The sequence below is a fragment of the Ursus maritimus genome, unplaced genomic scaffold (assembly GCF_017311325.1).
Source record: "Ursus maritimus isolate PB19 unplaced genomic scaffold, ASM1731132v1 scaffold_27, whole genome shotgun sequence".
Classification (NCBI taxonomy): domain Eukaryota; kingdom Metazoa; phylum Chordata; class Mammalia; order Carnivora; family Ursidae; genus Ursus; species Ursus maritimus.
Window position 1 is genome coordinate 29,222,465 of NW_024425230.1, and position 69,897 is coordinate 29,292,361.

Sequence of the window (69,897 nt, forward strand, 5' to 3'; positions counted from 1 at the left end):
CCACGCCAACTCATTTGTTATTTCCTCCAGTTTTTAGCTCCGCAATAAAGTATTTATTGCTATTATTGCTATCTCCAGAAAGGTCCGATTTAGATAGTCTCTTTGGCCTTCCTACCATGACAAGTGAAGTTCACTCACACCCTTTCTCCTCTCCTTTCAATATCACGACACCACATTTCTTAGTTATATTCTCAATCAGTAAATAGTGTCCATTGCTGTCGACTCAAAATGAACAAAGCTCTTTTTCTCTTTCTGTCTCTTTTTTAAGATTTTATTTATTTATTTAAGAGAGAGAGAAAGAGCACGAGCAGGGTTAGGGGCAGAGGGAGAGAAAGAAGCAGACTCCCTGCTGAGCAGAGAGCCCTACATGGGTCTTGATCCAAGGGTCCTGAGATCACGACCTGAGCCAAAGGCAGGTGCCTAACTGAGCCATCGAGAAGCCCCATGAACAAAGCTTTTAGAATTTCTATAAAAGAAAAAAAAAAAAGGAACAGAGTTTTATTGGAGCCCAAGTTAGAACAGCTGCCTGGGATACACAGTCTTCACAAAGCAGAGATGCTCCCGGGAAGGAAGGAACATTTGGTGTAGGGTCGTAATTCTTTTACATGAAAAGACAAAGGATATTTCCGAAAGTTGCAGACCTTAAGTTTCTGGTATATGCGGGGCTATATGACTTTAATCTTATTGGAATCAAGGAGATTGATTCCTTGTTCTTATTTTGTGTTCAAAATTCTCCTTGTCGGTTATTTTCTTTAATGAAGGAGATGTACAGAGTGTGCTCAGGGCAGATAAAGAGCCCATGCTTGGAGGTTTCGTTGAGCCATGTTTGACCTTGGTCAATGTTAAAGTACGGCTTCTCTGGGAGCCCAGGGGCAATACGCACAAGCATTAGATTTTGAAAATTTTCTATATCACTGCCGGACCAACTAACATGCCTTTCCTTTCTTTGTAAACTTCTTTTCTCCTTCAGAGTTAACCATTGACTCATTTTGTTTTTCATTTGCTTATATATATTTTTTGACCCACAATTAAACCTCCCCACGTCCTGCAAAAGCCCTACAGAACGACTGTCCATACACATGTTCACTCTCAGTTCCAGGTCCTTTAGGATACATATGTTTTACCTCTGAGACACCACTCCTGGAGCTTTTGGTCCTCCAGCCCCCACCTGAACTAAAGGCTCTCTAGATCAGCTGCACAGCTATCATCCTGGAATTTTTCTTTGCCATATCCTGAAACTTCTTTTCTTTCCTTTCCTTAATAGATTGCTGGGTTTTCTGGATTGTGTTTCTTTTTCTTCATGTATGCCCTTCTGCGATAAAGCACATCCTTCAGTAGCTTCCTGAGGAAGTTTGCTTGGAAGATAATTTTTTCAAACTTTGCATATCTGAAAATATCTATATTCTATTCTCATGCCGTATTGATACTTTGGCTGGGTATAGAATTCTCAGTTGAAAATTATTTTCCCTCAACATCTTTAAGGCAGCGCTTCACAGCCGTCTAGCTTCTACGTTGCCATTGAGCAGTTTGATGCTGGTCTGGTTCCCGATCATTTGTATAAGATCTGATGTCACTTTCTGGACTTTTCTAGGATCTACTTTCCATTTTTAAAAATCGCTTTATTGGGGCGCCTGGGTGGCACAGCGGTTAAGCGTCTGCCTTCGGCTCAGGGCGTGATCCCAGCGTTATGGGATCGAGCCCCACATCAGGCTCTTCCGCTATGAGCCTGCTTCTTCCTCTCCCACTCCCCCTGCTTGTGTTCCCTCTCTAGCTGGCTGGCTGTCTCTGTCAAATAAGTGTTTAAAAAAATAGCTTTATTAAGGTATAATTTGCATACCTTACAAGTCACTCATTTAAATTATACAATTTAGGGGCGCCTGGGTGGCACAGCGGTTAAGCTCCTGCCTTCAGCTCAGGGCGTGATCCCGGCGTTATGGGATCAAGCCCCACATCAGGGTCCTCTGCTATGAGCCTGCTTCTTCCTCTCCCACTCCCCCTGCTTGTGTTCCCTCTCTCGCTGGCTGTCTCTATCTCTGTCAAATAAATAAATAAAATCTTTAAAAAATAAATAAATAAATAAATAATACAATTTAATGGTTTTTAAGGTATTCATAGAGTCGTACAACTAACACCACGATTGATTTTAGAATATTTTCATAACCCATAAAGAAACTGTATCTATTACCAGTCACTCTCCTCCTCCCCCAAATCACTCAGCCCTAGGTAACCTCCAAACTACTTTATATAGATTTGTCCATTCTGGACATATATATAAATGAAATAATATAATATGTGGTCTTTGGGACTGGCTATTTTCACTTAGCACCATGTTTTCAAGGTTCATTTATGAGGTATCATGTATTGGTACTTCATCCATTTTATGGCTGAATAATACTGTATTATAAGGATATATCACATTTTGTTTACCCATCTGTCATTTGATGAACTGGGTTTTTTAACTTTTTGACTATTACAAATATATCTGCTATGAGCATTCCTGTACAAGTTTTTAGGTGGACATATGTTTTCATTTCTCTTGGGTATATACCTAGGAGTAGAATTGCTGTCATATATGGTAACTCTATGTTTCACCTCTGGGGGAGCAGCCAAACTGTTTTTCAAAGCAAGTGTATCATTTTACATTACCAACAGCAATATATGAGGGTTCCGATTTCTCCAAAACACTGCCAATACTTATACTTTTTATTATTTATATTATAGTGGGTATGAAGTGGTATCTCATTGTGGTTTTGATTTGCATTTTCCTAATGGTTAATGATACTGAGCATCTCTTCACGCACTTATTGGCTATTTGTATATCTTCCTTGGAGAAATGTCTATTCATATCATTTCCCCATTTTAAATTGGATTAAATTTGTCTTGTTATTATTGGGTTGCAAGAGTCCTTTATATAGTCTAGATACAAGTTCCTTATCAGATACATACCTTTTTTTTTAAGCTTTTATTTATTTATTTATTTATTTATTTATTTATTTGTCAGAGAGACAGAGAGAGCACAAGCAGGGAGAGTGGCAGGCAGAGGCAGAAGCAGGNNCCCTGCTGAACAAGAAGCCTGATGCAGGGCTCGATCCCAGGACCCCAGGATCATGACCCGAGCTGAAGGCAGATGCTCAACTGACTGAGCCACCCAGACATCCCAAATACATCTCTTTATAGTACTTTCTCCCATTCTATAGATTGTCTTTTCACTTTCTTGACAGTGTATATTATGCGTTGAATTGTGTTCCCGAAAAGATATGTTGAAATCCTAACCCCCCAGTATCTCAGAATATGGTGACCTTATTTGGAAAGAGTCGTGGTAGATGTAATTAGTTAAGCCAAGATCAGAACTGGAATAGAGTGGGCCTTAATCCAATATGAGTGGTGTCCTTATAAGATGATGTAAAGACACACATGGAAAGTCTATATCCAAGGAATGCAAAGGATTGACAACTAGAAGCTAGGAAATGACCAGGAAGTATCCTCTCCTATAGGTTTCAGACAGAATGGCTCTGTCAACACCTTGATTTTGGACTTCCAGACTCCAGAACTACAAGACAACAAATTTCTCTTGTTTTAAGCCACCTAGTATGAGATACTTTTTTATGGCAGCCCTGGGAAATTAATAAAATGTCCTTGTAGTGTAAATTCCTGACATTAAGTTTTTTTGTGTGTGTGTGTGTAATATAAATCTGTGACATTAAGCTTTTGATGGCTGAGGCATCCATTTCAAAAACATCCATCTTGGGGGCACCTGGATGGCTCAGTCATTAAGCAACTGCCTTTGGCTCAGGGCATGATCCCAGCCTTCTGGGATCGAGCCCCGCATCAGGCTCCTTTGCTGGGAGCCTGCTTCTTCCTCTCCCACTCCCCCTGCTTGCATTCCCTCTCTCGCTGCCTGTCTCTCTCTCTGTCAAATACATAAATAAAATATTTTTAAAAAATCCATATTGAATAAACATATTGCCAGCCATATGATATGCCAACAAGATAAGGAGAGGCGCCTGGGTGGCTCAGTTGATTAAGCGTCTGCATTCAGGGCGCCTGGGTGGTGCAGTCGTTAAGCATCTGCCTTCGGCTCAGGGCATGATCCCGGCATTCTGGGATCGAGTCCCACATCAGGCTCCTCCACTATAAGCCTGCTTCTTCCTCTCCCACTCCCCCTGCTGTGTTCCCTCTCTCACTGGCTGTCTCTACCTCTGTCAAATAAATAAATAAAATCTTTAAAAAAAAAAAGTGTCTGCATTCAGCTCAGGTCATGATCCCAGGGGCCTTGGGATTGAGCCTTGAGTTGAGCTCCCTCCTCAGCAGGGAGTCTGCTTCTCCCTCTGCCCCTCCCCCTTGCTTGTGTGCTCTCTTTCTCAAATAAATAAGTAAAACCTTTAAAACAAACAAAGAACTACATAAGGAGCCAGGCCACACATACCTGTGATATTTTCCTTTCAGAAAGTCCTGAGTAGGGACACCTGGGTGGGTCAGTCCATTAAGCGGCTGCCTTCGGCTTGGGTCATGATCCCAGGGTCTTGGGATCGAGCCCTGAATTGGGCTCCCAGCTCTCCCTGTCCCTCTACCTGCTGCTCCCCTTGCTTATGCTCTCTCCCCACCTTCTCCCATGTCAAATAAATAAATTTTTAAAAAATTAAAGAAAAAAAGCGAACCCATGAAATCCTAGGCACCCACTCTCAACCTCAAGGACAGAACCCCAGGTCTGTACATTCTCTCTCTTTCTCTCTCTCTACCTGCAGCCTTGTTGTGTGACCCTCAGGGAGGCCATGTGCCCTCCAAAACCTGCAAGTTATAAACCTTGTTTTTTTCAAAGTTCCCTGATAGTTATTGCTGAGGTACATAGTAAAATCATAATAAGACCCACAAGAGCCAGTCCAGCCTCAACACTGGCTCCAGATGGAGAAATGTCCATGGGGCAGGGGGGTCAGTACAGTAGTATGGGCTGAGGCAAGTGCTTTGGGCCTTTCTAGTCAATAGTATCACTATCGACAGACTGAAACCAACAGAAAATGGCTGTTTGAAGCAAAAAGGATTTTAATTTTGATGGTCTAAATTATATATTTTTTGTTTTGTTGCTCATGTTTTTTGTGTCATATCTAACAATACTTTACCAAATTGTGGTCATGAAGATTTACCTTATATTTTCTTCAAAGAGTTTTTTAGTTTTATCTCTTATATTTAGGTCTTTGATCCATTTTGACTCAATTTTTGTATAGGGCGTGAGGTAAGGATTCAACTCCATTCTTCACATGTGGATACCCAGATTCTCAGAACCATTTGTTGAAAAGACTATTCTTTCCCCATTGGATGGTCTTGGCACCCCTGTGGAAAATCAACTGACCCTAAATATACGGATTTATTACTGGACTGTCAATTCTATTGCATTTATCCATATGTCTATTCTTGTGTTAGTACCACATTGTCTTGATTACCATTGACTTGTGGTAAGTTTTGAAATCAGGAAATCTGAGTCTTCCAAGTTTCCTCTTTTTTCAAATTGTTTGGCTACTCTGGATTTCTTGAGTATCCATGTGAATTTTATAATCAGCTTGTCAATTTCTGCAAAGATGCCAACTGTATTAAATCTGCAGATCAGTTTGGGGAATATTGCTATCTTAGTATTAAGTCTTTCAATTCACAAACACAAGATGTTTTTCTATTTATTTAGATCATCTTTATTTTTTTTAAAGACTTTATTTTTAAGTAATCTCCACATCAACACAGGGCTCAAATCCACAACCCCGAGAGTAAGAGTTGCATGCTCCACCGATGGAGCCAGCCAGGCACTCCTAAGATCATCTTTAATTTCTTTCAGCAATGTTTGAGTTTTCAGAATATTAAATTTGTACTTCTTTTAAAAAATTTACTCTTAAAGGGGTGCCTGGGTGGTTCAGTCGGTTAGGCATCTGACTCCTGATTTCTTTCTTTTCTTTTTTTTTTTTTTTTTAATTTTTAAGATTTTATTTATTTGACAGAGACACAGCGAGAGAGGGAACACAAGCAGGGGGAGTGGGTAGAGGGAGAAGCAGACTCCCCGCTGAGCAGCGAGCCGATGCGGGGCTTGATCCCAGGACTCTGGGATCGTGACCTGAGCCGAAGGCAGACGCTTAACGACTGAGCCACCCATGCACCCCTGACTCCTGATTTCTGCTCAAGTTGTGATCTCAGGGTCGTGGGACAAAACCCTGCATTGGACTCCATGCTCAGTGCAGAGTCTACTTGTCCCTCTCCCTTTGCTCCTCCACCTTCTCTCTCTTTCTCTAAAATAAATAAATTTTAAAACTCTTTTTTTTTTTAATTTATTTGACAGAGAGAGACAGCCAGTGAGAGAGGGAACACAAGCAGGGGGAGTGGGAGAGGAAGAAGCAGGCTCCCAGAGGAGGAGCCTGATGTGGGGCTCGATCCCATAACGCTGGGATCACGCCCTGAGCCGAAGGCGGACGCTTAACGACTGAGCCACCCAGGCGCCCCAAATTTTAAAACTCTTAAAAAATAATAATAAAAATAAAAATTTACTCCTAAATAATTTCATTTTTTTAATGCTATAGTAAATGGAATTGTTTTCTTAATTTCATTTTTACATTGTTCATTGCTAATGTGTAAAAAGACGGTTGATTTTTGTATATTGTTATTATACTCTGTAAACTTACTAAACTTGTTTATTAGTTCTAGCAGTTTTTTAGTGGATTCCTTAGAATTGTCACTATTCAAGATCATGTCCTCTGCAAATAGAAATTCCTTTCCAAATTCAATGTCTTATGTTTCATTTTCTTGGCTAATGACCCTGGGAAAACCTTCAGTACCATGCTGAATAGAAGTGGTGAGAGTGAACATTCTTGTCTTGTTCCTTATCACAGGGGGAAGTTTTCAGACTTTCACCATTAAGTATGATGTTAGCATTCATAGATGCCCTATGTCAGGTTGAGGCATTTCCCTCTCCCAGTTTCCTGAGTGTTTATTTAATCATGAAAGGGTGTTGGATTTTGTCAATTGCTTTTTCTGCATCTGTTGAAATGATTGTGTGGTGTTTGTTCTTTATTCTATTAATACGGTGTATTTTATTGTTTTTTATATGTTGAGCAAAACTTGCATTTCAGGAAAAATTCCACTTGGTCATGGTGTTTCTAGATTTCTTTTTAAAAGAATCTACAAAAGAATCTAGACTCTTCATATTTCTAGATTTAGTTGCTAGTATTTTGATGCTGATATTTTGCATCTGTATTCAAAGAGATATTAGTTTGTAATTTTATTTTCTCATTATGTCCTTGGTTTTGGTGTCAGGGTAATACTGGCTTCATAGAATGAGTTAGGAAGTTTTCCCTCTTCTATTTTTTGTAAGTTTGTGAAGAACTGGTGTTAATTCTTCTTCAAATATTTGGTAGAATTCACCAGTGAAATCTGGACCTGGGCTCTTTTTGTGGGAAGTTTTAAAATTATTGATTCAAATGTATTCATATTTTCTATTTCTTCTTGAATCAGTTTCAGTCTTTTTTGTCTTTCTGACAGTTTTTCCATTTCATCTAAGGTATCTAATTTATTGGCATACAGTTGTTCATTATATTCACTTATAATCTTTTTTATGTTTTCAAGGTCAGTAGTGAGGTTTTCTCACTATTTCTCACTATTCCTGATTTTAGAATTTTGAGCCTTCTTTCTCTTTTCTTGGTCAGGCTAGCTAAAAGTTTGCTCAATTTTGTTGGTCTTTTCAAGGAACTTTTTATTTCATTAGTTTTCTCTTTGTTTTTCTACTCTGTCTTCCATTAATTTCCACTCTATATTATTTCCTTCCATCTGCTCACTTTATGATTAGTTTGCTCTCCTTTTTCCAGTGTCTTGAAGTAGAAAGTGGGGTTATGGATTTGTGATCTTTCTCGTTGTTTGCTTATTTATTATTTTATTTATTTATTATTTATTTATTTATTTTTAGAGAAAAGGAGAGCACATGGGGCAGGGGATGGCAGGGGAGAGGGAGAAGGAGAGAGAGAATCTTAAGCAGGCTCCACACTCAGTGTGGAGCTGGACTGGGGCTTGATCTCATGACTCTGAGATCATGACCTGAGCTGAAATCAAGTGTTGGATGCTTAACTGACTGAGCCACCCAGATGCCCCTCTTGTTGTTTAATATAGGCATTTAAAACTATAAATTTCCCTTTGAAGCACTGCCTCGCTGCATCCCGGTTTTGGTATGTTATGTCTTCATTTCTATTCATTTTTAAGTATTTTCTAATTTCCCTTATGATCTCTTATTTGGTTCAGAGGGGTTTTTTTTAGGAGTATGTTCTTATTTTCCACGTATTTGTGAAATGCTCAAATTTCTTTCTGCTATTGATTTCTAATTGTATTCCATCATGGTCAGAGAACATACATTTAATAAATTCAATCTTTTTACAATTATTGAGGCTTGTTTTATGGCCTAGCATATGGTTTATATCAGAGAATGTTCCATGTGTATTTGAGAAGAATATATATTCTGCTGTTTGGTGGAGAGTTCCCCAAACATCTGTTAGATCTATGGGGTTCACAATGTTGTTCAACTCTTTCAGTTCCATGTTAATCTTCTGCCTATTATTTAGAGCGGGATATTGAAGTCTCCAACTATTATTGCTGAATTGTCTATTTATCCCTTCAATTCTGCTAGTTTTTGCTTAATGTATGTTGGTGCTCTGTTTCCAGGTGCCAAGATGTTTGTAACTGTTAAGTCTTCCTGATGGACTGGCCCTTTTATCACTATAAAATGTCTAGTTACATGTTTTGTGTTGAAGTCTGTTTTGTCTATTAGCATGGCCACTCCAGCTTTGTTTCATGAGATCTTTATCCATACTTTTACATTCAACCTAGTAGTACCTTTGATTCTGAAGTGTGTCTTTTACAGAGTTAGGTGGAGCTTGCTTTTTTAGACCAGTATGACCATCTCTGCCTTTTGCTCAGATTGTGTAATCAACTCACATTCAGTGTAATCTTAAAAAAATCAGTTTAATACCATGTAGTTTACACTTTGTTGTAACCCCTTTTTAGATATACGGTACAATTCAATGACTTTTTAAAACTTTTTAGTAGCGTTGACACATGTAGTGTAATATTGACATAGTTGGATTTATGTCTGCTATTTTACTTTTTGTTTTCTATACATTTAGCATTATTTTTATTTCTGTCTTCCTCCTTTACTTTGTTTTACATAAATGAATACTTTCTAGTGTAAAATTTTAATTTCTTTAATAATTTTTCACTATATTTTTACTATTTTTTTAGTTATTTTCTGAGTTATTGCTCTAGGATCTCCATATACATCTTAACTTATCAGAATTTATTTCAGATTTATTCTACCTTAATTACAGTGAGATATGAGAACATTACTCCTATACAGCTTTGTTCCCTTTTCTTTGTGTTATCATATATTATATATATTGTTGTTATATATATGTTTATAAATTATGGGTTATAAATGCCTATGTAAGTTACAAATTCCACAATACGTTGTTGAGATTACTACATTTATATATTTGTATGTCTTTCAAAGAAGCTGAGAGAAGGAGAACAAGTATATATTTATAGAGTTTGTTATTTACCAATTTTGATCTCTTCATTTGTGCCTGTGGCTCCAAGTTCAACTTGTTGTCATTTCCTTACTCCAATACGGCTTTGTTATCATCCACTCCTTTCGGCTGTTATTGTCAACTTTATTTCATTTCTATATGTTATAGACCCAACAATACAATTATAGACATATTGTTCTATACGATTGTTTTTAAATCAGTTAAGAAAGAAGAAATATACACTTACAGTGTCTTTTACAATTACATAATTACCTTTACCAGCACTCTGATTTTTCATATGGTTTCGAATTACTTTCTGGGTTCATTTGCTTTCAGGCTGAAGAACTTCCTTTAGTATGTCTTATAAGATAGGTCTGTTAGTAACAGATTCTCTCAATTCTTATTTGGGAACGTCTTTATTTTACTTTTATTTTTGAAAGCTAGTTTTTATGAATATAAGATTCTTGGTTAACAGGGTTTTTTTTTTTTGTTTTTTTGTTTTTTGGTTTTTTTTTTTTTGCATTTTGAATATGTCATACCTCTGCCTTCTGGCCTCCATTGTTTCTGATGAGAAGGTAGCTGTTATTTTTCTTAGCACTTCCTTGGACATGACAAATCTTTTTTCTCTTGCTATGTTCAAGATTTTCTTTGTCCTTAACTTTCAAAATTACTACAATGTGTGTGTAACTTCATTTAACAGTCTTCATGTTTATCCTACTTGGAGTTCATTAAGCATCTTATATGTGTAGATTAATGTTTTTCATCAAATTTAGGAAGTATTATTTCTTCAAATATTTTTTATGTTCTGTTCTTTTTCTCCTCCCTTTCAGATACTCCTATTATGCTTATGTTGGTGCACTTAACAGTATCCTACTTTTCTCTAAAGCTATGTTCATTTTTCTTAAATCTTTTCTCTCTCTACTCCAGATTGCATATTCTCTATCAGTCTATCTTTAAGTTTGCTGATTCTTTCTTCTGCCAGCTCAAATCTACTATCGAGCCTCTCTAATAGATTTTTCATTCCAGTTCTTATATTTTTCAACTTCAGAATTTCTGTTTGGTCCTTTCTTATGTCTATCTTTTTATCGATATTACCTATTTGATTAGATATTGTCATCATACCTTCTTTTACTTCTTTATACATGGTTTCCTTTGGTTCTTTGAACATAATTTATAATGACTCCTGTGAAGTTTTTTCACATTATGCCTGACATTGGACCCTCTAAGAGGCAGCTTTGTTGTTTTCTCTTTTTTTCTTGTGTATTGGTCACACTTTCCTGTTTCTTTGCATGTCTCATAATTTTTGTTGAAAAGTGTAGTTTATTTTTTATTTACTATATGGTAACATAAATGTATACTATATTTGTAATATAAAAATATATTAACATTTTAGATAATATATTGCAGCAACTGGATACTAGCCTCAACTCCAACACAGAGTTTCCTCTTGAAGTTTGCTTGTTTATTTATTTATGATTTGGCTGTATTATTTTGAAAAGTATTTCTTTTGCAGTGTGCAGGGTCCAATGTCACTCCTAAAAGGCCTTCACCATGTGCACTGTCACCTTGCGTTGACAGTGGTTTTAAGAGGGCTTTGTCTCTTTCCTTGACTTTTCCGTTAAGCTGTCTCTACTGGTATCACACCTAGTTGTTAGTCTCCACTAATTGCTGACTATCATTTTCAACAATGCCCTATGGCATAAATTGCTTCATAGTCTAATCCAATTAAATTAAGCCCCTTTGCAGGGGCAGTATTTTTTTTTTAAGATTTTATTTATTTATTTGTCTGAGAGAGAATGAGAGAGAGTGAGAGAGGGCACACAAGCAAGGGAGCTACAGGCAGAGGCAGAGGAAGAAGGAGAAGCAGGCTCCCCACCAAGCAAGAAGCCTGATTCAGGACTCAATCCCAGGACTCCCACTTAACCGACTGAGCCACCCAGACATCCCACAAGGACAGTCTATAAGGCTAGACTTTGAGATTTGTTCTGAACCCAGAAGGGCTCTTCTCTGGGATCTTTTTCCTTGCTTCTCTCTGGCAAACTTCTAGCTGGTTAAATAGTTTGTTTTTCTCATGGAGCTACCAGCTTTCTCTCCATTGCTTACCGCTAATATCCCCAAATGTTTTTGACAGCACCCACAGACTTGAATTTCCCCACACTCTATTCCAAGTAAAGTCAATTCTCCTGGGGGAGAGAATCAGAGTTCTGTTCTTTTTTTTTTTTTTTTTTTTTTGGTAAAGATTTTATTTATTTATTTGACAGAGATAGAGACAGCCAGCGAGAGAGGGAACACAAGCAGGGGGAGTGGGAGAGGAAGAAGCAGGCTCATAGCTGAAGAGCCTGATGTGGGGCTCGATCCCAGAACTCCGGGATCACGCCCTGAGCCGAAGGCAGGCGCTTAACCGCTGTGCCACCCAGGCGCCCCCAGAGTTCTGTTCTTAAGGCCTTCATCCCTCCCTGTATAAAACCTCTGTGCCCCTGCTCTGAAGTGTGCTTCTTGGGATGACAGCCCTACTTTATAAGGGTGCTGGGTTGGAGCAGTAGACTCTGGTTTTCTAAACTGGCCTTTCCTAGTGTGGAAACCCCCTTCTATGAGTGAACCGGGGTGAAGATCAAGGCCTTCATATTCTCAACCTGCCATGGTTGGGGTAGAAGTTCCACCCTATGAGTTGGGAAAGTATTAAAGAAGCCCCAGTTCTCTTAGCTACTCTTTTCTGGAATAGAACTTCTGCAACACAGAGGTGGGGGAAATGGAAATATTGGTGATATGTCACCCCCAGGGAGATACAGTACCCCTCAACCGGGAGCCAAGGGTAACAAGAGCCCTGTGTTCTTGGCTGTCCCTGCCTAGAATGGAACTTCTCTTACAATGAGCTGGAAAGGGAGAGGAAGGAAGCAAGTCATAGCTCAAATGCCACAGTCTCTTACTCTTCTTACCAAGTTTTAGTAGGTTTTCTTGAATAAATGTTTCTTTTTTGCTGTATGCTTTAAGATCGTTTCTAGAGAATCTAATTTTTTAATTAAGTTTCATCAGTTACAGTTGTTTTATCAGGGAGAGGATCTGCAGAGCATTTGTCACCGTTCCAGAAATCATGTCCCTAAGATCTCTTAAATCCTGGTGTTCTAAGATTGGTGAGAGGTTTAGCATTGTTTTGTTTTCATTTATTGTGCTGGATAGTCAGTGGACTCTTAATCTGAAAATGTTTATTGTGGGTTTTGGTGGTATATAAATATAGATACATGGTATCTATCTATCTATCTATCTATCTATCTATCTATCTATCTATCCTCCCCCCCCCCATGGTTGTCTCTGTCCTCTCTTTCAGGAAATGGAATCAGTCAGATGGTCAATCTCAGATTGATCTAATTTTCTTATCTCTTGTATTCTATTATCTATCTCTGTTTCTTTCTGTTTAACTTTCTGAAAGATTTCCTTGACTATCTTTTTTATCACTTAAATTTACTTGTTCTCTGTTCTCCTTCTGGTGGCATCTTGTTCTTGTTGCAGGATGCAATATTTTTTTTTTTAAGATTGTGTTTATTTATTTTAGAGAGACAGACAGCAAGGGTTGGAGAAGCAGAGGGGGAGGGAGAGAGAGGATCTTAAGCAGACTCCAAGCTGAGTGCAGAGCCTAACATGGGGCTCAATCCCAGGACCCTGAGATCATGACCTGAGCTGAAACCCAGCGCCAGACACTTAACCGACTGCACCACCCAGGCACCTCTAGATGCAGTATTTCTTCCAGTCCCTCTGAGATTATCAACGATAGTTTCTTTGAGGTTTTCTTCTGCTCTTTGCAGCATCTTTGTTTCTGAGATCTTTGTTTCTGAGTTCCTTTTTTCTGTTGTTTTGGCCTCTCTTACATGTTGAAGGCTTCCCTCAAATGTCTGGAGATTGGCTCTTTGTTTTGGAGCTAGACATCCCAACCTGAAGGTATGTTCATGGCACCTGAAGGTCACTTTCCACGGAGGGAGAAAGAGCCAGTTTTGCAGTTGGTCACACCTCCACGTCTTCCTGCTTCTTGACTCTGATCTGAGTAAACTCCCCGGAGCATCCATTTCTCTTTTAGTAAAATAAGGATAATAATACACCCTTACAGATCCCTGCCTTTCTTATTCATAAATTGATCTAAGGTACTTTAGTTAATCCTTATCATCTGCATTGAACATTCTCCTCCTTTTGCACCTCCTTGTGCACTTCTCCTCCTTTTCTCCCTCTTTTCCTCTCTGACATCATATGCTCATGATTGCGCCTCTACCAATTACAGAGGGACAGGCCATCCCTAATAATAAGACTTTGCCATCATGCTGCCTTCAGCAGAGTGGTTAATAAGACAAATTTTGGTGTCAGGTGGACCTGGGATGCAAGCCCTACACTGAGCCCTGAAGTAACAGAAATGACGTAAAAGCCAAGATTCACCCAGTGTCCCCCAGCCTTATGTGAGACCCGTATTTACTAGAGTCAAAAAGATGAAAGGAAATAGGGACAATATAGTCTGAGGGATGCAGATCCCACCCAAGGGGAAGACCCTTAATGACATTTGGCATTTGGACCCCAGAAAAGAGGTCTCTCTCTGCTCCCCAAAGAACTGGAGAGTTGTGTCTTAGAACAAAGAGCATATCTTCAAGTCTCAACAGCCTGGAGACGTGGTTCTGCAGGACAGCTGTTGGACTTCATGTGCCACATACACATGCCACCCTGCCTCCCCTCTTCCCTCCACCTCCTTCCTGCTGTTCCCACTTTGCTGCTCCAGCCCAGGCCAAGGCTCTATTTTCTTGTGGGTACCATCTCCCAAGCAAGGTTCTGAATTAAGAGGAGGGAAGGGACAGGCTCTCCCAGGGAAGGGTAGCCAGCAGGGGAGGTTTTGCCCTCCAAGTGAGAATCCATGCCCTCTGACCTCCCTCAGGGCATTCTGCACCAGACATTCAAAGTCTCCTCCAACTTGGCTCTGGCCCTACTCCTTCAGCTCTCTGAACCAGCCATGGTGGGCACTCAGGCCAGAGCTCTCCGGGCCCAGGTTGGGAGCTCGGCTAGCTCCATGCTATAGCCAATGCCCACTGGGAAGGGCATTCCACACAAGGGGTTCCACACACCTGAGCCCTCTGTTGCGAATGTGTGCCTCCAGACCTGTAGACAGCATCTTGGGGATGGCAGGTCACCCGAACAGAACCAGCACACTCGGGGCTCAGGGATTCTCCTGCACTCCAGTGACCCATCCTTCATCTCTGTCACCTCTCCCACATTTCTGATGGACAATTGGGTACATGGTCTGAGACATACTTGGCAAACTCTACACCCCTCCATCTAATGGGCCTCAAGGGGCACCTCCTACGGGCATTGCTCTGTGCTAGGCCAGGTGGGACAAGGCAAAAACAGTAAACAGGATGCATTCCTGTCCACCAGCTAGTTGGAATAAAAAGCAACTCTTGGCAAGTGTCCAATAATAATGCAGTAGGAGCCTAGAGGATGGATCTATTTTAAAAGGAGGGACCTGGAAACATTCTCTGGCTTCATGTGGGTGGTAGTTACACAGGTGTATGCACATACAAAAATCATCAGGCTGTACACTTAAGACATATACACTTCAATTACAAAAACTTGTAATTGGCCCCAACCCCAGAACTCAGCAGAGAGGAGACAGGCCAAGTAGACAACAGAAGGCAGGTGGCAGGGCCATGGGGAAGAACAGGTCTGGAGGCCGTGTTGGCAGCGGGAAGGAGCCTAGGGCATAGGTTGAAGCTCTTGTCAAGAAAGAAGACAAAGGCCTGGGAACTAACAGAATGTCAAAGACAGAGGGGATCGCGCGAGAGAGTTCTGGGGTATGAGAGCCACAGCAGCCCTCTCTTTAATGAAACAGGGGAGTTCTGGGAAGTACTCATACAGTTGATGGGGAAGTAGGGGAGGGATTTGTTGGCTTCTCTTAGATTCTGATTGAGTGGGGATCACAGGACAGACAGTTGTAACGGCCAGGGTACCAGAAAATATTCAAGATTCTGAAAGAGGTGCCCTGGGAAATGACTTCAGGTGGCGACCAGCAGCAGCCAGCCCACAGGCCTAAGACCACCACCATCCCCAGGGCCTGGTTTCCCCCAAAGCAATCTCTGCAGAACACACCCAGAGCCCACACTAGGCTAGCTAAGGTCGGCTCACCACCATCTAGGCCCAAGAACCGGTGTTCCGGGGACACGTGCCGTCCGTCTCCAACTCAGAGGTGGAAGGGAGAAGGCAGACAGCATGTGCTGAATCAGTCCTAAGGACTGAACCTAGACCACCCTTTAAGCTAAGCAGGGTCCCTCTCCACACCTCTGATACCCCAGAACAGGAGGCTTGGTGCCTCACAGTAGCTCACGCCGTTTCTCATAAACCCTAAGTGCCAGGATGTTTCTCCCTCTATGGGGTTGAACTTTGTCTCCAGGAGATTCCTCGGAAGTCTAGCACACACTCCTTTCCTCTGGGGCTGCCCTTCTCTGCACAAACAGCCATTTTCATGCACCCGTTCAGTGTGCTGGCTCTCCTCCTGTAGGTACCGGACGGTGAGGGTTCTGAAAGGCTCACAACCCTCAGGTGCAGTCTGGGCCAAAAAGAGAACAATCACCTCCTTTGATCTGCATGTTATGCCACTATTAATGCAGCCCAAACTTTTGGGGAAGCTCCACGATTTGTTGTGTGTTCTCACTTAGCTCACCGCAAAGAGAGGAAGGTCTCATTTCATCGGCGCCTGCCTCGGTTTCCCACGGCTACTTGAGGTGGCTCTCCAGACCCTGCCTCATTGGGCCTCGGCCCATCCTATCCACCTTCACCCACTACCCTCTACCTTATTCATGACCCTCCTTTCAGTTACCCCAGCTAGCCCTCTCCTTCCTACCTTTGCACATGCGGTAACCTCGGCCTGGAATGTTCTGGCTCATCTTCCCCAGCTAACTACTGGCCATTCAATTTTCTTCTGCTCATTTCCTCCCGGAAGTCTTCCCTGAAACCCCCCTCTCGCCCTCATGAAATTAGGCCCTGTGGTTACCGCTCTCGTAGCATTCTGTCCTTTTCTATCGTGGTGCTTATCAGAGTGTTTCCTCTTCCTCATCTGATAAAGGTCTGCCTCTCCCACTAGATAGCCGGCCCCCGAGGGCGGGGAGCACATCTGCTTCTGCCGCTCACAGCAGCCCATCCCCAACACTGAGCCCGGGGCCCGCACGAGGTGCGTGTACCACGGAGAGGGATAGAGCGCGGGAATGAAGGAGGCACATGTCACTCGATGAGGCCAGGCCCTCCATTGTCACGCCGCTCCATGCGGCCCAGGTGGAGAGAGAGGACGCCAGGTAGCGGGTGGGCGGTAGACACGGGCAGACCTGGGCCTGTACTCCAGCACGGCCACTGACCAGATTACGCCTTTGGTGAGTCCCTGCACCTCTCTGAGCCTCAGTTTACCCACCAGTAAAATGGGGACGGTAACAGTATCTCCCTCACAGGATGACAGATGAAACAGTCATGGATGCAAAGAACCTGACACACGGTGCTCAGGACGTGAGTCTCCTTGTCAGGACGCTGGTGAGAGGGGCGTGTTCACGGCCTCGGACCTCCAGCAGGTACGTCCTCACGGGGAGAACTGCTCTGGGAACTCTCTACTCCTTTGGGACCACCTTTGCTCCCAGATGGCTTCAGAGCCCCTTCATCCTCGCCTCTCTTTCCGAATCGCAGGAAAGGGCACACTGGACTGTCTCCATCTGCCGACCAAGCCAGCAGAGGCTCTGAGCCCTGGCTGCAGGGGGCACCCCACCTACTCCTGGCCTGGCCCATACCCCTCGCAGGGGACTCTGGGGGCCGGGGGACTCTGGCTGTGTCTCAGGCTTGCTGGGGAGAGAGGTCCAAGTCCTTGCCCTCTTGTGCCTTGTCGGCTGTCTCTGTTAGAAAGGGGTTTTCCTTTTTCTCACGCCCCTTTCCTAGAACCACCACCAAGGATAAATAAATGGAGAAAACCTGACATGATCCAGACTTGTGCCTGGTGGGGCTCAGCTGCTTCTCTGTGAGATGAGACTGTGTGTGGGTCAAGGCTATTTCTGGGCGGAAGGGAAAGGGGCATTGACCCGCGGGCCATCAGAAAAAGGACTCTGTCCTCAAGGGGCTTGCACTGGACGCATCAGTGAAAACCCTGGAAGCATTTTCAGAACACACTTAAAGCTACAGATTGCACAGTCCTGTAGCTGAGTTTTCGCAGACCCTTTCAAGGGTCACTGCTGGCCCCACCCACACCAGAAAGCCCCTCCTGCCTGCTCGGCTCACCGGGACCCTTCTTTCCCACACTACACGGCTCAGCTTTAGGCGCTGCAGGATGGGATTCCTCCTGCCTCCACCTACCACATCCAACTTCAAAGACCCCAGAGCCTGGGTCAGATGTGCTAGCTGGCCCCAGGCCTCTGCACACACTGCACCCCACTCCTGCCCTCCCTGACCTCTTTGCTAACGCCTACCCCTCTCTTAGAATTCAGCCCAGGAAGAGCCTCCTTACAGAGCTCCTCATTCGTCAGAGTGCCCCACAGAGCCCCCTTGGCACCCTAGGATTACTTACCCCTCCCTTACCCCCTCCCTGGGTGGTCTAGCTGCTCTTCCATCTACTTCACTAAACTGGAAATGCCTTGAGGTCAGGGCTGGGCCTTGGTCCAGGACAGTGTCTGGACGCAGAGATCGAAGGATGAATGAACAGGAGGAGGCTGGGCGTGTGTTGGGGTTCGGATATCCAGGAACTCACTATACTTTCCACTCAATTTTGCTGTGAACCTAAAAAGTAAAGTCTATTTTTTTTTTAATTTTAAATGAATGAAGAAACACGATCAGCCTTTGATGACACAACCTTGGCCTGCGGAGGCCTCAGGCTACTGCACTCGTGTGAGACGCCCCAGACAGACTGGCCCTCCCTAAGGGAAAGGACTTCCCTTCCCCTGTCAGCCCTGCCAGCCCGCAAGCCGCCCAAGCGTGGGTGCTACCAGGTGGTGTGGTCGGCCCGGCTGGACGACCGGCGACCAGCCCTGCCCACCCACCTGTGACGCAATATGCCGAGGGGCCTGCAAAGGCCATCTGACCTTTGCACCGGGCCCTCCATGTCTGGGCCGACCCGCTCCTGGAAGACCAGCCGGGCCTGCGAGTGTAGGAGGAACCAACCGGGAGGCTCACAAACCCTCCACCCACGTATGGTTGGACCCACCTTCCGCCCATAACCTAGAGCATTCCTGCCTCCCAGACTACCACAGTCTCTCCGAGAGTCCCAGAAGGACAGAGCTGGAGCCCTGACAGGATCCGCAGACCCAAGGGGCCAGTCCTGGCTCCAGGAGACGCACCGGGAGATTTCTCAGTGTTCCTGTTCACCAATAGTATCAATGGGGCGACTCGGCGAAGACGTTTGTCCCCCAGAAATTCCCTGCCTTGGCCACTGTCCCCTTGGATGTCCAGGACGATCAGGGAATGCTGCAGAAGGCTTTGGGGCCCGCACCCTGCCCCACACTCACTCACCTGCTGTTTCTCCAGCTGCTCTCGTCCTCTGGTCGTCCTCCGAAGGCTCTGGGCCTGAGAGGCAGCGAGGGCTTGGGGCCGACCCGTGCTTTCCCACTTCAAAGCCATGGGACCTTGAGGAAGTCAAGCCTCAGTGTGTTCATCTGCCCAATGGGGATAATGGCCACCTGAGGGATTGCCACGCGGATCACAGCATCAATGGCGGCTGGTACTTCGAGCAGTACTTCCCTCTGCTGCTCTGCGTGTAGGGCGACGAGCATCCCGGCTTGCCCAGCTCAGCCCCAGCTGATGCCTGTGGTTCTGATGTGTTTATTGCCCCTTTTTCCTCTCTCAGAAGTGCTCACTCTGGATGACAAAATACACGGTCAGCTTACCTGCCGCTCTTCCTATTCCCAGCGCAGGCCCGGCCCGTGCGAGCCCACCACCCGTTTCTGCTCTCCCCTCTAAGAGGCCGCGTCTTGGTTTGTAGTTTTCTCTGAGCCTCAGGTTCTTGATTGCAATGGGATAGCGATGCCCACCCTGAAGGGCGGTGAGGAGAATGAAATAAGGCAGGCAAAGCACATGCCAGGTGCTAGACAGAACCACGAGTTCCCTTCTAGGGCCTTCTCTCCCTGGCTCCCCTCGTGCCAATTTCCCAAGAGTGGAGCTCCAGAGCTCAACTTCTCCCCCATCGAGAGAGTGATTTTTAGAAGCTGCAGGTGACAGCAGCTGCCAAGCTGTGCTCTTTCCTGAGAGCAAGAAATGCTCTTTGCCCCACCCCCACGCTCCACTGCAGGCTCTGGGGGGCGCCCCAGCCTCTCCTTCCTGCACGCAAGCCAAGCCCACCGCTACAGCCGGAAACCCTCAGCCCTCACCCGCAGGGAGTGAAGGCACCTTTGAACTCTCCCCGCTTTTCCAGGAATCCAGAGGCCCAAAAGGGAGTTGGTTGGGCCTCCAATCCCCGGGGACCTGCTATCTGGGTCAGCAGGCAAAGAGTAACCATTTAACTTCAGCGGATAAAGCCACCACGAGACCAGCCGGTTGCAGCAAGGGAATGACGATCTCAGAGCATCGCTGGCTTAGCAGCATGTCCTCCAAAGGCCCCGAGGCCCCGACCTCCCGCGCCTCTTGCCCTGACATTCCTGACACCCACCCACTCCTGACATTCCTTCGCTGTTAGACAACTGGCAGCTCTGGCCCGATCCTTGCCTTGCCCCAGGTAGTACCAAACCTGCCTTGACGATTACAGAAGATTTGGTTCCACCCGGAAGCTCTTGGTGTAAACAAGCTGTCAGTCACTGGGATCTGCTTCCAGGCCTCTTTGTTCAGAGGCATTTGCGTGACATTTCAGATTCCTGCGCTGCCCTAGAAACCGCAATGTGTGTGTATGAAGGAAGCTACGGGAGGAAAAAGGTAATGAGGCAGCTGCTAAATTGGGACTAAAAAAACCCCAGGTATCTGCTGGCGGCGGTAGTCTGTGGCAGACAGAGCGTTTCAAGGGACCCCAGGGCGGTAAACGCTCATGAGGGTGGAGCTCTGGGTCAAGGCAAGGGCCAGCGCGCAGGTGGCTACCGGGCAGAGACAGAGCCCGGCCGGGGGACCCTCGCTTTCCCATCTGTACGATGGGTTCAATGGGCCAGCCGACTCCATCGCGCAGCTGTGGTGTCAGGAGGTGGAGTGAGAGGAGGGGAACGCAGCGGTACAGGGAACACTGACACGTGCATGGAACCCGAGTATGATGAGGGCTCCAGTGGCTCGGTCCTGCACAGCCACACTCAGAGCAGCACACACTGGCCACGGAACCTAAAAGGAACCCCAAGCCTTACTTGGGTCTCTGGAAGAACCTTAAAGTGTGTCCAACTCACACCCCTCAGCAACATTCCTCAAACACCCCTGTAGCCCCCACCTCCTGCTTCTGGAACCCCCCGGCAGCTCAAAATCAACGAAGCCAGCTCCCAAACTGCACCCCAGCTCCTGGCCGCCCGCCTGGCTCTGCTGCCGCCCCTGCACTCAGGCCTCTCAGCTCTTCGTTATGGAGTTCATCGGGGCTCTGCTCCTTGCTTGAATTTGTCTCCCTCTTCGCTCAGTACAGGGATACACCACACAAGGGAGACACAATACAAAAAGTCAGACTCCCTTCCCTTCTTCCCATCGCCCCAGTTCTGCGAGCTCAGTCTGTTTTTCCCACGTCCACACCCCAGAATGCCCAGGAACCATGAGGGCAGACTAAACAATCCTGAGAGGGAAAACTGTGGTAAGCAAAGCAAAATTCTTTTTTAGTGGGTGGCACTGGGGACTGTTAATAAATCTTGCAGCAACACACACACAATTGTCATTAAGTGCTCCCCCGACCCCGGCCCCGGCCCCTCTCGCCACAGGACAGCGGTTCTTACGCTTTCTAATCATGCTGGTTTTCGTCACATCGTCGCTCACTTTTGCACCCCCTTCCTCTCCAGAACCACAGGTCTGGCCAAGGCCTTCAGCACAGCCTCGCTTCCCCAGCTTAGCATCTGGCTTCCTCCCCGACTACAGCGTCTCAATCCTCCAATCTGTCCCACGAACCACACAGCTGACCTCTACCACACTCCCAGCTCGCCTCGCTCCCCGGCTGAAGCTACCTGGGTCCCTAGCCCTGGAGCCCCAGGTCCTATCCAGGTGTCCCACCTCAAGCAAGGGCAGCCCGGCTTCATGCTGCCTGAACTCTTTCACTTGACCAGTCCTTCAGAAGCACCGGCGGGAGCCCTGCGCCCTCCAACAGGCCCACCCTTACTGCTTCTCGATTCTGAGCCACGCACTGAGTCTGTCCCACATGGTCTCACGTTTGATTCTCACGGTCGATTGTTTGAAGGCCTTGGGTCTTCTTCCCTAAGAGCGTAAGCTGCTTGAGATCAGGCCCTCAAAGTCTTCTAAGTAGCACCCAGGGGTATTCAAAAGTCCTCCTCTTCTATTAGCTCATGACAAGAAAAACAGACCCATTTCTACTCCAAAGGCCTTGATGGAAATCTCCAGATGCCCCTGCCAAGCCTTTTGGCATTAACTCTCTGCCTAGGAACTTCTGGATAAAGGACAGAAGGAACCCTTTTTTAAAATGTGTGTATTTACGGCCTTTGTGGTAGACACTATGCTCACCCGCCCCCCAACTTAAACTGAAGTCGGTCTCCCACCTTTCCCAACCCCCCAGTTCTGCCGCCAAGCGGCAAACAGCGGACTGGTTTCTTGTTTATTTTTCAGTAGGTGTTCGATGCATCTGGAAGCCAGTGGGAACACGTCCTCCTTTCCGCCCCTCGCTTGTTTGGCGCACAAGCTAGCGCGGAATAGACCGTTTTCTGTGTCTGGCATTTTCTGTGTAGCAACGACATCTCAGACGGCATCCGACACGGGCACCCAGAGGGCTTCCCCACACGCGTCTTGTGGCTGCGTCGTGTCCCCGTGCAGGAGCTGCCCTACCGGATGCGACCCGTTTCCAGCTGTGAGATAGCGAGGGTGCTCCCAGCCTCTCGCGGGCATGTACAAAGCCGCGACAGAGAGCCTCACTCAGACGTGATGTCCCAGATGCAAGCGGACCCGTGGGGCGGATGCCTGCAAGTAGAACTGCCGGGTGAGAGGGTAAAGTGCTTACGCAATTTTGATAGGTATTTCCAGATTGTTCTGCAGCGAGGCCGTATCAAACCTGCAGTGAGGTAGCGGGTGCCCGGCCCCTCGGCCTCCCCCATCTAACAGACGAAAACCTCCGCTGACGTGTGGTTTGCTTTGCGTCACTGTCCCCACGAATGTGGCTGAGTAGCTTATGTCTAAGAACCATGTGGGCGTGTGTGCACATACACACGTGGACTTGAATTTTTATCCTCTGCTCACTTTTCTTTCGTATTCTTGGTCTTTTTTGAATCAGTGTAGCGCTCTTTATATATTAGGGCAATTAGGCCTTTGTTATATGAGCCGCAGAGAATTTTCCCGTGTATGTTTGTCTTTTGACCTTGCCTTTGGGCTATTGCTAGGCGGAATTGTTTATTTTTCTGTGGGCAAATTTATCAGTCTTTGCTTTTATGGCTCCTAGGCTGTGTGTCTTGCTCAGAAAGGAGCAGGACTGCCCCTCCTCCCCCCACCACACACACACACACACACACACACACACACACACACATTTTTTTGTCAGTACAAGAAGCTTGGAATGACATACTGGGCTTTGTGAGGAACAGGACAAGTCCCACCCTGTGGGAGATCCATTTAACAGACAATTGCAATCCCGTGTTATAATAAATAAGAGGGGGCACAACGGGAACCTGGGCAAGGACCGCCTGATCCAGCTCAAGTCGGCCAGGGCAGGCTTTCCAAAAGAGGTGGCACCCAGGTCTATCAGAGGCATGAGTCAGAGTCAGCCAGATGGAGAATGGCCTTCCAGTAAAAGTGGCAGCAAGCGCAGAGGTAAGAAGCAACAGGGCTCTGTCAAGGCTGTCCAGTCTGGCAAGAGGACGGGGAGCCCTGCATGGCGGCATGTGATAGGGGTGGAGCTGGAAGGGTAGGCAGGGGCCAGCTCAGAGGGCCAAGAGGAGTACTGCCCAGGAGTCAGGCCTTACTCTGAGGCAGCAGGGAGAAATCGGAGGGTCACGGCCCTGTGTGGGGGTGGGCCCTGGCTTGGAGTCTTGTGCCTGTCAACCAGCAGTAGCCACAGCAGCCCAGACAGGCTCCAGGCTGCCGAACAAGAGTGTGAATTTCAGACTCAAAAGTTCTATTTTGTCAAACTTCCAGAATTCGATAAAAATGTTGAGAGAAACTAGCATCTTCACTGAGAAATACTTCTAACTTCGATGCTGACCACTTGAAGAGCTTTGACTCCTGGTGGAGGTGAGCTGTGGCTGCCACTCCCCTCAGCGCTCCCCTGCAGTTGGGGCCAGGCAGGTGCGGCCTGACACTAACTGCCCTCCTAACTCCAACCTCAGAGGCTCAGGGGACACTCTTCAGCCCCAGCCCCAACCCATTCACCCACACCCCCACTCAAAATGGGCAACAGGGACGCAGGACTGCAGTGACGGAGTGGTGGACCCCAGGGACGGAGCCTCCAGCTGGCCCACGTCCACGGGGGTCAGCTCTCCTTCCAGCCAACAGGCTCCTCAGTCCAGCTCTGAGGGGCCACAGCTGTTTGCAGAGGTATTGGGTAGAGGCCTATCAACCCCTCCGCTCCTGTGGCCTTCGAGACCTGGCATCTACATCGTGCAGCAGGTCTGCTGGGCAGCTGTCTTCCTTAAAGTGCCCAGCACGAGGTCTTGCAGTCAATGGTAGCAGTTTCTGTTAAAATTGGAGAGCCTCCCTACTCATTAGCAGGTTGCTGAGGGAGAGAAAGGGCAATGTGGACACAAGGAGGGGCGCTGGAAACCATTTAAGTGGAACTTTGGGATTGTCTCTGAATTTCAATTATCCGGGCCCTCCCCATACCCCAACCCACAAACCTGCCAAAGAGGTTGGTCTGGGATGCTACTGTTTGAGGCAGATTTTCTTTATTACCCCAAGGCAATTTTATCCCAAAGGGTCACTTGATTAAGTCAAGTGCTATAGAGATAAAGGCTCTTGGACGCCTGGAAGCCCTGGTCCCAGCCAGCAGGCTTACTGTGCCCCTCAAAGGTAACCTCTACCCTCAGTGGTCCAGGGGCATGCATGCAGTGCCCACGCACCCCTGGCCTGGAAGGCAGGAAGCCAGCCCCAGCCTCAGCGGCCAACGGGCACACAAGCCCCTCCCCACTACAGCCACCAAACAGCAATTAGGTCAAAGGCAGGGTGGGGGAGGTTTCTAGGGCAGAACGCGGTTCTCTCTGGAGTCTACCTCCCCATTCCTGCGTGCGTTGGGTGGGGTCAGAGGGGAGGCTCAGAAACCCAGGTCGGAGGCTCAGGTGCAGCAAAGCTGATGAAGACATCGGGAAGCAAGGGGCCTAGGTTCCAGGGCAGGTTCCAACCCCGGTGGCTGTGCGCCTGTCATTTGCATAAAGGCCACGTCAGCTTAGGGCTGGGGATTTTACTTTTCCCAAAATGAGAGGGTCTATTTCAGCAAATGTTAGCAAAGCTCACTGGTATGAATACATATCTAGCTTTAACTTCCCTGTCGTGGGCACCTACCATGTAAGAGGCAGGGAGGCGGGTATCTCGCATACGTAACCTCATTCAATCCTCTCAACTCCGTGAGGGCAGGATCGTCAAGATGAGGAAAGCGAGAGTCAGAAAGGCCGAGCCCTGAACCATGGTCCCACTGCGAGCACATGGCCGAGCTGGGACTTGAGCTAGGGTCTCTCTGGCTTCAGGGCCCTCTGCCCTTACCCACCATGGGAGACTGGCAGGAAGACACGCCGGTCAGTTGTCAGCCCCAACCCTTCCCCAGCCACACCAAGCAATGCCCCTGATCTCCGAGACCACAGACAGAGGTAAAGGAAGGACACAGACTCCTAAAAGTCACTCTTCTTTATTCACCAGTGCCCCCTTATTCCCCAGTGCCCTCGATCTCCCAGCATGGTCTACAGAGAATCCCGGCGTCTTGCCAGTCACAGGCTTCTCTGACCCTGCACGGTGTCCGGGCAGTCCACCAAGGAGCTGAAGTGGCTCCCAGGCACCAGGGAGAATCAAGGTTTCTCCGTCATCCCTCAGTCCCCCTCCCAGAGCACAGGGACATACAGCAGCCTGCTGTGCCAATCCCAGGGAAAGGTGAGGAGGGTTCTGGAAAGCAGGCATCTCTTAGCCGGAAAGAAGTTGGGACCTGGGCCTTTGGTCTAATTGAACCTGAGGCAAGTCAGGCCCCAAGGAGGCTCTGGAGCAGGCCCAGGCCAGACCCCTCCCCAGTAAATGCAGAAGTCTTCACCATTATTTTGCCAAAGTCCACCTTCCTCATAGACTTGGCCTGAAAACACGCTGAGTGCAGAGGGACACACACGACAGAAATCCTGGGTTCAACTCTGCTGAGAGCCACCACACTGGAAGAGGACTTCTTTCACTTTGTCCACAATGGTGCTCACCTCAGCCATGGCCCCTAGACCTAGGGAGCAAGGTTCTGCTGTGGCCTGCAGACTGAGGCAGGGGCCCAGCCCTTACCCACCCTGCTCAATGCTCCCCTGAGGGCTCCACCCAAAGCTCAACTGAGCCTTGAAGGCCAGGACCATGTCGGCAGGAGCCAGACCCATCAAATCCCTTCCAAGGCACCCCCAGGTCAGGCCCTAGGAACAGTCACAGCAGCCATCATGAACCATACACGGGCTGAGTGCCAGGGACACCAGGCACTGCATGTACACTATCTCGTTTAATCCTACCAACTCTGAGAGGAATTATGACTTCCATTTCCCAGACGAGAAAACGGAGCCCAGAGAACGGTTTTGCCTGAGGTCAAACAGGCTGGGATGCGGACCCAGATCGGACCCCAGAGCTGAGCCCTTCTGTGACCCTGGGCTGTGGGGATGGGCTATGAGCCTGGCCAGATGCCCACCTTGGTCTCCACACACCAACTTCTTGGCCACACAAGGTATCTCGACATAGCCAAAGGCCTTGAGCTGGCCCACCTGCTGCGCGGTGATGGGGTGCTCCCACATGACGGTGTTCATCGCTGGGCAGAAAAGCAGGGGCTTGCGGCTGTCCCAAGCCCGGATGACACAGGTCTGTGAGGAAGGGAGGGGTGGGGCAGGTGAGTGCCTGCTGCTCTGCCCGCCACCCCTCCCCAGCGCTCCCAGATCCTACCCACCTTCCTCTGTCACAGCCAGAGGGTTTGGGATGACTGGGTGTGACTTGTCCGTGTCCCCCTGTCTCGTGTCTCCTCAGCCTCTCCACCTCCCCACAGGTGCCAGCACAGGGCCTGACACATAGGAGGTCGTCCACCGACACTCACAATGGCCCAGCCACCTCCATGCAGAGCCCCCCACTCCTGTGCAGAAAGCTCTCTCCGAGCCAAAGCACGAGGCTTCTCCACTGTGGGAGAAGCCAGCCAGGGGAGCAGAAGTCAAGCTCCGCAGTTACCCCCAAAGCAAAAGCCCAGACCACTCACCGGGTAGGGCCCATCCACCCCAACACCGGCTCTACTTTGAGGCCGACTAAAGCATGGCGGTGAGAACACCTTCCACATGACAAAAACCCTCTCCTACACAGTATCCCACGCACCTCACGGCAGCCCTGTAAAGAAGGTGCTGTCCGTGCCGCAGACGGGAAAAGTGACTCCCCAAGACCCCGTGGAGACGATGACCCAGGGCATAAAGCTCTGCGCACCACCCCGGGGGGTTTCCACCGCCCCACACAGCCTCACCACCTCCCGAGTTCCAGGCCATCCCACCAAGTCACACACCAGAGGAGCTGTGAAAGGGACCCACCCGCCCAGCGGGTTGTGAAATCACATAGACCCGGGTTCAAATCCCGCCTGTGCTATCTACTCGTACTTCTAGCCGTGAGAACTTGGAGGAGTAATTTCATGTCGGGAGTCTTAGCTTCCTCTCTGCAAAAGCCGCCCTCACTGGACGGTTGTAAGGACGGAGGCTGGAAATGCTTCAAGCTCTTCACAAGGGCCTGGCATCAAGGACAGGCTCCCGAAAGAGTAGCTCCTAGGACTACTACGGGCACAGGCTCCATGGGCCAGGGGCTGCCTGGGGAAGAAATAAACCCTGGGGCCCCCAGGAGGGTGCTCCCCTGTGCCCTGACGGCTCCGGCACCTCCTCCCCAGCTGCGGGTCCCTTGGGGCGACAAAGGTCAGCACATCCCCTCAGCCCAATTGGGAAGAGAGGGGCGAGTCCCGAAAACAATGCCGTGAACAGGCTAGAGTCGATGCCCGCCCCTCTCGGTGCCCCTGCCCTCTCCTGGGGACAGGAAGGAAGCGGGACAGCACACAGCCTCAGGACCTGGCTGCTTGGGTAGGCCCAGACGCCAGCGTCTGCTTCCCACCAACTCCTCTCAATGTGGCAACCAGGCTGAGTGGACAGTTTCAGTCACACTTCCTCTTGGCCCCGTGCCACCTGACGCTTCTGTACAAGTCACGAACATACCTAGAAGAGCCCCCTGACTGTGTGTGGAGCGTGGTGGGGGCTGGCCTGGGGTTTCTAAGCGTCTTCAAAGCAAAGCACACCAACAACCGGAGGACAAACCCAGTACCCCCATGTCCCATGCCTCCGTAGCTCTTCCCTGCTCACCTTGCAGCTCAGCCCTTCCCAGACAAACCACAGCTCCTCTGAACCTTCTGGCAGCGGGAGGGAGGAGAGGAGGCATCAGTTCCCACGGTCACGTCTGTCTGGTCAATGCTCTGTTCAGAACCTCAAGCTCTGCCCCTGGGAAACTGCCTGGGTGGAGAGGAGGCCTAGATCCCGATCAGGAGACCAGCTCCCAGCTAGACTGGTGACCCAGGAAAGTCACTCCTCTTTCTGGTTCCACTAGGCTATTTTTTAAGTAATCTCCACACCCAATGTGGGGCTCAAACTCACGACTCCAAGATCAAGAGTTGCATGCTCTACCAACTAAGCCCGCCAGGCGCCCCTCTGCTTGGCTATTTCGCACAAAGAAGGGGCCAGGGCCCGAGTGGGCCAGAGGGCGGACGGAGACGCACCTCACGCAGGCCAAGGGCCCAGCGGCCTGGCGCACAGGCTCACACCTAGCACGCCGCTCTACCGGTACCCAAGTTCGGGACACTGGAGAGGGGCATCTGAAGGAAGGGGGCAGCAGGGCGATCTTTCCTGGGATAAAAGGACAAAACATCTTTTGAGTGAGGATAGAGCCACAGAGCAAGGATGACGACATCTTAAACTTTATGAGAGGGGCGCCTGGGTGGCTCAGTCGGTTAAGTGTCTGCCTTTGGCTCAGGTCATGATCCTAGAGTCCCAGGATCGAGCCCCATGTTGGGCTCCCGTTCAGCGGGGAATCTGCTTCTCTCTCTCCCTCTGCCACTCCCCTCACTCCTGCTCTCTCTCGTTCACTCTAATAAATAAATAAATAAATTAATTAATTAAATTTAATATGAGATTTGTAATTCCTTAAAATATTTCCACCTTCAAGTGAAACCTTTTGAGGCAAACGGCCTGGGGACTGGTCCTAGGAACATATTCCACTGCTCAGCCAACTCAGGAGGGAACCCTGAAGATTTCAGGGGGTGGGGGCAGCTCTGAAGGAAAAGGGGCAGCAGAGCTTTGCAGGGGCAGAAGGGAGCCCTCCAAGAGCCAGCCCAGCCTGGGGCACACCTCCTAGAGGTCAGTGTGCTCCATCACATCAGCTGGTGCTGACTGACCAGCCGGTGGGAAGCCTGGAGATCTGCTGGGGGGTGCAGGTCACACACCACTCAGGCCTACAGAGGTGCAAGTGGCCAGGAGCCTCACATGCTCCAACTGTCCGGTCAGCCACGCACCAGCCTCACTGGGAAGCCTTCGGAATACCACCACCCCCAGGCCCGCTCTTCTCTGTACTCTTCTACCCCTGCTCCTGGCTACTAATCGGTGTGTCACCCTTCTTCTGGTCACCCTGTGCTCTTATTCAAATGATGCTTCAATCACTAGCAGATTCTTCGAGAAGTGCCTTATGTACCCATCAATTAGTATGTAAGGAGACTAACCTCCTATCTGACCCCCCAACATTTTGACTCAGCTTCATTATTCACTTCTTCATCCTATTAAACTCTGAAAATCTCCTTGCTCTTTGCCGAAGTAGAGTGACTAATGACCTCGTACGTACAGTATTTATTGAACACTTACTATATGCCCAGCACATAGGAGGGACTGGGGTCACTGAAGACTGTACCACACACCAGAGCATACTCCCTTCTCACCTGCGTGGGTAACCAAAACCCCTCTCCTTCCAGACTGTGAGCTCCCCATGTCCCGTGTGTCCCTCAGCATGGCGCCCGGTTCATGTTAGGGAAATGCTCGATGCATGACGGATGTGGGGTAATAATGGAGAGGGAGGGAGGAGAGATCATACACCTAGCTCTTCCCAGGAGGGTCGTATCAATGAGGCCTTTAGGACAGAGGGAGCTTACGCCGAGGACAATCCCCACTTTGTGCAGCTGGACTTCTGTTCCTCTCCTCCACCAGCCATCAGCTGGCACCTCTCACCCAGTCTTTCTCCTCCCTTCCCCTCTAAGCTTTCCCTAACACACAGGAAAACCGCATTTCTGCCTTGTGGCCAATGCTACAGGAGAGATAAGTGTGCACAGGAGATCCATGAGGAAGTAAACACTCTTATCAGATCGCCCATGTGGATATCCAGATCCCGGGGAGAAGGCAGGGCTAGGGGGCAGGCAGCGGGGCGGGGCAGGGAGACCAATGGAAAAGCACATGGAGGGGCGCCTGGGTGGCACAGCGGTTAAGCGTCTGCCTTCGGCTCAGGGCGTGATCCCGGCGTTCTGGGATCGAGCCCCACATCAGGCTCCTCCTCTAAGAGCCTGAAAAAAAAAAAAAAAAAAAAAAAAAAAAAAAGAAAAGCACATGGAGGGCAGCCCATGAATGAGGGACAGAGGGAGAGGAGCTGAGTGTCAGGGGGCAGGTGAGAGGTGGACGCCCTCCGAGAGCACACACACGCTGAGTCCACTGGCCTGAACACAGGCGACACCAGGTGGAGGGGAGGGGGCCCAGGGGGACGGTGTTCAGGGCAAATCAGCCTACCAGAATTCCAAGGCAAGAACCCCCTACAAAGGCAGTCTGCAGCTCAGCAAACCGGGAGTGAGGCCAGGGAGAGAGGAGGGCAGAGTCACTCACAAGCAAGTTGTCACATATGCCACTGGCCACCTTCCCCAGGGTGTTGGCATCAAGGGGAGCCACCAGCATGAGGTCGGCCCACCTCCGCAGGTCAATGTGGAGAACGGGGTCCGATCGGCACCTCCACATCTGGCAGAGGGAAAGAAATGGGGTCATTAAGCTGGCTACTCTCTCAGGGCGGAGGGAGGCAGGGGCAACGCGGGCCAGGTATACCTAAGTCAGAAACCGAGGGAGACCACCTGAGCAGCCCCTGCCCAAGTCCCCGGCTGTTCCCTCTCACAGCGAAGCTGGTGAGCACTGGCCACGGAGCCAACAGCCTGAGAGAAACCAGGCCTGAGGAAACAAACGCCCCTTGTCTCTCCAAGCTATTCCCTTTATGGTTTGGTTTTCAAGAGAACTGACATCTGGCAGGGAACTCCTGGCCTGTCTGCTTGAGGCGGATGCTTGGGTTGTCCAAGCCAGTGGAAGGGCTCTGGGGCGGCGAGAATGGAGGGGGTGGGGTGGAGAAGACAGGCCAGCCAGAAATGTTCTAGGCTGAGAATGTTTAAAAATGCCTGGCAGGGCACCCCTGTGAGGCCCACACTCGACGTCTGGTGATCGGCCGGTGCCTGCCCCTCTGCGGGAGAGCAGAAGCAGAGCCCAGCGGCCGTGGGAAGCGAGGCGCTCTCGACGGCCCTGACACTCGGAGCCACGTGGACAAGGGTGGTGGGAACAGAGCTCCTCTGTGGTTTCATCAGCCCAGATAAGTACAAGGACACTCAACCTGAGGCACCGGGCCAGGGCTGAGCTCTGCCTGGGGTGGGAGGAGACTTCGGGCCTCCCGCGGGCCAGAAGCTAGACAGATGTTTTCCTCATTGCCTCTGCCCAGAGGGCCCTGACCACTGACTTGAGCCTGGCCCATGTGCTCTGGCCTCCAGGACCATAGGCTGCAGGGAGGACACTCCTGTCCTGTTGGTAGAAACACGATGGAGCTCAGCCCTGGGGCCCCCACGCACTGACCTCCCATTCATCAGCATCGCTGTAGAGAGTGACAGGAACGTCCTGGGGGCTGTAGAAGTGTTTGGCTCTCTCAGTTGTGACCACTGCTACTTCCAGCTGTCACCGAGAAAAAAATGGAGACAGGGAGGGAGAGGAAAAGGAAACTGTTAGCAGAGCCACCGGCCTGGAGGCCACACGGGGCCAGGCAAGGCAAGTGCTTTCTTCACAGCCTGGCTGTGGAAAAGACTTCTCCCTCCTCGGCAGTGAGCCCCATGTTTGCATAGCTACTTCCGATGTCACCCAAAGGTCAGGCCCCACCAGATGTGGCCGTTTCACTTCCCTATCTGAGGGGCTGCTGAGGAATGAGTCACCAACTGGCCAGTGCATATAAAGCTGCAGGCTCCTGCCGCTCAGGCCGGGAGGCAGAGGCAGACAGGAAGGCATGCAGGCCAAGAGGGGCCACCCCGCAGAGGCTCGCAGGTCCTGAGCTCTAATCCACACCGCAACCCTGCCCTCTGCAGGCCGACGCACTGGCACTGGGGCCCGGCACGCGGTGGCTGCATCCAGGCCCCAGCAAGAAAACAAGGCAGAGTCCCCTCTCGTACTTCTAGGAACAAGGCCTCGTGGGCTCTCATTGCGGACTCCAGGAAAAACCAACCTGCGTGCCCTACACTCGTGGGGCAAGAATAAAGTTTACCTTCACACTCCTCATTCACAAGTAATCATAATGCAAACAGGGGGACGGTTAGGGTGCTCAGCAGAGCAAATGGCTGCGAGAAACAGCGCACCGCAGTGTGGACAGCTCGAGACCAGCTGCCATCATTCGTAAAATGAGGTGTTAAACCAACGTGCTGGCAGAGTAAATGAGCTCCGAAGAAGTGGCTGGGAGGGGACAGGCACAGAAAATCACATCTCTGGGGGACATTTATCCAGGAGCCAGAAGAGTCAAGGGTGACAAGGACAGAATCGCGAACTGGCTAGAACAGGAATCCCCTGTGGCATGTAGGCCAGATCAGCCTGCAGACACGCTACTTGGCCTGTATGAGGTTATAAACATTTTTGAGCCAATATATACAGATCGGGAGATTTCACATAGAAAATCCAACTTCCTGGCTTCTCTTGAAAAACTAAAAACTCTGGCACTCTGGGGCCCACATTCCTACTTGATAATGGTGGTGTTGCGTCACGGCTGCCTCTTGGGATAGGGTGTGCCCATGCCAACTCACAGTAGCCCCATCTCTTCCTATCATCTCACTGAGGCCCCCCTCCTTCTCTGTTTCCTGCCTATCCTGCCACAGCGACAGCATTCCGCACAGCACGTAAGAGGAAAGCTGGGACCAGGGAGCAGATGTCTCAATGGGGCAGAATGAGGTATTTCAGAAGGTCTAGTATTTCAGAAGACCTATTCCTAGGTCTGCCAGAGAGCTCTCAGACATGTCCACTCTCCCTCACTCTCTCTTAGAATCTATCATCCCCAGAACTTGCACAAAACCTCGGTGACCTTTTTAAAGGTCATTTAAATCAAACTCCCGCTGAGCACTGGAGCCCCCTCCAGGACAGCTCTGAACAAGATGGCCGATGAACAGGGCGGCCTTCTCTCCACAGAACTCAGGCCTGGAGATGACATGGGACCAGCATAGGCAGGGAGCGCAGAGGGAGGCAGGATAGTGCTGAGACTCTCAAGATACAACACAGTGGCAAGGTAAGACAGGTGATGGTAAGAGGGAACCCTTCAAACCAGCAGAAAACCCAAGCTACACAATAAAGGATCAGAAGGGGAAAAAAAGCAGAGAGAACACATGACAAGTAGAAAGCATTAAGTAAGATGGTAGAAGCCCTAACATAATAGTAATTATAGTAATATATACTGAGCTAAATTCCCCGATCAAAATTCAGACTCTCATACTGGATTTTTAAAACCCTCAATCACATCAAAATGTGTCTGAAAAGACACATTTAAAACAAAAGGATATACTGGGGCTCCTGGCTGGTCAGCTGGTGGAGAGTGTGATTCTTGATCTTGGGGGTTGTGAGTTCAAGCCCCACACTGGGTGTAGAGATTACTTAAAAATAAAACATTAAGAAAAAAAAAAGGTGGGGCGGCGGGTGGCTGAGTCAGTTAAGTGTCTGCCTTAGGCTCGGGTCATGATCCTGGGGTCCTGGGATCGAGCCCCAAATCAGGCTCCCTGCTCAGTGGGTAGTGTGCTTCTCCCTCTCCCTCTGCCCCTCCTCCATGATTTCTCTCTTCTCAAATAAATAAATAAATCTTTATAAAAAAGGAAAAAAAGGATAAATAAATGTTAAGTAAAAGAATAAACTTTCAGTTAAATAAGGTAGATTCGATTCTGCTCTCTCCCAAAATCCCACTAAAATAAAAGGGATTCTTTTTTAATAATATGAACCAAGAACGGAGAGAAGAGGAATAAAATATAATAAAATAAAATCAAACACGAACAAACCAACCAACCCCAGAAATCAGCAGGTAAGACATGTCCACACATTTCTAGAAGATGGAAGCAGAAGGAAGTAGAAGGAAGCAGATCAGATGAGACAAGATGCTCATGTTTTTTTATGAACATTCAGGGAATAAAAAAGAACTCTTGGACATTAAAATTATAAACAGTGAAATAAAAAAACTCAGTATAAATAGAGAAGAAATCTTGCAGAAAAGAGAATAGAAAGATAAAAAGGACAGTGTTAGAAAAACAGATGAGAAAATCAGAAGATCAATTCAAGAGGTCCAAAGCCTGCCTGAGTTGCAGAAAGAAAAACAGAAAACCGGAGGTGAGAAAAATCACGAAAGAAATGGAATGGAATCTCCCAGAACTGAAGAACTCAGAGACAGGAGGCATCTCTCCCACCTGCCTGCTGTCGTTCGGTCAGGCTCAGGGAACCCGGAGCATCACGTCCCTGGCACCCCCTGAGTGTCTGTGAAGCCTGAGCCCACAGCACCTCTTCTGGAAGCCACATCCTCCTGCTGACATAGATGGGGTTTGCAATCAGCAAGCTCAAGAGAGTTCTTCTCACCATGTTGCTGCTAAGCCGCAAACCCCAGCCTGTGCGCCTGCACAGCTACTTTTCTGGTCCCAGATGCAGCCTGTCACACTTCACTGGTAAATTCCACCTTCCAGAGGTGGCCCACAGAGCTCCTTAGATCTCAGTCCTGCTCTTAGCCAGCACCACCATCAGGAACCCCCCACCCCCACCCGAGACACGAACCAAATCATGAACAGAACAAGGTCAAGAGCAGAGCCCTTCCCTAAGGTCCACGGGGTGGGGGTGGGAGGTAGAAAGGAATCAAGAATGAACCCTTTCAAAGTGGGATCTTTCACTGCTTATACACATGCTGACATCACCAGCAGGTGGTCCAGGGGGATGTCCTAAGACTCTATTAAAGGCCTCACTTCAATCCAGAAGTACGCTGACGTCCAAAAAAATAAACGGAAATTGTTAGGCCTTGTTCCCAATGAGCCCGATCAAGCTCCAGGGACAACCACTTTCTGAGAGCTTTTCTAAGGGTTTACAGACTTCGTCTATGGTAATTTGCCTTTTTGATGAAGAGACATTAGTCATCTCTAGCCCCCAGGCCCTCTGCTATTTCCCACCCATCCTGTAGGCCACCAACCAGACAGAAATTTGCTCAGGAGATCAATCACCCAACTTGGGTTCAAGTCCCTTCTATCACCTTTTGTCCTGCTTTCTCAAGCTCAAAAGATGGAAACAAAATGGGACATAAGAGTCTCTCCCGTTTCTGTTCCCTCCTAATATTATACCACTGGCCTTCAAGTCCAGGCCCTGTTTCGTTTTTCCTTTCCCAAACATATGTAACAGCCTTGTTGGTCGTCCTGAGTGTCAGGGGAGCTTCAGCTCACCCTGGTGGCCTCTGAGGCACGCTCTTACCTCCACCTTTGGTTACATGTCCTCCTTTCCATTTAACTGTTTTCCAATCTCCTTCAACAGAGAGCTTCCCAGGTAGACATAGAGGTTTCTGGACACTGCCTTCTTTTCCTCATGGGGACCACTTTTTTTCATCTCTAACAGCTTCCCAACCACCGTGAACAATGTGCTACTTAAGAATATCCCAGTTCAGGGGCGCCTGGGTGGCTCAGTCGTTAAAGCGTCTGCCTTCGGCTCAGGGCGTGATCCCGGCGTTATGGGATCGAGCCCCACATCAGGCTCCTCTGCTGCGAGCCTGCTTCTTCCTCTCCCACTCCCCCTGCTTGTGTTCCCTCTCTCGCTGGCTGTCTCTATCTCTGTCAAATAAATAAATAAAATCTTTAAAAAAAAAAAAAAAAGAATATCCCAGTTCAGGGGAGCCTGTGTGGCTCAGTTGGTTAAGCATCTGCCTTCGGCTCAGGTTGGGATTGAGCCCCACGGTGGGGAGCCTGCTTCTCCCTCTCCCTCTGCCTCCTGCTCCCCCCGTTTGTGCTCTAGCAAATAAATAAATAAAATCATTAAAAAAAAAAAAAAAGAATAACCCAATTCAGGATAGGGGCAGAAAAAAAATAAAAAAGAATACCCCAGTTCATCCTCTATTCTGAAATCTAGAAAGCTACTTCCTGAGGATCTAGTTCCCCTACTTTCCCTAACTCCCAAACTGCCTGTCAGTTCTCAAAAGGAGGGACTGTGCCTAGGGCTAGTCAGAAACATTCCCAGTTTGGTAATGGCCCTGTTCTGGGGCTCCCTCCTCCCTCTCAGCTCTGCCTACATCCCCCTCATGGCCTGAGCCTCCCCTGGGCCCTAGGGAGTTCCAACCAGGGATCCAGGTGAGCCTCCCACCCTGTGCTGCCTGAACTCTTCCCTCTGAGCTCCTCCCCCCAGTCTCTAAGCCCATCCTCCTCTGGCTTCCCTTCCAGGGAGCTTCCTGGGGCCAATATCTTTACCTCAAGAGTAATGTGAAGAGTATGTGATGAGCCAATCCTTCCCGATGCCCGTCCCCTGACCCCATGAAGCAGCTCCCTCTCCTTGGCAGTGACCTGCCCCTCATGCTGTCCAGCACGCCAAGCCCGTTCTTCTGGTTTTAGAGGGATGTCACTTGGTCTCATTCATCAGCCCTATGGGCTTTGTTCTTTCATTTTCATTCAATCTGCCAAATGTCCTGGGAGCCAAGGACTAGGCCCTAGGTTTGCACACACTTTAAAAAAAAAAAAAAAAAAAAAAAAAAAAAAAAAGGACATGTTGTGTTACCTTCTGAGATATTAAATAACTCAGACTACTCACTCATTTACCCTGACCTTTCCCCTAGCAAATGCCAAGGAGCCCCAGCAGGGCAGAAAAACCTAAGGGCAGGAACCCTTCTTGGCTTTCTTATACCCCTCATGGCTCCTGGTAGAAGCAGCCCTGGGATTAAAACAATCTCCCACACACTGGCAGGTTCCTGAAAGGTAGCTCTGTGCTTGGTACCCTGGTTAAGACCCCTGCCAAGAGTTTTTATATCTAATATTTAAAACCTGAACTTCTTCGTGTGGTGTGACCAACTTATTATATAAGCTGTCTGCATTTGCCTGGCATTTAAAGAGTTTCCTTCCTGAAACCAGTAGGCAAGTCTAGTTTCCTTTTCTCTGCTGATGGTACATCAGCAATTCCATCTGGGGTTCCTGGAGAGTCAGGGAGGGGGAAATGCAAACAGATTTGGGAGTGATACCTCCACATCTACTTTTTTTTTTTTAAGATTTTATTTATTTATTTGACAGAGATAGACCGGCAGTGAGAGAGGGAACACAAGCAGGGGGAGTGGGAGAAGAAGAAGCAGGCAGGGGGAGTGGAAGGAGAAGAAGCAGGCTCCCGATGCGGGAGGAGAAAGGAGCAGAGGAGCCCGATGCGGGGCTCGATCCCAGAACGCCGGGATCACGCCCTGAGCCAAAGGCAGACGCTTAACGACTGCGCCACCCAGGCGCCCCTCCACATCTACTTTTAAGCCTAGTCTGGCCCAGGCTGGCTCTGAGGCAAACTACCAAAGGGACTTGGAGAGAAGCACTTCCACAGCCTTAGGATGAGACAAATCCCATGGCCTGAATTTCCCCCTCCAACCCTATCTCTGGCCTCTACCTACTATCACCAGGAGCCAGTAGCACCCCCTGCTCAAGTCTGACAACCAAAAAGGTCCCTGAACATAGTCCAGTGTCCCCTTGGGAGGCAAAACTGCTCGAGTTGAGAACCACTTCTCTACAGGGTTATCCAACAGAACTCTGCAGTGACAGAAACATGTCACACCTGTGCCATTCAGTACAGCACCACTGGCCACGTGGCTACTGAACATTTGAGGTGTGGCTGGTGTGACTGAGGGACTGAAGTTCTGGTTTTATTTCATTTCAATAATTTAAATTTAAATGTGGCTAGTGGCTACTGTATTAAATAGCACAGCTCTGGCATATACAAGTAAAGGAGAGCCCCAGCTGGAAGCCCCAGCTGAGTGGCCCGAAAAGAGCAGGTGTTTCTAGTAGGGCAGGCTTCACGGGAGGCTGAGGATTCTAAGAGGAAGCACCTGCCATGACTTACGCTGCTACAAGGCAAGGCACCCAGAGCTGTGGAGGCTCAGGCCTCTGGACTGGCACACACAGCAGAGGCCCCTGACAGTAAGCTGACCAGTGTTGACACTGGCCGTGCCCAGAGCCGGGGAACCAGCCAAGAAGCTGACACGAACCTGAGCATGGGGGTGGTGGGTATACTCTAGGAAAAAGGGCTCTTGGTGCCCAGGGCAGTTAGCACACAGGGTGGGGAGCTGTGAAGGAGACAGCCTCCTTAACGAATCCCTGAGGGTGTTCCGGTTGGCTGAGTGGGTGTCCCAACTCATAATGTTCCAGTTCATAATGATGTCTTGACTTTTTTTAAAAAGATTTTATTTACTTATTTGAGAGCGAGAGAGAGCACAAGCCGGGGGGGGGGGGGCAGGGAGTGCCGGGCAAAGGGAAGGGGAGAAGCAGACTCCCCACTGAGCAGGGAGCCCCGCGAGGGACTTGATCCCAGGACCCTGAGACCATGAACTTAGCCGAAGGCAGACACTTAACTGACTGAGCCAGCCAGGCACCCGATGTCTTGACTTGTCAAACATTTACTAAGCCTACATATACATGGGGGCCACAGCTGGTAAGATAGGAGCTCTGCCCTCAGCAAGGACTCAGTCTAGCAAGTAGGTACGGTTTATATGACCTTGACCATGAAGCAAGGCAGACCAGGTAAGAGTCCACAATGTTCTGGGAATTCTCATCCTCACAGCCATGGTCAGCCTGAGCAGAGAATGCCTATGCTCCAGATCTGAGCTCCTCAAGTTCACTTGCTGACAGGAGTCAGGAAACCTGGCCCCAAGCACCAGTTCTGCCAGCTAACTGGCTGGGGGACGGGCAGGCAGGTTTCAGGCAAATCCTTCCTTCTCTGGCCCTGGTTTCCCCGAGCCATTTAAACCACATGGCCTTCAGGGGCCCATCCAGCTCACTATGCCATCCCAGCCCTCTTGCCCTTTCCCACCAGGCTCTGTGGGGAAAGCCATTCTCCATCAGCCTCCCAGTGGGCCTCCTGGGGAAGCTGGTGTTCTGGTCTCAACAGCCCTTCCTGCCATTCGAGCAGGACTGAGCTGCCAATCCCTCTGTGCCCTTCCCCAGCTAGAGAAAATTCTTAAGAATGGACCTCGAAAGGCAGAGCGCAGAGCCCACTCTCAGGGACGGAAGGGGCTGGCCAAACCAGCAGCCACCTAAATAAATGTCTCAGAGCAGTACTGCTGAATGGACCCATTTCCACAACAGGACCACAGGGCCAGCAGGCAGCCCCCGCCCAGAAAGAAAGGAAAACCTCAAACCAGGCCTCATTTCTCCTGCTTCCTTTTCTCAGTAAGCATTAAAAAAAAAAAAAAAAAAAAAAAGGCATAAAGTTACAAAGAATGTTCCATAATTTTCCCACCAAGAGTCCCACTGACTTTAAAAATAAATATACACAGAGGTTAAAAAATGAAGATTGAACAGAATGATACAAAGCACAAGTCTCCCTTCCTGCCCCCATTTCTGCACAAAAGTGAATACCTCCAGAGGAAAATCTGTAGGCCGAACTCAGATATGTGAACATATAAAAGGAACCATACAATATGTAAGCGGTCAGCAAACTTTTTCTCTAAAGGGCCAGATACTATTTTCAGTTTTGTCACAACTACTCAACTCTAGTAGCAAGACTGCAGTCATGGGCAATACTTAGATGAACGTATGGCTGTGTTCCAGTAAAATGTCATGGACACTGAAATTTGAATTTCACGTAATTTTATCTATCTCGAAATATTCTGTTTTTAATTTTTCAATCACTTAAAAATGTAAAAACCATTCTTAGCTCACAGACCATACAAAAACAGGTAACGAGACCAGATTAGGCCTGTGGGCCCCGGTTTGCCAACTCCTGTACCACGTTCACTTCCGTCCCACGTCAACGACCGTCCCACGTCAACACCGAGATCCAGCCATTCTTCTGAACCTCTGCTTTCACCCATCATGAGGCTGGACCCAAAGTGCGCCGAAGCGCTCTTTATTCTTGGACGTTTTGTTTCCAGTTTTGGTTTTGTTTTTCTTTGAAGTGATAAACAGGGCTGTAATGAACATCCTTGGAAATATGGTGAATCTGTACCCTACAGGACTCGGTCCTATGGGTGAATCAAGGGCTATGAACACTTTCTATCTCTCCAGACATTGCCAAATGGTCCTCCAGAGAAGCAGAATTTACTTCATACGGCATATGAGTGGGATCTTCTTTCCCTTACCCTTGACAGTGGTGAAGGTCCTGGCAAGCATTCTAGAAACTTAACCTTTGGGGCATCTGGGTGGCTCAGTCTGTTAAGCATCTACCTTCCACTTAGGTCATGATCTCAAGGTCCTGGGATCAAGCCCTGTGTCAGCTCCCTGTTCAGTGGGGAGTCTGCTTCTCCTTCTCCATCCATCCCTCCCCCATGTTTGTGCTCTCTCTCACTCTAATAAATAAAATCTTAAGAAAGAGAAAGAAAGAAAGAAAGAAAGAAAGAAAGAAAGAAAGAAAGAAAGAAGGAAAGAAAGAAAGAAAGAGAAAGAAAAAGAAAGAAACTAACTTAACCTTGTCCTGTCAGCTCCCCAAATGGGAGACTTTCTACACCTTCAGAAATCCCCTGCTGGCTCCAGCCCTGAGGACGCCTGCCCGGCAAAAGCTAGAGAGGCGTCTTCTCCACCCAAGTGAGAGGGTGCTTGGACAGAACTGCCACCCAATTACATGACAACTGTGGAACTGTAAACACCGTTATGTTCCTGCACCCCAGGACCTTCTCTCGGGCTGCCTTCGGGCCCTATTCCTTTTTGCCCTCACCTCTAGAATCTTCGCCCACTAGTGCCAGAAGAGGCCCTGGAGACAGATCATTTTAGTACCCCATACACACTTCATTGCAGGGCTAAGAAGACTGAGGCCATAAAGAAGACCTGAGTTGTCCAGAATCCCAGCATGAGAAATCCTCCATGCTCGGCTGCATCTCTTAAGGTACCACTGGCCCCCACCATCCAACTCCCCCCACCACAGAAAGTATCCCAGGATTCTTGGCAGTGGCCACTCTGCCTGACTGCTGGTGTGTGAATCATGAGGCCAAATCCACCCCTCTCCAGCACCCCTCCACAGTCTCCCTGGTCTGGCTCTAGCCAGCGGCTCTCCTGGGATGCCTGGATACACTGGTGAGTCAGGAATAGAGGCCTACCTTGGGACATTGCGAGTTTGGTTCCAGACCACTGCAATAAAGCAAGTATCACAATAAAACTAGACAAATAAGTTTTTCAGTTACCCAGTACACATAAAAGTCACGTTTATACCACACTGTAGTCTCTGATACGTGCAATAGCATTATGTCTAAAAAAAGCAACACATGTACCTGGAGGAGTGTTGACAACACTGACTCCATGGTGGACTCTCCATCTTGTTCGTGCCCGAGCAATGACCTCCCTCCAGGCTACGTGTTTCAGGCCCTGTGGTGGTTAACGTCTGCCCTGACCAGAATGCAGGAAGGTTTGTTCTGACCTTCCCTCAAGTGGGGCACAGACGGCACCACGTTAGAGAATGACTCTTTGATCTCATCGCAATGCCCTTCCCTCTACAAAAGCTGGACACTGAGGTCTGGACTCAGCAGAGAGTAGCCACGCAGCGCCTGCACCGTCATCCACCCAACCTGCCTGCCCTCCCACTCACCGGCAAGCTCCCCTGACTAAATTTCTGTCGTGGTATGGAGTGGCTCATTTTTCAGTCTCAAAGTGCCTTCTCAGGCTGGAGGATGCCTTCCTCTTCCTCCCCCCTTGTAACAAAACCTTAATTAAAATTGCAGGGCCCCTGCGTGGTGCAGTCGGTTGAGCGTGCAACTCTTGGTCGTGAGCAGGATCGTGAGATCCAGCCCCATGGTCTTGAGACTCTTCCCCTCTGCCCCTCCCCCTTCCTCTCTAAAATAAATAAAAATAAATCTTTAAAAAATAAAGCAGTTTATTGCTAAAAAAAAAAAAAAAAAAAGGCTAACCAACATCTGAACCTTCAGCAAGTTGTAATCACCGATCACAGATCACCATAAGAAATACAATAATCAAAAAGTTTGAAATATTATGAGAATTACCAAAAGGTGACACAAAGTGAGCAAATGCTGTTGGAAAAATGGTACCAATAGACTTGCAAGAAAACTCAGTATCTGCAAAGCGCAATAAAATGAGATACACCTGCGGTTATGAGCCAGAACTGTAGAATCACCCAGCTCCCTGCAGCCCACACTTCAGCTGCCTGTCTGCTGGCCAAAATCTAGAAATGCCTAGGGAGCTCAGGAAAGCCCTAAGCATGTGAATCCATGATGTAGGCAAAGAGCTGAGAAGGACCGTTCCAAGGGACAAAGACTGCTCCTGGGGGTGACCCAAAAAGAGGGCAATGGGGAGATCAGTACCATCAGGGAATGTGGGGAGGCCACAGCATTGGGCCAAGCAAGGATCCCCCTCTGGTTGCCAACACCTCACAAGGACTCCAGCAAGCAAACCCAGGCTCCTTGGAGAGCTGTTCTGCCTGCAGGATGAGCTGGCCAAGAAGTGAGAGGGCAGCGGGCCCCTTCACAGGAGCAGATGGACAGTGGCTCCCACAGCTTGTCCCACTGGGCTGTCTCGCCAACCTCAACAACCCCACCACATGGCTGGCCCAAAGGACATGACAATGGGAAAGGAAAGGGTGAAGGACAGGAAACAAACACTGTTAAGTGTTTCTGTGTGCCAGGAGCTGTGCCTAGCTGCTGGCGCAGGACAACAAACTTTGATTTGTGTCCCCTCCCCAAGCCCCGACAAGAGCCTGGGGGGATGGGTGGCAGTAATCACCTTTATTCTAAATGAGAAAGGCAGGCTCCAAGAAACTAAGTCCTGGAGTCCTCCCTCCTAGGTCAGTGCCCTTCTGGCTGCCTTTCAGCTTGACTCCAGCCAGCGAGGGAGAGCCAAGTTCCCGTTCCAGACAAGGCCTGTCCCCCTGAGAGGGCCAGGGCCTGGGGTGGGCTAGAGAGCCTCCCCACTTCACACAACCTTTTCCTCACACCCCTGTAAGTGCTGGCTGCAAGGGACGGCAGGAAGCGGGGGAGTTGCCATTTCCCCCAGCTCGGAGGCTGCCCATCTGTTTCCTGGGATAGGACGCCCTGCCCCCACCCGCCCCCAGTCCGGAAATTCACTTGCTCTGGGGCTATGGGAAAAGGGAACTGCATAGCTCCCTCCCTCCCAAGGGGACAGCGGCTATCAATCCTGCAACAACCCTTTCCAAGCCTCCCATCCTCACGGGTCTAATGAGCCTGCTCCTACCAAGGGTTCTGGGTCCATGGGGGTGAGGGGGCAAGCCACAGGTGGTACAGGCCACGTGGTACTGCCCAGCAGCACCAGTGCCAGGAGCGACGGGACTCACCTCCCTTCTCCCTTCTGGCCTGGCTGGCATCCCTGGCTGCCTGCTTCATTGCTTGTCTCAGCATGAGGGGTAGGGTGAGGGGGTGACTTTCTGGGTAGAAGTTTGTGGAAATCAAGGGGAAAAAAAAAAATTTCTCACCCCTGCCGTCAGCCCTGACATAGTCATCTGCAAGTGAGCACTGCCCCCTGCTGGATACACTGGGTACACACACCTGTGCCACTGCGTAAGGTACGGGGCAGATAAGGGTTTAAAAGCACAGCCTGGGCCCCAGCAGCGCACCCAACAAAGTAATGAGCAATGTCAAAGGCAACCTATGACTCCCCACACCTTGGTCAAGATTCTCTCCCAGACCAAACTCTACTCAGACTCCTCTGCGCCACTTTTTTGACTGGGCCCATCCTGGGGTCTGGTCCTTAAGAGCAAGATTCCTGTTAAGTGGGTTTGGCCACAATCCCCCCACTCTCGATATCTGATCAGCCTGGATATCTCATCAGGCTCCTCATCCCTCAACAACCCCCACGTGATGATTGATCACCCTGGCCTGCCTGCACCAAGAATCCTGTCAGGACAGTTTAGCCAGAACCCTCCTTACTCCTGGTATTTCCTCTTAGTAACTTTCCATCCACGGCCCTCCACCTGCTCCTTGCCTATAAACCCCCACTTTTCCCTGTTGTATTTGGAATCAAGCCCAGTTCTCTGCTGAGGTCTCTTTTCCTTTATTGTGATAGTTTCTCTGAATAAAACCTGTTTTTACCACTTTACTGCCCATCTCAGGTTCTTCTTCAATATATCAAATGAAGACGCCTGGGTGGCTCAGTCAGTTAAGCGTCTGCCTTTGGCTCAAGTCATGATCCCAGAGTCCTAGGATCGAGCCCTGCATCGGGCTCTCTGCTCAGCGGGGAGTCTGCTTCTCCCTCTCTCTCAAATAAAAAAATAAAATCTTTTTAAAAAATAATACATCAAATGAGTTGGGTTTTGTTTTGGTTTTTTTTTCTAGGTATTTTATTTAAGTAAATTCTATGCCTAATGTGGGGCTCGAACTCACAATCTGGAGATCAAGAGTCGCATGCTCTAACAACTGAACCAGCCAGGTGCCCCTCATCAAATGAGTTTTAAAAGGAAGGGAGCAATGCCACAGGGGCTGAGGCAAGCCGGGAAGGCTTTCTTGTAAAGTGTTTGTGCAGAATTGAGAGAGGCAGAGGACTAGGAGGGCAGCACAGCCTGGCAGGGGCCAGGCCAAAGCAAAGGCCACCAGGATGGAGTGTAGGCAGTGGGAATTCAACAGACCTTGGAGACCAGACAAGGAAATGAGGTCAGTACCTGCTGGCTTTCAAATTGTTTAAAGCTTTGAACTTTTCCCGAAGAAGAATCTGCCCCAGGACCCCAATATATAAAAATATATATAAATATATAAAACGGATCAAAATGGAGGTGCCCCTCACCCCCAATACACTGCGGTGGCCCCAGGCATCTCTGAACACCTAAAGGAGAAGTCTGAAACCAGAGCCGCAGGCAACGGGGTACCCCTGACGTTCCAGGGCATCTGGACAGACAGGACAGCCACGGTGTCTAACGAGGAGGGAGAACAGAGCCGCAGTGTTCAAGACGAAGTGGGGGTGGGGCGCTCAAGGCAGCAAGGGGACACCGCAGATGTGCTGCATTTCTCCCGCCGGCACTCCTCCCACACCAGCACCTCGGGGAACTGGGGTCACCAGAGGGGAACCCACACCCTCCATTCAGCACAGCGTTCCTTTCCCAGTCTCCCCTCACACTCTGCCCACACCCTCTCGTCTAGCTCCCGGTTATACTGGACTGTCTCCTGCTTCCCCTACACACTAATGCACACAGAGGGCTTCCACAAACACCACCATTAACAAAAAACCCCGTGCACTGCATAAAAATGGGCTGGCCCCAGGAGTGACAGCTCTCCACCATTAGACTGCCACGCTGTCTAGTAAGCATACTCACGTCAGGAATGTCCAAAAGCCTAGACACCAGAAGAGGCAACTTCAGGGCGGCAACACTCCCAGTGACACCCACGAGAACATGGAACTGTTTCTTCACCAAGGGTGCAGCAGCCGGACAAGGGGCACTGGATTCCATGTGGGCTCTAATGGCTTCGAATCCCGGGAGCCTGCCAAGACGGGCCTCCACAAGGCTCTGCCAAGACTTAAAATCTAAAAGCAGAATAAGGGGCACCCACTTCATTCATATGTTCGACCAAAGTGTCTTGAGTACCCTGGGCCAGAACCCAGGGTTACTGAGGGGTGAGCAGGCCCAGCGGCTGGGAACATACGATCTGATGAGAAGGTCAGGTACTGTGTCATATGGCCCAGTGTTGTGAAGAAGGTCTGTACCGAGGGCTGTGGCTGCCCAGGAGTAACAGTCTGAGGAAGTCAGAGACCCCAAAAAAGGACACTGAGCTTGAGTCCTGAAGGGCCAGTACATTTCCCAGAGAAAGAAGGAAATAACCATGCAAGAAGGAATAATTTCACAAAGGTGAAGAGGCCTAAGGAGGGTGGCAGGTTTGGGGCCCAAGGAGCAGCTTAGGAGTGAGGCTAAAGTGTGATGGGAGGTAGAGGGTGGCAGGAGGTAAGGTTGCAATCAGGTCAAGGGCAGTGTCAAGGGCGGTGAGGGGCAAGGTGAGTTTTCATTTTAGAAAGACAGTGCTGGTGCCAAGTGTGGAGGGGGCCCTCGACGTGGAGATGAGAGGAGGCTGGACTGACTAAAGGGAGTAGCAGGATGGGATGGGCTCAGGGATGCCTGAGAGGTGGTAAACCCTAGGTAATAGGAGGACTTGGGTGACCCACGGAGTGGAGACATTTGCCTTTCTGTCACGGCCCCTGTAGAACAAACCGGACACCACTCTACAAACCTAAGCCCAGGAAGAGACAAGCATAAAGGGGATGCTGGCCACCCCCATGGGACCAGCTGCTTAGTTTCTTCCTCTGGCCCTCAGATGTTGCTAGGAGTAACCAAGATAATACAGCTGAGGGACACACCAAAACCTACACTCTGCAAGCTGGGTCAGCAAAACGTACCCACTCCATCAGCAACAATCACTGAGGGCCAATGACATCTAGCACTGGGCAAAGGAATTATGCAAGACACACCTCTGCCTTTGGGGAATCTGTAATGAGTTGAGAAGACAGGAGTCACACCTGAAATCATTTGAGATGGCCCTTCTCTGGGATGCACGTGTCTGGTGATTAGTGATTCCGTTTGTTCCTTGTTTCCTTGCCTCTCCCTCCCCACTTCCCCACCACCACTGCCACCAGCAAGCTCCCTCAATGTGTGACCAGGTCTAATCGCCAACAGCCAGGCACCTGATGGGTCCTGAAACTCTGCTGGAGGAATAATAACCCGTACCTTCTGAAGCAGGGTGGGGCGTGGGGCACAGGACACTGGCACAGAAGCCCGGCAAGTGCATCAGGAGCCCTGGGTCCTGTCCATGGTTGTGCTCCTGAGCTGCTGTGTGACCTCGGCCCAGGGTACTTCCCTCCCTGGACCTGTCTCTTCATCTGAAAAATACAGAGGTAGGACCAGGTGATCTCTGAAGCTCCTTCCAGTAGAAACTTCTGAGTCAATGTATGAAAGACAGCGGTAAGGGCTCTCTGTACCAGAGTCCTGGAAGATGCATTCAAAATGGGCAGAATCAGCAGTGGAAGGGGAAACCAAGGCAAACGCCAAGAAGAACGCTATCTGCGAATCACCCAGTGGCTACCTCCGTGGCTGCACACCCACGGGGGCTTCCTCTTCACTCCAGAGGCTCGTTGGTTCCCGAGGGCCTCTTTGCCCAGTATTTGCCTTCAAGACTCAGGCACACAACCACATGAGCTGAGGATCCTATCTGGATTTATTATTCCACTCCTACCTGGAAAGATCTCCCAGAGGCCCAGACCCAGGGATCAATCAGCAGGAATTAAGCACAGACCAGTTCCCTAGAGCAAGACTCCCCCAAAGTTCCGTTTGCCAGCTCCGTTTGTCTCTGCTCTACATCAGGGCCTCAGCCAGGACCATGCTTGCCCAGAGCAGAAATGAATCTACTCTAGGACTTGGGGAGTCCTGTTAGCAACTGGCAGGGTCCAGAGGGCCTATAAGCCAGCCCCTTCCCAGATCAGCATGCTGATTAGCACCCTCAGTAGGTGATGGAGGCACATTCTTGACTCTCCAGGGAAACCTACCTGCCAGAGCTCAAACCCTGACCCTGTCCCGCTCCAGCTAACTGGTGCCAGGACAGGGAAATTCCTGCCAAACTAGAGGCTGAACTTCATCTCTGCAGCCCCTAGCCTCCTCTACATCAAGCTGATATCATTCCTAAGAAAGAGGTTACTGAAAGCAATCAATTAAACTGAGGGCATGGGGCACCTGGGTGGGTCAGCTGGTTAAGCAGCCAACTTGATTTTGGCTCAGGGCATGATCTCAGGGTCCTGGGATCGAGCCCTGAGTCAGGCTCCACGCTCAGCAGGGAATCTGCTTGAGGATTCTCTGTTCCTCTCCCTCTGCTCCTCCCCCTGTTCATGTTCTAATAAATAAATCTTAAAAAAAAAAAAACACAGCATGAAGCCATGTTCGGGATTTCAATTACTTCCCCACAGTAGGTGGTATAGTCCAAGATTTACTACTTAGCCTGCTGAGCAAGACTTGCTAAGGACCAAAGCCTACCTACCTCTAGAGAAAAATGAGTGTGGATTGGGTATTGGGGGTGGGGGACATATGTACTTGAGTAACAGAAAGTGGATAATTTAACCAACATTTGAAAGCAAGGTCAAATTGGTTCAACCTAACAGTCTTGTGAAGTGTGACACCTGGCAGTTCTTTGTTTACTCTCAAAAGAGATCAAATCCCAAACCAGGAAGTCTGTTCATCCAGCCAGCTCCTGGTAGAACCATGTACTTGCACAGCCAAGGTAGCTGCAGATAGTGCCTGATTTTTCTGTGCTTTGCTGGACTCATAGGAACTCTTGAGCAGCAGAAAGAGTTGGCACACAGAGAGGTTACAAGGGCTGAAGGCTATGATTACTGAGCCTCAAGCTCCCAGGACACCAGTCATGCAGGTAACCCACAGCCAGAAAAATGGCAGGTTCTCTATCCCTTAGAAAGACAGGACCAGACAGTGGCGCCTGGGTGGCTCAACAGGGTAAGTGTGGGACTTTTGGTTTCAGCTCAGGTCATGATCCCAGGGTCGTGAGATTGAGCTCCTGCATCAGGCTACACGCGGAGTGTGAACTCTGCTTAAGATTCTCTCTCTCCCTCTCCTTCTGCCCCGCCCCTGCCTGTTCATGCACACGCGCTCTCAAAAAAAAAAAAAAAAAAATGCAGAGCCAGAGCTTGCTTATGGCAAGCCTGTGATGTGTAAACCTCCTCTAATAAGTTTAATTAGGGCAGATTTAAGTAAAGGTTTCAGGAATACCTGCCAGTCACAATAGGGCCACATGTGGAGCCACACAGAACCAGGGCTAAAAAAAAGGGCCAGACAGTACAAACACTGCCCAACACAGAACAGTGAGGGACTGGGGCCTAGGACAAAGCAGAACCGAACATGGGGGGCTGGAAGAACAGAGATCCAGGATCCATAAGAGCCTACAATCTTTAGCCTAAGGTCAAAAGCCCTCGCTCCTGGCCCCAGGGTTTTGCTCTGGCCCTATCTCCCACCAGTCGACACACTCTTACTCTGCCCCCCTAATAATGAGCAATTCAAACTCCCCAAAATGTTACCCTGCCCCCAAATCCAAAGACATTAAAAGGCCACAGGGCACTTTAAATCCCTGTCCCCAAAGTAAGGCAAGAAACTCGAGAGTTCAAGGCCTTGGCATTCTGCTAAAACTGCTCTTCTCTCTCACTAGAGGCAGGCATGCCTGACTTTGCAGCTTCTGAAATCCCATTTAGACACACCTCCTCAAGCTCACAGGCTGGGGATATATACATATATTATACGGTATATTACACATATTATATATATATATATATCTGCATTATATATATCGTATGTTATATATATTGTATTGTTTATATTGTATAATATATTAACTAAGTATATTTACACACACACACTGGCCACTAGCAAGGTAGTTACAGCCATGCGAGAGATTGGGAGGAAAAAACCCTGCTCCCAAGACATTCACCAAGTCCCCAACTTATAGCAATCTCTCCTGCTTATCATCTGGTACAGGCCTCTAAAGGACAGCAGGAAGTTTTTCTCTAGCAATATTTAGCCTCATTCTAATTTTTAAAAACCATCAGCACTTTTAGGCGGATCTAGGGGATATAATTCCAACATACCAAGACTTTCCTTTTTCTATTTTACCAGTTTTTAAAATAGGGGAACTGATGGGGCCACCTTTTAAACTCGCTTAAACAGCACTGAACAACCGCAGTGCAGCAGAAAGCAGGGGTGGGAACACACAGACACAAATCCTCCACTCCAGACTCGAGCCAGGAAGAGGCCCCAAATGCACCGGCAGATAGCTAAGTACAGTCCCAAAGGCTCGACAGTCCCCACACAGACACAGTCGCCAACCCACAGTGGCGAGCTGAGCTTCACGGGCTCAGAAAGGAAACTGAGGTCACACACCCATGCGGACCCACAGCCTTCACACACACGCGCGCGTAAAGGGAGGTCACGGAAAAATAGCCGCGGACCAACAGTCAGCGAAGCTCCCAGGGCCTCCCTACCACCGGGAAGAGAGGACACAGCCTCCGAGGACCCTTAGACTCCTCACCCACGCCTGGCGCGTCTTGGGCAGCCCCAAATATCGCGATATTTCAGCCGCCCCTCCCGCTGTTTCCGCTTAGCACGTAGTCTCACGAGGGCGCCCGGCTGCCTGCGTGTCGCGCAGCCTTCTGGGAGCTGTAGTCTATTTCTCTGCCTCCTGGTAGTTGTAGTCCACTCGGGAGAATCCGGTGACTAACACCAGGTTGCTGTTCTTAGTAGTGCTGGTGCCCTCTTCTGGGTCTGGTCCAATTGTCGGAGCTCCTCCCCCCACACCCTCATCCCACACATACTGCTCATCATTGGGGCACTTCATACTGAACATTTGCCGAGCGTCTCCTATGTTTTAAATGCACGGGATACGGAGCTAAATCAGACTAGTCCCTGCTCTTGAGACAAGCAGGGGGACAGGAAATTACAGAATAAGATCCTCCATGAGGAAGCAGAGGGATCAAACGACTAGAGGCAGGGAAGCCCTCTCAGAGGAGTCACTCAAGGTGAATCTTAAAGGATGACCAGAAGCTTAGATAAAGTGTTGGCACAGCAATCCTAATGGAGGGCGCAGCACTGGCAAAGGGAAAGCAGCAGGAGAAAGCATCCTGGGTACACTTAGCTGCCTTCTTCATTCTCCAGCATCAAGACCCCCACAAGCCCTGTGTTTGTTGAGGCTGCTCAATCTGCTGCCAGTCTCCGTCAGTGAGAGCTGAGGTGGGGGCCCTCTGTGTTCTACCCTTGCCCTTGCCTGCAGCGACCATCTGGACCAAACCACCCCTCACCCATTAATCCAGTCTTCTACTTCCTCCTCAGGCAACTCAGAACCCCTTCTAACACGCAGGAGGCCTTTGTGGCAATTTCAAGGCCTACTCAAGGCTGCCTCAGAAAGAATCACACAGAGGCATGTGATTTTTGCCCCTGGGAATGACAGGCCACAGACCCAGTTGACCCACCCTACCCCCATGCCCCACAGCCCACAGTGAGGCTCCACACAGGCCCACATGAAGACACATGACGCAGCAGGACACACAGGGCCAAATGTTCCCCTTTATTATGGTTCACTCAGTTACCACAGACAGACAGTAGCTCAGGCAGGTCAACTGCCAGCTCGACAATGGTCTGTGTCTCCCAGAAACAAGGAGGAGCAGTAGGCACCAGCAAAATGCAAAAGCAGGTCACTGGCTGGCCAGACCTGAGGATTCCCAGAAATGACCTGGGCCTTCCTCCACCACACCCCCAAGACAGACCATCCAGCGGAGATGAATTCATTCCAAGCCCCCACTTCTCATACTGGTTCCCTCCCTAGGAAAGTGCATAGTTGCCTGGAGATGCAGCACCCCAGGGCCTGGACAAGCTGGGTCACACACAGGTAGCAGGCCTTCCCAAGCGCAGAGCCAGGGCATGGCCATATAGGTCTGGGCCAGGAAAGAGGAGAGGCAGGTAGGATAGGAAATTGACTGTAGGTGGCATCCAACAGGAATGAGAGCTACCACAGGCCTCCTGGAGCTACCAGAGACACAAAGAGAAAGGGACCCAGAGGTCTAGGGTAGGGGAAAGGAAAGGTGAAGAAAACCTAGACCTAGGGTTTCTTTTCAGGTACTAGAGGTTGTGACAACTGCTTTCTGGAGAGAAAATGGTAGAGCAGAGAGTCAATCATACTCTGGCCCAAGCATAAGGGACCATTAGGAAGAGAACTTTTCAGAGGCCTTGGCTCCCCTATAGGAAAATGAAGTGCCTGGAGCTCAAAGCTCAGGATGGCACCTAGAAGCCCAGGTGTTGGGTTCCAAGTTGGAGCCAGCCCAGAGTGACCAAGCTGGATTGGCCAAAATTTTCAGGCCAAATAGCCCAGGCAGGAGAAGGGAGGATGGAAAACAGGCAGTTGCTCCTTGGGTGAGAATCGACTCCCTCCAGGCCTCAGAAAGAGCCAGGAGCTCTACCAGCAACATTTTCACAATGTTTGGAACAGAACAGCCCCACAGGCCTTAAATCATTATCCTGCAAGGGAAAGGGGGTTCTGACAGGGTAAGGAAGGGCCAAAAACCAAGTCTAATAGGCAGAAGGGAGTAAGTAATCTTGATTTGGAAAAAAAAAAAAAAAGGTCAGAGGGCTTCCCCTCCCACCTAACCTGAAATCCCATTCCAGCCATTGTGCTTATGGATAGGACTGGGCATGTGCTTCTTCCTGGGCCCTGAGTTCAAGTGCCCAGAACTGCTCTGTGACCAAAAGCAAGCTGGAGTGGTAGGAGGCAGGCTCTCCTCTCACTGGGCCCTGCCGGCCTTCTCCTCCGATCTTCCCTCCAGGCCCAGCCCTCTGAGCCTGCCCCTCTACCAGACCCAGTAGATAGCAGAAGAGCTATCTACTCCCAGGAGTCAAATGGTCATTCAGAGATACCTAGTACCTGCCCAGTGGGCTTGGGCCAGTCAGATCTCACTCAGGGACCAGTAATTATTTACATACCCTCTACTCCAGTTGTACCTTTCTACCTGAAAATTACCTGGACACCACCCAGCTCTTCAGAGAAGGCAGTGGAATCGGCCCTCACAGATGGCAGGTGCCACCTAGCAGGGGATGGGGGTAGGCTAGCAACTGGGGGTACAGGGATGGACATAGGCAGAGGGCTCAAGGGGGCTCTGGGAAGAGGAGGGGAAGCAGGGCAGAGAAGAGAGGAGCCCCCCCCCCAGACCAAGCTCTGAGATGACCCTGCATTTCCCCTCCCCGGGAGTCGGGTACCCAGGTGGGCTATGCATCTCCAGCTGTGTGCCCTCCTGCACCACACCTAAGGCTCAGCTCCTGTCCATTTCCTTGATCTGGGAACGGGCTCAGTCTCAGGAGCATATACAACTGGGACACTCAGCCTTGGGGAAGACAAAGAAAAGCCACATGGGGAAGAGAGAGACCCTAGGCAAGAAAAGAAGCCACAGGGAATCTGACACCAGGAGGAGAGGAGGGAGGGGAGGGAGTGGGAGGAGACCAGAGCAGAAGGAGCAAAGGAAGATCCCTGGCCTGTCCCCACCTTCCTACCTACCACCCCCATGAGTGCTAAATACTGTTGCTTCCCAGTGAGACCAAAAGTGGAGACAGTTTCACCTCATAACCCTGGGGAGGGGGCCAAGCTTTCTGCTATGCCTCCCCCTGGTCCATAAGGGGTCCCTGGGCCAAGGTCAGAGGGGGCACCCTGGTGGAGGGTGGGGGCTGGTTTAGTTCTAAACATACATCTAGCACCACAATGACAGAGACCTCCACTGCATACTATTTCACGAGGGGACACGGACATAGCTACCACCGCACGGGACAGCTCCACGTGCAGCCCACGGCTCTCAGAGTACTGAGAGCAGAATCCAAAGGAGCGGGGGAAGGGGGGAGACATATACATATATATATATATATATATATAACTCTGATTCTTTGTACAAAGTTGGGGAGGAGAAAAGGGAGGGAGGAACCCTGCTTGGTCACCACAACAGACAATGTGGCTTGAGTCCCCATCCCACAGACCCCCAGCCCTGCCCTCCTGGTAGGCTTGGCTGGCTCACATCTCATTGGAGTATGTGTAGTTGGGGGTGGCGGAATACTGAGTCTGGGGCTGATTCATGGCACCCTGGGCCGCCCCCATGGCTGCATTCTGGGCCGCCTGCTGCACGTGTGGGTTCTTCCATGCCCCCGTGGTCCACTCCTCCTGAGCTTTGCTGAAACTCCCTCCACTGCCCCGGTAGAATTTATGAACCTGTAAGAGGAGGAGCACAAGGAAGGATTAATCAAAGGGAAGGGGCAGCCCATCCAGGAAACACCTGGACACCAGAGACAAGTCCCTGTAAAAGCCAATCCTCCCTCCCACACCCGCCCTGTGTACTAGGAGCAAAGTTTGCCAAGCCATTCTGGAGTGAGTCCCTTGGAAGACCTGCAGGTCCTCCTGTATCTTGGAGGAGGGGGTGTTACAGATCGTAGCCCCTTCCCAAAGCCGCCCTCTCAACTTTGAGGTGACCACATACCATGCTGAGGGCGACGAAGGAGAACACAGCCACGGCCGTAAACATGATGGTGGGAATGAGCATCACCACTGCTGAGCCAACGTTTGTTCCGAAGAAGGAGATGGTAGCGATCCAGCCGCTGCAGGAAGAGGCCAGCTGTGGGGCTGCCGGCAGGTTGAGGGGTAACCGGGAGCCCCCCCACCACAGCCAGGAGCTATCTCATTGTCACGGGGAGTGGCCACATTATCAGATGCAAAGAGACCAGCCAGAGGGCCTGCGGCAGTGGTTCAGAAGAATCCTTTCCCACAGCTCAGGAGACAAGCTCCTCAGGCATAAGGCTTCCTTCCCTTGGGTTCTCCCGTGATGCTTGTCACCCCTGGGAATCCCCCCAAACCACTGCGAGGTTCTCCTTCCCCTCTGCTGCTGTGTCTGTGTCTACTACACTACCCTGAATGCGCTCACAGGCCAAGCAGCTAACACACAGACATAAACAAAGGACACACCCCAAGGTGCCACCCGTGCCAGCCCTAGGTCCATCCCAGACACCCCAATCTCTTACCAGACGCCCCAGCCCGGGATGCCCACGGCCTGGATGATGCTGATGACCAGCTGGGCCATGAAGGTGAAGAAGAAGGCCATGAAGCTGAAGGAGCTGTCAGTCCTGCAGCAGAGGAGATGACTCTCACCACCTGGGCAGAGGGCGAAGGCTTCCCCTGTCTTCAGGAGCCCCCAGCCCTTCCGAGTTTAAATGAGCACGCAATGGACAGAAGACACTTAAAGGCCTTGATTGAGAGGCAAAAATGGAAGTGTTTACGGGAATCTTTGCAAGTGCCCATGTGTTAGTCTTGTGTGAGCAACATTACATAAGAAGAGCTCTCCTCGTAAATGGACCACTCACATGGACAGTACATGGATGGATGGCCCCATTGGCAGAGAAATAGATGGGTCAATTATGACAAGAATAAATGACCCCACTGTCAAGGGGATGGACAACCTTACTGACACCAAGATATCTAGCTCCACTGTTACATGGATGGACATTCCCATAAGCTCAGAGACAGAAAGTCTCATTGGTATAAGAACAGAAACCTACTGGCACCAAACAGTAGCCTAACTGGCATACAGATGGATGATCTGATTGGCAAAGACATCTGAGGTCCCATTAGCACTGACATGGATTCTCCACTGGCACCAAAACAGATAGCCTTGTTGGTACCTGGATGAATAGTCCCATTAGCCCCAAGACTGAAAATCCGTTTTACACAAGGTAGACACCCATTGGCACCAAGACAGCCCCACTCGTACATGATGAGTGGTCCCTTTAGCACAGAGTTGGATGATATCATTAGCACACAGTGTCAGTAGTACATGGATGACTGGTTCCATTAGCACATGGATAGATGGTCCACTTGGTACCAAATCAGCTAGCCCCACAGGTGCAAAGATAGGCAGCTCCACTGAGACAGGTGGCCCCATTGGCAAATCTGACATACAGCTGCCTGGGGAAGGCAAAACTACGACAGGCCTCATCTCTATGTTATGCCCACCCAGGGAAGTGAGACAGCAAGTGAGGAATGAGGAAAGAGGGAACCAAGGGTCTGACTCCCAGTCTTTCATCCCCAGCACTGAATTCTCAGGAAGCCCATATCCTACCTGGCAGTCTGAGCTGAGGGTGAACAAATAGAAAGTGAGTGTAGGGGGTGGTCAAAAAAAAGTGAGAAAATATATAGAGAAGAAACAGGGGAGATGGGCAAAGAGACAAGGTTAGGAGCTGGGGTCAGCACCAACCACTTACTTGAAGGCCTTGTAAATGGGCCGAAACCAGCAGACGTAGGAGCAGGGTGTGAAGAGGATGAGCCAGAGAAAGGCGAGGCCAAAGTTGGTGGCTCCCCCGCCTCCGATCAGCCACGCGAGACAGCCCACCAGGTTCACGGCCAGCGTGACGCTGTTCACTGCAGACCCAGGAGCACATGCACGCACAGAGACAAACACCAGACATGCACACAGACACCCAGGCCCATGCAGAGACATGTGAGCACCCAGACATGGACACACACACCCGTAATTCAACAGACCCACAAATACATGGAAACAGAACAATGCACAGACAGGTAGATACACACAAACATACATGAAAACCACATTTACAGAGATTCGCACCCACAACCCACATCAGTGAATACACACACACACAGATACATGAGACATACATACATACACACACAGAAGGAGTACAGACTGTAAGAAAGAAAGCTGGGAGCTTAGACCAGTTCCCCTCCCCACACCCACTCCTAGGGATCTGAGAAATCCAGAGAACAGAGAGTCTCCAGAGCAGGAACCCAGAGCCTCAGTCCAACAAGCCCCACTGAAGGGCTAAGAGCCTCCAGGGGGTAGAAATGCTCTTCTCCTTACTAGAATGGCCTCAGACCCTGGCCCTCCCAGACTCACAGTATCACCAAACCCAAGGCACAGGAAACCCTTATATCTTCTCTTGCAAGGGGCATAAAAAGTGGAAAGAAAAAGGCCTTGTAGAAACATCTCTTCAAACTGTTGTACCATCTGCCCTGCTCTTAAATGGGGCAGGCAGCAGTGGCTGGGATCTCAGTCTTTATCTAATTCATTTCTTAGACAACTACAATGCCACTTCCTCCACGAAGCCTTCCTTCACTACTGCAGCCTTATTCATGTCCCATCCCTCTGACCTCCTGCAGACCTGGGCTGCTCTCATGCACAGTTCCCCAAGTACAAATCCCAGCCCATCAACCACACTAGAAGCTCCCCAAGAGCAGAACCCAGGCTCCCACCCCTCTGTGCCCACATACTCTAGTTGTACTCAGAATCACAGGATCACCAAGTCATAGCCAGCAGAAACCTCAACTTGTGCTGGCACTAACACACAGCCAGGGCTTCTGACATCAGGATGCTCCCTTCCTCAAACATTAGGTTGAGTCCCTTAAGGCTCCACAGAGATCTGCTGAATAAACAAAGGCAGGGGGGCTCAATCTTGGCCTCAAACAACTAGGCATCTGGTCTTGGCTTCTGAATAGAGCCCTTAAGCATCTCAAGGGTCATATGCATTTCCTTGGGAGCAAAGCATCTGGCAGGTGCCTAGGGAGGACTTAGGAAGGTATTTATAGCCCTTAAATCCAGCTCCTGGATGAGATCTTCTCAGGGGCAGAGTTCCCCGGGCCCGGAGCCAGGTGGGGTGCTCCCCAAGTCTGGCAGGACAATGCTGTCACCTATACAAGTAGGCCCACCTCCGGGCCCACAGAACAAGGGTGCGCTTTTCCTTCTCCACACTTTAGCTGCATTTCCTCCATCTCTGTGATTGTCCCCAATTTCCCAGAGCTCCGGAACTCCGGGAAGTGATGTTATTTGCTCTTTACATAGAACAGACATGAACCTGTTTTTATATTGGTTTACATCTCTCCTCCCGGTCCCATCTCTCTCCAGCTCGCTGGTTCTAGTGCCTCTATTGTAATTATTCTACCCCCTGTTTGGAACAGATATCCAGTAACGTGGCCACTCAGCTTTCTTCCATCTCCGTTTCTCTCCCTGTCCAGCTTAGGTTCCATAATTCATTACATGCTTTCTAATGCTCTCCCCTGCCTCGTCTTCTGGTCACACTCCCCCTGGATGAACACAACTCCCATATGTTCCTGAGCTGAATGTTGCTAGGAAAGAAGGAGCCTACGGAGAAGCCTGGTAGGACCACAAATTCACATCAGCCAACCTTGAATGGACCCTGTGCATGACCCAGAAATCTTAGGGGTCATGTGTCTTTGGATAGTGTCCTCACCCTCTGTCCACGAAGGTGCTGTCATTCTAAACCCACTTTCCTCAAAGCTCCCATCCCCACTTCTACATCACATTTGATGGGGAAACAGAAGCCATCAGAGGCGACCTCCTCATTCCCTTCCCAACAACTACAGATCTACCCACACCTGCCCGCATCTCTTCCTTCCCTCACGTTACACAGGGAAAGATGCCTTCTCCACTCAAAGGCCAAGCCGGGACTTGAAACGGAGTCAGTCTATCCCCACACTCTTTCTACCACCCCATGAAGAACCTGTGAAGACAGCATTCTTTACCACCTTCTGAGCACAAGCAATCACCCACCCAAGTCAGCAGCTAAGTGCAGGCTGACTCAAGGCAACACCACATGTGACAGACCCTAACTGGGTCCCCCTATAGGTCTAAGGTTCCTTGAGGCCGGCACCCAGCACAGGAAAGCCAGCCTGCCCTCCCTGTACACACCTAAGAGGTACCTTTGACTAGCCTGGGCACAGCCAAGTCCCATCCCTCTAAGATGACACTTTCCCACCAACCTGCCACCGACCATCAGCACCTAGGGCCTTGATACTCTGCACCTCAACGTTGTAGGACATTAGAACTCTAGATTCTTAGAGAAGTACAGACTATACAACACTGAACTCCTTGGAACCATAGTGATCACTGAGCCAACACCCTCTCACTATAAGTGAAGGGCCTGCTGCTTGGGAAGTAGGACAACCAGCCCAGTTTAATCCCATATCTCCCAACTCCCAGTTAATGCTCTTTTCTCTGAGAAGTTTTCCAAAGAAAGCAAGACATTTCCAAATGTGGCTTTAAGACAAGGATTCCTCTGGGGCGCCTGGGTGGCTCAGTCATTAAGCGTCTGCCTTCGGCTCAAGGCGTGATCCCCGGGTCCTGGGAGCGAGCCCTGCATCGGGCTCCCTGCTCTGCTGGGAGCCTGCTTCTTCCTCTCCCACTCCCCCTGCCTGTATTCCCTCTCTCGCTGGCTGTCTCTCTCTCTGTCAAATAAATAAATAAAATGTTAAAAAAAAAAAAGAAAAGAAAAGAAAAGAAAAGGATTCCTCTCTGAATCCGGAATCCCGAGGTCCTGGTAGCCACCAGAGGCTCCCTGGGAAACCACCCCAGTGGGAAGGGAAAGGGACAGCAAGAAAAGAGAAATGATCCTGTGGACAAAGACCCTTATCCAGATACTCGATGAATGGGAAGTGGAGGGCGGGGGGATGAGGGAAACTGGGGCCCAGATGAGGGTTTGGCCCATGAGAGGAGGCTGCTGGGAGATGGCCCATGCAGATCCTGTAAGTGTGGCTGAGGGCCAGCCAGGCCTCCAGGCCCCCCACCCCAGTGCCCGGCAGCCGGCAGCCTTCCCCCTGACCCCGCCCGCCGGGGCCCACCCACCCCACAGCACTCACACATCCAGAGGTAGTAGAGGCGCTTGGTCATGCTGAGATGCTGGGGAGGAATGTCTGCCTCAAAGTCTTGGTAGAAACATGGCTTCAGGGGGATGAATTTGGGCAACGGTGGGAAGTTGTTCACTTTCTCTGTGGGTGAAGCGTACGGCATAGCATCACCTTGAACGTTCCCCTCCCCGACAACCCAGTGTGACCCTTCTTGCCCTGGTTTCAGCGGCCCCTGGGCCCCTGAGGTCACAGGCTACACTGCTACCCCCACCCAGCCATCCCTGCTTCCTCAGATCTGCTAGGAGGTTCCCAAAGTAATCAACGGCCCTGAGGCAGTGCTGCTGTCTCTCAGAAGACAAACAATAAATGCCGCCCAGATCCAGGCAGATGAAGCAGCTGGGGGGGGGGGGGGCTCGAGCTAGATAGTCTCTAAAGGTCCCTTCAGCTCCAGCGTTCTGTACCTGAGCCTTTGGAAACCAAAAACTCAGAAATCAGAAGGAAAGGTCCTCAGAGTATTAAAGAGCAATGGTGACAGAGGGGACAGGGCCAAGCCTGGGCTGCTCATCAGTCAGATGGTCAGGAGCAGCTGGGCATCAGGATGCTCAACCTCTGGTTCCCACAGTCAGAGACCTGACAGAGGGCTAGACAGTGTCATGCTGAGGGTTTCGGACAGATAGGCCTCGGTAGAAGACCAGGAAAAGCCTGGGGACAGGACGACAGAAAGAACTTAACCTCCAAAAACTAAAGGGGCTAAGGAGACGAGGAAGCGGGCCACCTACCCTCTGCTCACTTGCATGACCTACCCACATGACCCTGTCCTTACCCGCCATGATGGCACAGATGGCACTAGCCGGCCCAGCGGCCTGCCCACACCTCTTTGTCTTGACCTGGAAGGAAAGAAAAGCCAGAGCAGGATGAGGATCAGGCCTGGCGCAACCCAGTCCCTCTCTCAGACCCTGCAGGGCTGGAAGCTCCCTGGGGCAGAACCTGGCTCTAACGCCACAGTGGGAGGAGCCCAGTGGAGCCACTCCCACCCACTGAGCCACCAGTCCACCAGCTGCCTCCTTCCAGGCACTCCTGCCCTTTGCCTCAAGGGATAGAGTCTTTCTTCAGAAAACCCTATCCAAGGGTGGGAAAGGAGCCTGGGAAGGGACCCCATGAGGCAAAGGCAAGTGACAGAGAAGGCCTGAGGAGACTACAGACCTCTGAAAGAGAAAATTCTATTCCTCGACTCTGAACATGGCAGACCTGTCATCAGTCACAGGCTGGCCTCCCCTCTCTCCTGCCTTTGCTTTCGCTCATTTGTGGGGGATGTGTAATGGGTCAGGCACTGGGGAGACAGTGTGAGTAAGACAGATGTGGTTCTTGCCCTCTGCAGGAAACAGTCAATAACCTGTACAGTACATACTCTAAAAGGAAAGGATGGTTACCATGAAAATATGCACAATCCATAGCAAGCTGCTAAAAGTCAAGATGCGGGGGGGCAAAAAAAAAATTAAAGTCAAGATAGTGTTAACCTTGGGGCGTCTGGGTGGCGCAGTCGTTAAGCGTCTGCCTTCGGCTCAGGGCGTGATCCCGGCGTTATGGGATCGAGCCTCACATCAGGCTTCTCCGCTAAGAGCCTGCTTCTTCCTCTCCCACTCCCCCTGCCTGTGTTCCCTCTCTTGCTGGCTGTGTCTCTCAAATAAATAAATAAAATATTTAAAAAAAAAAAAAAGAAAAAAGATAGTGTTAACCTTGAGGAAGCAGGGAGCATAAGCCGAGGTATTGGTAATGATACGTTCCTAAATCTGGGAGCTGGTTACACAGTGTCAAACTTTGTGCAAATTCATCAAGCATGAGATTACAATTTGTGCACTTTCTTGTGTGTTACACTTCAAATAAAAGTTTGCATTAAGGGCACTGGTGGCTCAGTCGGTTAAGCATCTGCCTTCAGCTCAGGTCATGATCCAGGCTCCTTGCTCAGCGGGGAGCCTGCTTCTCCCTCTCCCTCTGCTCCCGAGCTTGTATTCTCACTTTCTCTGTCTCCCACATGCTCTCTCTGGCAAATAAATAAATAAAATATATATTTTTTAAATCTACCACGAAAGGGAGAAAGACAGGCATGGTAGAGACCTACATGAAATGATCCCCTTACACAGCTGCATTAATTGTAGCACTGTCTGTAACAGTAAAAGATTGGAAACAATCTACACAACAATAGGGGATGATGAAATAAACAGTACAGTCACACAGTGGGCTGCTCTGCAGTTTTTAAATGCTCCGCAGCTATTTAAGAGAAAATACTGCTGTGGAAAGATCTCCACAATTACTAGTCATTGAAAAAAACAACATAGATATAGAACAGTCTAGACAGTAGGCAACAAAAGACATAGAACAGTCAGAACAATATGCTTTCACAGTGGGGGGAAAAAAGAAAAAAAGAAAAAGGAGGGGAGAGGAGAATAAAAACTTTTTTCCTTTTGACCCAACAATCCTACTTCTGCTTTTTTACCACAAATCAGAAACAATAAATACATGTCATTCAACATGACACTATTTTGAATAGCAAAATGTTGGAAGTAACTTAAATGCAACTGTTTGAATAAACTATGGTATATCATTCAATGGAGTACTACACAGATGTAAAAAAGAATGAAGAGGGGCGCCTGGGTGGCACAGCAGTTAAGCGTCTGCCTTCAGGCAGGATCACGGCTCAGGGCGTGATCCCGGCGTTATGGGATCGAGCCCCACATCAGGCTCCTCCTCTGGGAGCCTGCTTCTTCCTCTCCCACTCCCCCTGCTTGTGTTCCCTCTCTCGCTGGCTGTCTCTATCTCTGTCGAATAAATAAATAAAATCTTTAAAAAAAAAAAAAGAATGAAGAGCATCTCTATTAATTGCTGTGGAACGATTACATAAAAAAAGCAAAGGACAAACAAGTATAAATAGTATGCTACTTTTCATGTAAAAAAGGGGGGGATAAGAACATGCACACGAATTTGCTTATGTTTGCAAAAGAACACAGGAAAAGTAAACCAGACACCATGAACTGGTCACCTACATGATGGAAGGGCTAGGATGACTAGTGAGACTTCCCTGGGTAAAGACCCACACATACTTGTATACACAGAATATCTTACATACTCAAGAACTTACACCAGAAAGAAAAGTAAACCCTAAAATTTGAAATAAACAAAAGCACGTGATGCTAACTGTACGGGAAACTGATAACACGACCACATAGAAAAAAGAACTGGCCAAGTAACTTGATCAGAGCACTCCGTGTCCTCTTAAAAGGATATATCTCAAGGATAAAAATAACTGGAAAGAAAGCTTAAATATAAGCAGGTTTATAGAGTGTGGTGATGCTGAAACTCTGTCACGTGTCCCATAGAAGAGGACATATGAGTGTACTGGGTTCTCACTGTTAAAATATGGAAAGAGAATATGCAATGTGGGATGGTAAGAGCCCTGTGCTGTTGGATTTGAAATGGAGGAATCAGCATGAACTCATGGCTTAAAAAACATATACGGCTGGTCTCAAGCCAGGACAAGGAAATACCGGGATAGCCTAGAACATTTCGTGGTACCAGAAACAAGCAGGTATTCAACAAATGGACGCATGTCAAAAGGACACCAGTTTGAAAGAGCTACCACCAGCCAAATTTGAGACAATTAAGAGTCTCAAAAATAAGAATGACAGCAACATATAACATCCTGAATGTTAAACAATAATCCATGATACGCCGAGATGCTCTCAGAAATTTTCATTTGATGGTAGGGATCACAGGTGACTTTAATCTTCTCCTTTATTCCCCTATGTATTTTCCAAATTCTCTACGGTGAATATACATGACTTTCTTAATAAGATAAACAATAAGTGCCACTTAAAATGTAAAAGTCAAAAATAAGTATCACTAATGTAACTACTGATTCAGGCAAGGATCATCAACGGCTGCCAAAATGACTGGACCAGAGACTGTGGGGAAGACAGTCACGGTCTCAAAGGACCAGCCCGAAGACGACTTGCTAATTACAAAGGGGAACTGGCATTTCTATTGTGAAGGAGGCTGACAGATACAACCTTAACCAAGCGATCAAACTGAACGTCACCAATAACGGGACAGACAGACATTATGGCCTCCCAGTGTGATGCATCAACAAGGACGCTACGTCACTATGTAGCATTCCTGCCCCAAAATGTTTAACTTGAATCCAATCATGAGAAACAAGCAGACAAATCCAAGTTGTGGAGCATTCTAAAAACTAAACTGGCCTGGCGCTCCTGGGTGGCTCAGTCAGTTAAGCCTCCGACTCTTGATTTCGGCTCAGGTCATGATCTCAGGGTCCTGGGATAGGTAGGGTCCTTGGATCAAGCTCCATGACAGGCTCCCCACTCAGCAGGGAGTCTGCTGGTCTCCCTCTCCCTCTGCCCCTCCCCCAGCTCACGCGTGCACTCTCTCTCTAAAATAAATAATCCATAAATAAATAAACAAAACAAGTGACTATTCAAAATATAATCATAATAATTAATAAAAATAAATAAAAACTAAACTGGCCTGGACTGTTAAAAAATGCCAACATCCAGGAGCACCTGGCTGGCTCAGGCGGTGCAGCAACTCTTGATCTCAGGCTCATGAGTTCGAGCCCCACATTGGGTGCAGAGATTACTTAAAAATAAATCTTAAAAAATAAATAGATAAATAAATAAATAAAATCTTCTTTAAAATGCCAACATTCTAAAAGATTTTAAAAAAGTAAAAAATAAAATAAGGGATTATCTAAACCAATGGAGACTCAAGATATATGGTAACAAGAGCCAATGTGTAAGCCTTGACTGGATCCTTATTCAAGGGGGAGACACTATAGGGGTCATCACTGGTATAACAAAGGACACTAGATAATATTATTGTGCCGATGTTACATTTCTTGGGTATGATAATGGAACTGAGGTTTTATAGGAGAATGACCTTGTTCTTAGGAAATGTGTTCAAGGGCTTAGGAGTAATATGTCTTATGTCTGAAACTTGCTTCAAATAGCTCAGAAAAATAAAAAATGATGGATGGGTAGATACAGACAGAATCAAAGTCAATGTGGCAAATGTTAACAAGTTATGAATCTGGGTGAAGCAATATAAATGTCCCTTCAACTTTAGCTTAATGTGAAAGTTTTCCAAATACAAAGTTGGAGAAAAACATGAATAATGTCAGTAATGGATTACAACATAATGAATGAAAAGAACGCAGGAGTCCATGGAGATACACAAAAGAAAAAGAAGAAAGGGAAAGTTCTTCTCATAAATATAAACGGAATGACAATTTTTAAAAGTCACTATCTGATACAGGCAGGGGTCATCGATGGCTGTGCTAACAGGGCGGGGAGGGGAGCAGGCTGGGGAAGAGAAGCATCTGACGGTTTGTCACCCCTCTGATTACTTATTAATCACAACAGAGGAAAGGTACTTCAACAATGAGAGGATCTAGCAGAACAAGTGACCAAATTTAGCATTTCTGACAATGGGATGAAAGGTCACGTTGCCTCTTGATGTAATACACCTAAAAGGACACAAGATCATCTATGTAGTATTGTTGCCCAAATGTTTAATCTGAGCATAATTATGAAAAAAAGCCAATCTGACAAAACCTGATTGTGGGAAATTCTTCAAGACAAATATTAACGTCATGAAGGACACAAATTGGTAGGGGATCATCTAAGTTAAAGGAGACTAAGGAGACATGAGAATTCCCATAGAGGATCCCAGGTTTTTAAATCACAGCTATCAAGAACATTTTTAGGACAAGCAGAGAAACTTGAATATAGACTGCATAGTAGAAATCGTTGTCCAAGGTTAAATTTCTTGGGTGTTGTAGTTACATAGGAGAATATCATCATTTTTAGGAGATACATGCTAAAGTATTCAGAGGTACAGTGTCTTGTCTGCAACTTATCTTCAAATGGTCCTGCAAAAAAATTAGATAGATAGATGACAGATAAAGCAAATGCTGCAAAATATTAGCAATTGGTGAATCTAGGTGAAATACCCTAGTACAGATGTTCTTTGCATTGTTCTTTTTTTTTAAAGATTTTATTTATTTATTTGACACAGAGAGAGAGAAAGAGAACAAGCACAAGCAAGGGGGAGCAGCACAGGAAGAGGGAGAAGCAGGCTCCCCACCAAGGAGGGAGCCCAATGTAGGGCTCAAGCCCAGGACCCTGGGATTATGACCTGAGCCGAAGGCAGACGCTTGACTGACTGAGCCACCCAGGCACCCCTTTGCACTGTTCTTTAAACTTTTCTGTAGCTCTGAAGTTTTCCAAAATAAAAAGTTGGGGGGGTAAATATATTTTTATTTGGTAATAGATATTCAAAGAATCTCTAGTAGGATACTTAAAAAACAGTAAGTGTGGCTCCCCGAGGGACAGAAAAACTGAACAGATATGGAGCATGTGGGAGGAATAATTTTTACCATGTATCTTTCTACCAGCTAATCCAAGACCATCAATTTTAAGATAAATCATTATTTTATTTACCAAAAGAAAGAAAATACACTGCCAACTTGTAATTGTTCAGATGCCGAAAACTTTTAAGACAAGATATTAGAATGTTTTCAGAAATATCAAAATGGTCATCTTAGAATTGATGAAACTTGGAACATCTTCCTGAATTAAAAATCATGTAAATGTATTACTTGTTCAAAAATACAAAAGAAGAAGAAGAAGAAGAAGAAGAAGAAGAAGAGAAAGAAAGAAAGAAAGAAAGAAAGAAAGAAAGAAAGAAAGAAAGAAAGAAAGAAAGAAAACAACAACAGGCAGAAGAGGGTGAGCTGGCAAAGATTGGGAAGGAGCAGCCACTGGGGCAGGCGGAAAACCAGGAGAGCACAGAGTCTCCAAAGCCAGGAGCGGACAGTGGACAAATAGGACAGATGCTACTGAGAGGTCTGGCATGAGAAGGGCTGAACACTGAAGTGTGTGTAACACTCAGTAACAACCAGTCATCTGTGACCCCGGCAAGAATTGTTTTGATGGCCACGGAGCGGGGTTGGGGGAGGGGGAGCATGAGTAGAAGTCAAATGAGAGCTAGTTGAACAGGTAAGCTGAGAGAACAAAGCGTAGCCAGCTGTTTGAAGTAGCCTGCCTAGGAAGACAATAGAGATAGGTACTACCTGAGTGGGATATGGGTCCAGGGAGGGCTGGAGCTGTAGATCGTTTAAGATGGAAATAAGGCAGAGATGTGAACGATCCAGGGAAAAGGTGCGATTACAATAGAAACAGAGGTTAACCAATGATGGGAGCCCCTAAAAAGGGGAGAAGCATGGGGTCCAGTCTAAGGAGGTGGGACAAGCCTCAGTACCAGCAGGTGGGAAGGAGAACATGATGCAAGCAGATGCAGGTTGGAGGCCTTGGAAAGGACTGTGAGAGTCCTGTGTATCTGCTTCAATTTTCTCTATAATACAGGAGGCAGGATGGGGTTGAGAAGGAAGAGGGAAGAGTGGTAAACCTTAAGTCAATGGGCAACACAACACAGCCTGAGAAGTGCCGTGGAAGAACAAGTACAAAAAACTGTGGGAACAGAGAGGAGCACCTCCCTGGTCTATCCTGAAGGAGCCACAGAGGGCTTCTGAGAAGAAGCAATATCAGAGCTGAATCCTGAAGGATGCATAGGAGTCAGCCAGGGAGAGACAGGAAAGCAGGTGCGAAAGTCAGGAGAGCAATAGCGTGGCATATTCAAGGGACTGAAAAAGTACAGCAAGGATGAAGCTCACAGTGAAGGGAGGGAAGGAAAGTCAAAAATAGTGTTGAAAGGCAGAAGGGGCCAGGTCATCCTGGCCTTGAAGGCCATGAGCAGAATTTGGGCTTTATCCCCAAGAGTCTTACGAGCCACTGAAATATTCTATTCCTCTTCTTCTTTTAAAATATACAGCCTCGGGGCGCCTGGGTGGCACAGCGGTTAGGCACCTGCCTTTGGCTCAGGGCGTGATCCTGGCGTTCCGGGATCGAGCCCCACATCAGGCTCCTCCGCTATGAGCCTGCTTCTTCCTCTCCCACTCCTCCTGCTTGTGTTCCCTCTCTCGCTGGCTGTCTCTATCTCTGTCAAATAAATAAATAAAATCTTTAAAAAAAAATAAAATAAAATAAAATAAAATATACAGCCTCATGGGGCGTCTGGGTGGCTTAGTAGGTTAAGCATACAACTCTTGATTTCAGCTCCGGTTATGATCTCAGGGTCATGATCTCAGGGTCGTGAGATCAAGCCCTGCGTTGGGCTCCCGAGCTGGGTGTGGAGCCTGCTTAGGATTCTCTCTCTCCCACTGACCCTACCCCCTCTAAAAAAAAAATAAAAACAAACAAAAAAGAGAAAGAGCACCTTGTACGTTAACTAACTATAAATAAAAACTAAAAAATATGTGTATATATAGCCGTATATATAGTTTTTTTAATAAAATTAAAATGTGTTGCTTTTTAGCTTTGCGTAAAAATATTTACAAGTTAAAAAAAAGTGCATAAAGTTGAAAACAAAAGTTCTTCCAAATCCACCTTCTCAGAGGCCACCTCTTCAACCGATTGACTTCTAGGTTTTTGTTTTTAATGTATATATTAGCATATATGGCAAAAATGAGATCATTTTATTAAAAAAATAGAAGGCTTTATTTACTTATTTGAGAAAGAGAGCACAAGCAGGGAAAGCAGCAGGCAGAGGGAGAAGCAGGCTCCCCGCTGAGCAAGGAGCCCAACGTAGGGCTCAATTCCAGGACCCTGAGATCATGACCTGAGCCAAAGGCAGATGCTTAACCGACTGAGCCACCCACGCACCCCAAAAACGAGATTTTATACATGCTGTTTTTTAACCTGTTTTTTTCTACTCAACAGTATCTCTCGAAAATTTTTCGTGTCAATGATTCAGGTTATCTCAATATTTTTAATGATTGATCAACTGGACCGACACCATCGTGGCCATGAAGCAGTCAGGTGTGTCACAGGCTGACTTGGCAATTCAGAGGTCACAGCTTCAGGAAGTGGCGGGGTAGAGGCAGGATGCCAAGAAATGAAAACAGGACAGAGAGGAAGAAGGGACAAGCCTAGCAGACTCGTCTTTCAAAAAAATTGGCTGAAATTTTAATACACACACACACACAGAATATCAGCAACAACCCTGAAACACCATGTACCAAATCATCTCTGGATAATGAGACTATAAGTTATTTGTTTTCTTTCCTTTGCTATTTTCTAAAATTTCTACAATGGTCTCATATCACTTTTGCAGTAAGACAAAGCAATAGGTTTAAAACAGCAGCCACTGGAGGAGGACATAGGGTTAGAAAAGTTTATCAAGGTAGAACACTTGAATTCATATATTTAGAAGTGGGAGGAAGGCATTACGGAAAGCAGTGGAGAGTGAAAATACAATAGAGGGGAAAACAGCTGATGGACACCGGGACCCCGGGAGACAGGAAGGGCCAGCATCCACAGCACAGAGTAGGCACATTAGACTAGAACCCTCCTTCCACTGGGACTCGAGAAATTGAATTCAAGAAATGGGGAAACGTGGGTGCAATTCCACCTCCCACACACCCACCCAACCCCCCTCCCTGGGAGTAAAAGGCTTTGGGACAGTAGTCCAGTTTGGGATACTCCTCCCACAAAATGGGAGCTGATGGGAAGAGGGGAAGGGTTTCTACAGGTGATAGAGGAACAGCTGAGGCTGGAGACCAGGCATGGACGTAGAACCAGTCTGCCCTGCTATGTGATAGCCCCCAGAAACTTCTGCATTCTGAGTGTAGAATCCAGAAATGAGGGGTCTGCTGCTGGAGTGGGACACGCAGGCAAACTGGTATGACTCCTGAGGGCACGAGCCAGAGAATGGTTAAAATCCTGGACCATGGGGTCCAGGAAGGACATGGAAGGTGTCATGCTCATGGGACAGAGGAAATGGAGGTGCCAGAGAACTAGAGGTCTCCTTGAGGTCACAAAGCAGATAAAACAGAAGTTGGACTGTGCTCAGAGGATACTGGAGTTTAAGATTTCAGAGGTAGTCACATGCCAATGATGACCAGACTCAAATGTGGTTGGGAGAAAGGGTGGTGAGGGAGGCAAGAGTGAAAGACAGTGGTCCAGCACTAAAATCCTCCATGAAAACACGGGCGGATGCAGATAACTTAGATTGTGGAAGACTCAAAGAAGGAGACTCGAACTCTGCTCCAGCCTGACCCCCATCCTATTCCCATGCTGTCTCCAAAAGGTGTGCCCATGGTTACAGAGAAGTCAGTGTAGCAAAGGATGGATGACTCAGTGCAGGAGAGGCCAGAGCACAGAGCAAGGCTGCTAAGATGGACGTTCCCCACTCTTGCTCTACCTCTGGTCCCCTTATCCCACCCCACGCCACACATCCCCAGCCCTGAAGTCCCAGAACTATGAATCATCCCCAGAAAACAGCATTCTCCTGGCATTGCTATCACTGTCCTATAATGACTCTTCAGTACCCCAGATGA

The 69,897-nt window shown here is 48.8% G+C and overlaps 2 protein-coding genes and 2 long non-coding RNA genes across 9 annotated transcripts; 2 read left to right on the forward strand and 2 right to left on the reverse strand.

Moving 5' to 3' along the window:
* Nucleotides 1–13,200: 13,200 nt before the first annotated feature.
* Nucleotides 13,201–17,565, forward strand: LOC103678981. The gene is made up of 3 exons (XR_572792.2): nt 13,201–16,927; nt 17,003–17,119; nt 17,232–17,565. It is a non-coding gene; the product is annotated as an uncharacterized LOC103678981 (long non-coding RNA).
* A 634-nt stretch (nt 17,566–18,199) lies between these two features.
* On the forward strand, nt 18,200–23,782 carry LOC121105540. Its single transcript, XR_005838121.1, has 2 exons — nt 18,200–20,429; nt 22,248–23,782. It is a non-coding gene; the product is annotated as an uncharacterized LOC121105540 (long non-coding RNA).
* Nucleotides 23,783–25,445: 1,663 nt separating this feature from the next.
* Nucleotides 25,446–50,408, reverse strand: PPCDC (phosphopantothenoylcysteine decarboxylase). 5 transcript variants are annotated; one of them, XM_040642978.1, is made up of 7 exons: nt 50,286–50,408; nt 46,934–47,085; nt 45,533–45,741; nt 31,700–31,795; nt 30,608–30,829; nt 26,546–26,641; nt 25,446–26,028 (listed from the first exon to the last, which is right to left on the reverse strand). In XM_040642978.1, the coding sequence occupies exons 2-7, from the start codon at nt 46,992–46,994 to the stop codon at nt 26,023–26,025; spliced, it is 690 nt and encodes a 229-aa protein (XP_040498912.1). In that variant the 5' UTR covers nt 46,995–47,085; nt 50,286–50,408; the 3' UTR covers nt 25,446–26,022. The 5 variants fall into 5 exon arrangements, with proteins under 5 accessions (XP_040498912.1, XP_040498910.1, XP_008706683.1 ...); XM_040642976.1 differs by having other exon boundaries at nt 26,473–26,641; nt 50,286–50,407; XM_008708461.2 differs by having other exon boundaries at nt 26,473–26,641; nt 30,701–30,829; nt 50,286–50,405.
* Nucleotides 50,409–51,296: 888 nt separating this feature from the next.
* On the reverse strand, nt 51,297–59,775 carry SCAMP5 (secretory carrier membrane protein 5). Of its 2 annotated transcripts, XM_008708466.2 has the most exons (5): nt 59,442–59,775; nt 56,033–56,189; nt 54,797–54,898; nt 54,259–54,376; nt 51,297–53,993 (listed from the first exon to the last, which is right to left on the reverse strand). In XM_008708466.2, exons 1-5 carry the CDS (start codon nt 59,590–59,592, stop codon nt 53,799–53,801), a joined length of 723 nt encoding a protein of 240 aa, XP_008706688.1. In that variant the 5' UTR covers nt 59,593–59,775; the 3' UTR covers nt 51,297–53,798. The 2 variants fall into 2 exon arrangements, with proteins under 2 accessions (XP_008706688.1, XP_008706687.1); XM_008708465.2 differs by lacking the exon at nt 59,442–59,775 and having other exon boundaries at nt 56,033–56,407.
* Between the last annotated feature and the right edge of the window lie 10,122 nt (nt 59,776–69,897).

What these genes read in the sequence shown, in the direction of transcription:
- SCAMP5 (XM_008708465.2), bottom strand. Translation starts at nt 56,370, where the DNA reads ATGTATGTTTGTGTGTATCTACCTGTCTGTGCATTGTTCTGTTTCCAT. An exon ending in CCCATTTACAAGGCCTTCAA is followed by an intron (nt 54,899 to 56,032) that starts GTAAGTGGTTGG and finishes CCTCTGCTGCAG; the next exon opens with GACTGACAGCTCCTTCAGCT. An exon ending in CCTTCGTCGCCCTCAGCATG is followed by an intron (nt 53,994 to 54,258) that starts GTATGTGGTCAC and finishes CTCCTCTTACAG; the next exon opens with GTTCATAAATTCTACCGGGG.
- PPCDC (XM_040642976.1), bottom strand. Translation starts at nt 46,994, where the DNA reads ATGCACTTGCCGGGCTTCTGTGCCAGTGTCCTGTGCCCCACGCCCCAC. An exon ending in GCCCCACCCTGCTTCAGAAG is followed by an intron (nt 45,742 to 46,933) that starts GTACGGGTTATT and finishes TTCTGCTTTTAG; the next exon opens with ATTTTAAGTCTTGGCAGAGC. An exon ending in GGCTTTTGGACATTCCTGAC is followed by an intron (nt 31,796 to 45,532) that starts GTGAGTATGCTT and finishes TCTCGGTGACAG; the next exon opens with CTGGAAGTAGCAGTGGTCAC.